This window comes from Triturus cristatus, chromosome 3_2 (assembly GCF_964204655.1).
Source record: "Triturus cristatus chromosome 3_2, aTriCri1.1, whole genome shotgun sequence".
Classification (NCBI taxonomy): Eukaryota; Metazoa; Chordata; class Amphibia; order Caudata; family Salamandridae; genus Triturus; species Triturus cristatus.
Window position 1 is genome coordinate 348,447,389 of NC_140584.1, and position 72,089 is coordinate 348,519,477.

Here is a 72,089-nt window from a genome sequence, read left to right on the forward strand (position 1 = left end):
GTCTGCTGCTCATGGGGTGGAACCTTGTATCTGCGTGCCATCACAAGGTCTCTGCAAAGATTCTTTGTCGTGTCTGCTCTTTGTGTTTGGAGACATTGTCCCAAGGAGTGTTCCTTCCTCTGTGGCACCTGACATCTTCCCTGCAGAGAGTTGCACAATTGTTGTGTTGACCTGTGTCTACATTTCCTTTGTTGGTGATGGATCCCTTCAACTCTGGCCATGCCTGCTCAGCAATGTCTCCGGCTGCATCGTCTGTGCCATCCTTGGTACTCACTGTACTTGTGTATAGAGTATTTTGCCATGCCTTCATGGAGAAATTGTCCCTTTTCCGCACAATGCATGTGTGTAATCCCAGCCTAGCACACATATGGTACTTGTTCTGCTGGGTATTTGAACACCTGACTCACAATTGTGGGCATTGTATCTGTGGGAACTCCACCCTATTCCTTCCATGACAGACAACATCTTGGTGGTTGGCCCAGCACCTGAACATTCCTATCAGTCCTGGGATGTGCGTGACAGTGTGTGTTCTCTTTGGCTCTCTTAGTTTAGTAGGCAGTGACATGACTATACAGTCTTGTGGCATGATCTCAGTGTGTGTATTGTGCTGCATCTGCCAGGGGTGGGTATGCATGTGTTATTTGTCCTCACACCCATATGTGGTGTGTCATGCAGTGGGGGAAAGACATCCATCCTCCTGGGAGTGGGAAACTGCTGCCAGTGATGTGTTGTTATGGCACTATCATCATTGCCCAAAGTTAGGGATGCGTACATACATCCATGGAGTTGTGGTCATCTGATGATGATGTACACCCCCCCATGTCTCTGTCCACTGCTGGGAGTCCTCTGCACCCACTCATATATGTCTGTCCACTGCTGGGAGTCATCTGCACCCACCCCCATGTCTCTGTCCACTGCTGGTGTTGATATGTACCCACCCCCATGTCTCTGTCCACTTCTGGGAGTCCTCTGCACCCACCCCCATGTCTCTGTCCACTGCTGAGAGTCCTCTGCACCCACCCCATGTCTCTGTCCACTGCTGGAGTTGATATGCACCCACCCCCATGTCTCTGTCCACTTCTGGGAGTCCTCTGCACCCACCCCCATGTCTCTGTCCACTGCTGGGAGTCCTCTGCACCCACACACATGTCTCTGGCCACTGCTAGTGTTGATATGCGCCCACCCCCATGTCTCTGTCCACTGCTGGTGTTGATATGCACCCACCCCCATGTCTCTGTCCACTGTTGGGAGTCCTCTGCACCCACCCCCATGTCTCTGTCCACTGCTGGGAGTCCTCTGCACCCACCCCCATGTCTCTGTCCACTGCTGGGAGTCCTCTGCACCCACCCCCATGTCTCTGTCCACTGCTGGTGTTGATATGCACCCACCCCCATGTCTCTGTCCACTGCTGGGAGTCCTCTGCACCCACCCCCATGTCTCTGTCCACTTCTGGGAGTCCTCTGCACCCACCCCCATGTCTCTGTCCACTGCTGGGAGTCCTCTGCACCCACCCCATGTCTCTGCCCACTGCTGGAGTTGGTATGCACCCCCCCCATGTCTCTGTCCACTGCTGGGAGTCCTCTGCACCCACCCCCATGTCTGTGTCCACTGCTGGGAGTGATGGGCACCCACCCCTCACATGTCCCTGTCCACTGCTGGTATTCTTCTGCACCCACCCCCATGTCTGTGTCCACTGCTGGTATTCCTCTGCACCCACCCCCATGTCTCTGTCCACTGCTGGGAGTGATGGGCACCCACCCCTCACATGTCACTGTCCACTGCTGATATTCCTCTGCACCCACCCCATGTCTGTGTCCACTGCTGGTATTCCTCTGCACCCACCCCCATGTCCCTGTCCACTGCTGGTACTCCTTTGCACCCACCCACCCACCCACTTGCGCCCTTGCTGTGGTACACTGCTGTCCTGGGCATACACCACCCCCAATTTACAGCTGATGTGCTGCACCAAGCCGTACACATACATCCGTGGCGTGTGTACGGCTTGTATCCATCATGTAATGGGGCTGTAGGGGTACGGGTGGTACGGCCCGTACCCATGCTCTGGGGGCGTGAGTACGGGCCGTACCACCATTGTGGCGGTGTCGTAGGGGTACGCGTGGTACGGCCCGTACCCATGCTCTGGGGGCGTGGGTACGGGCCATACCACCATAGTGGCGGTGACATGGGGCTACGCGTGGTACAGCCCGTACCCACGCTCTGGGGGGTGTGGGTACGGGCCATACCACCATTGTGGCGGTGACATAGGGGTACGTGTGGTACGGCCCTTACCCACGCCCCCCAGAGCATGGGTACGGGCCGTACCACCATTGTGGCGGTGACGTAGGGGTATGCGTGGTACGGCCCGTACCCATGCTCTGGGGGCGTGGGTACGGGCCGTACCACCATTGTAGTGGTGACGGGTACAAGTCGACGTCCACTTCCGTTGTGGAGGTAGGTAGGGATTGGTGGACACGCCCCCCCCAGTGACCAGAGCCTGGAGGTCATTTCTGTGCAGGACATATGTATATTTGTAATTGGGTGGGGATAATGTTTCCTGCCCCAGCCCCCCCCACCCCCCTTTGCCCCTGGGTGTTGTTCTGGCCTTCTGCGGCGTCTGCGTCGGATTCTGAACACGAGGTCGTAGGCTATGAGGCCCAGGATGACGCGTAGTTTGGGGTCCATCGCTGTCCGTCGCGTACCGGTGCTCCTTCTTCGCATCGTCCTCAATTTCCCAGGAGTTTTTGGCTGCCAAAAAAATAGCGGTACGGAGGGACGTAGGCACGGATCCTACTTGCTGGTCCATAAAACGCTGCCTGACTCCGTCCGGACGTCGCGTATGCGCCGTCCAGATTCAGATTTGTATGTATTTTTTTGCCGGTCGGTCTTTTGTACGACTCGTACGGAAATGGTATTTCTGTGCGAATCGTAATTGCGACTTTGTAAGGTGTTTTTCCGGGTACGAGTCAGACGGAGAAAACGCTCCTTACGACCATTTGTACCCGGGTTTTACAGGATCGGAATCGGCACCTTGGTGGCAAACAACTCAAAAGCATTCAACTGACTGTCAAGGGTCAGCTTAGATTGATAATGCAAATGATTTTTACACAAAGACAACCTGGTACAGATCTTGTTCCTGATCAATCTAGGGATTACATTATGTCCAATAACACCAGAGCTGTACGCAATAAAAACATGCCTTCTAATTTAAGGATTACTACATGCCTTAAGAGAAAACAAGATAAAGGCATATATGGTATTGTTATGCTTATTCTAGATATTTTAATTTTATATTTTTTTCATACAAATTATTTTGCTTTATTTTTTCAAAATGGGGACGGTGTTGTACCATAAAACATTGTAGTAATATATGGAGTGTACAGTATCTTTAAGAACTTGTTATGAGCAAGCGAGCTACTGCTATGCAGAGCGAGTTCACTTGTCAAAAGTAAATGCATTCTGGTTGCTATGTTTCCTTTTAAGTTTCTGCTTTATGATCCAAGCTGCTGCCCCGCATTGGTTGCTCAGTCTTCGTTTGGTGTCTGATGCATGAGGACAGGCAGCATGTAGGCCCCTTATTTATTACCTTGTACTTCATGAATAAACACTGTACTTATCTCCCCTTGGCTCTCTAAGTCTCTTTGTAACAGTACTGTTAGATTTTAATTCTTGTGAACAAGTTCATTTAAAATATAAAGTATGATGAGCACAGAGAGCTTCTTGTCCTGGCTCGTGTTGGGCTTTTATTTTCTGTTTTTCTCTTTTTTACGTTAGACATGTGCATGGGTCTCCAATATAGCAACTTTAGTGGAAACACACAAAAAGTGTGGTGTTGTTTTGGAAATCTAAATACAAGTAATATATACTGTGACCTTCTGTATATATTGTACATATGTACAACATAGCAACAGTGGTGTTTGTATTGTTTTAAACCTTAATGAAGTTGCAGGGATACTTTCCAGAGATGACAAAACACGTGTTTGCTAAAGAAGGCCTAATGAAAAAAATAGAAATACCAGAAAATAAAACCACAACACGAGTCAGGACAAGAAGCTCTCCATGCACATTATACTTTTGAATGAACTTGTTGACAAGAATTGCGTGTGCCTCAAGAGGTTCACCATTGTGTTTAATCCCAATATTGTATTAAGGGGAGTATGGTGTACCTTCCCCTCATTTGAGGGCACAGCCGTTTAAAATCCTATTCATATACAACTGTTTGGGATAGTTATATGAGCACCTGAGACCTCAATAACACCTCTATTTTTCTGACCTAATGTGGGATCTTTATATATGGTGTTTTCATGGTTTAGCTGTTTGACATTTTGCACAAATAATTTACACATAGCCTCTAAAATAAGCTAGACTGCTCTGTGCCAAGCTACCAGGGGGTTGAGCACAGATTAATTTAGGGTTTGCTTGTGCATTATCCTGACTAGGATTGTAGTGGCTGCCTGACCAGGGTTCACACCCCATCCAGCCAGTTACCCAATTTCTAATACTTATTGTTGGAAGGCGGACCCCGAGGAGTCGGCGAGACCACTCAGGGGGGCCCCCACACTGTAAGAAGTAGCCGAGCGCTGCAGAGAAGCCTCCTGGGAGATCCTTCTCCTATTATGTACTAGCACAGTAACATCACCACACCGGACTCAAGGAGGTTGTCTCAAGATGAGCAATTCTTTATCAGCACTTTAAAAGGTTACGGGTTCAACATTACACAAAAAGGGGATCAAGGGATCCGCAAAAGTCTCAGTGTCTCTTTTAGGAGGGAAGGGGTAGCGGGACAGTCTTAGGCAGGAGCTTGGTACGAGGGTACCTGGGGCCCAGTTCTTATCCTCAAGCTGGAGGACCTCCGGGTCTCGGAGGGGTCGAGCCGCGACGGTGTCAGCAGGGCTCTGGCGTTCAGTTCGTGGGGAGCCGCGACCAGGTCAGCGGGACTCTCAAGATGGTTTCTGCTCAGCTCGAGCCGCGACGTCGTCAGCAGGGCTCCGAGGGAGGTTTCAGCGAGGTTGGGCCGCGACAGCGTCAGCAGGGCCCCGATGTTCTGGGGGGCTTCAAGGTTTCAGCAAGAAGGAGCCGCGACGCAGTCTGCAGGGCTCGTGGTGGTTTCAAGCAAGAGTTCTTCTCCGTAGGGTCGGCCGCGATTCAATCAGCAGGGCTCGCGACTCCGGGATACAACTGCCGGTCTGTGGCGGGGTCGCCCCAGATATAGGTCTGGAGCCCTTTGATGTCCGGACCCTTGCGCCCGGGGGGCGGAGAGGCCGGGTTGGGAGCGGCCAGACGCCCAGCAGGAGAGGCGCCCGGCCCAGGAGAGATGGAGGCCGATCGCACCTCGGTGTGTGGGGACGGTTGGGGGTCCCATCGATACCGCCCTCCGCCAGGGCGATGAGGTGTTCATGTGACACCCCCTGGCCAGTTCTTGGTGCCTGAATGTCCGGGCCTTGCTGGGGCCGAGGCCGGGTTGAGCGGAGTCATGAGGACTGGTGTGCAGGGTCACGTGGCAGGCGAAAAAATGGCGGAGCCCCGAGGTGTAGGTGACCTCGTGCGGCCCGAACGGGTAGCTCGTGGAGGCTAGGGCGGGGAACGGGCCCAACCCCCGGGAAGTCAGGACCATGCCACGAGGCCGGGTCCAACACTTATTCACAGTCTATGTGAAGAAATTCAAGTCCATCAATCCTTGAGTGTGCATGTCAAATATCCACTCTGCTTTCTGAGCTCATAAGGATATAGAGGCACATAGTCCTTCATTGCAGTCTATTTTACATGGCTGCCAATGTAGCAATTTCCGATAAATACCCTTTTTTAATCTAGATTTTTATGATCCAATGGCCTCTAATAGAGTTGGAGAGTTTCATCCTGACCCAATGTGAAACAAAAGTATAATACCTTAGTTTCCATACAAGTGATAAAAATACTTATCACCAACAAACACCCTTTGGGATTTTATCCAGAGTTACATACTTACTCATGCAGATTATTTTATACTCTAATTCCTATTTTTTTTGCAGACACAATAGTTGAACAATGGGCAAAAATAGTTCTTATCTTTGTTATCTGGGGCATTAGCCTATATCATATGATTTTACGAACATTAAATGTATAATATTCATATTTATCGGGGCTTTCATTCAGCCCTCTTCATCCTTTGGTATGTTAATGTATCATTGTATAATATTCTATCATTCACATTTTTCTTCCACCCACTAAATCATAAAGCATGGGTCAGTGGCCAGGCCATTTCAACCACTGGCTAACTTCACTGTCAGTGATGGCAGTCTGCCCTTTAGCAACAAGCACATCCACACACAAAGTAGTTCCCTAAAGTGCTATGGATTGCTATGGCAAAGTGAGATTTTTTGGTGGAAAAATAATATTTTTACCAGCTTCACCAAAAATAAAGTTTTGTAAAAAAACAAGACAAAGCAAGCACTGACTAAGCCAAAAGGCTGGCAGCCAACACCAGGCAAATAAGAAAAAATGTGAATTCTGCTGCATACTAAGGTAAGTATTAATGACATCAAAGGCTCATGATTGCTGAATAAACATAGGTCGCCATGTTTCTATTAGGCTCATTACCGCAATGAATCATTGTCACTGTGTGGGAGGCGTATATATAGACATTCTTATTGTAATATGCTTATCACCTATTATTTATCGTGGTTCCATTTGATTTACACGCATCGTATGTTTGTTCACGGCTCTCTGTCATTTTGAATCTACCAACCACCACTGATCACATTTCCTTAAACAATCATAAGCAGGTAACCCTTACATTTTAAGCAGGAAACCCTTAAACTTTGTTAAATAACTTGCATGCCCTAGTAATGTAACCAATGAAAACAATAATGATTCACTGCAAGGCCCACGGGCCCAGCTAGGTGTGTGCTGCATAAATACCCACAAATACAAACAAGCATTTGAATTGCCATTGGTCTCGCCTTTGGTACCTTTTATATATTTAGCTATGCAGCACATTAACCTGGGTGCTGAAATCTCTACTGCTCTTTAACATCGAGGGAAAGTAAGCACCAAACTGAGTGACACCCCAGGTATCGATATAAAATTAGGGCCTTCGGTGGTCATATCACTGAAAATACAAGATTTGAAAAAAATATTATTGTCTACGGGTGCTCGTGGAAGACAATTTCTATGGACTGGAATCTAGAGAATGCTAAAGTGATTATGGTATTTTACTGACCTCTGCTGGCAGTTTTCTATCAAGAAAGTTAAATAGAGGCAGTTGCCAGAAAAATCAAAAAAAGAAAGTCCCTCAGCAGAAAGCAATTCTGGTATTTTACTGACCTCTGCTGGTCGTTTTCTATCAAGATAGTTAAATAGAAGCAATTGAATAGAAAAAAGTCCCTAAGCGGAAGCAGACAAGTCCTAGGGCTGATCTCCAGAGCCCACAAAGTCCATACACATACGCATATAAGTATATACTAAAGTATAGACAAGAGGTCTCGAATGCTCGACCTAAAAATGCTGAAGATGTGATAGAACGGTGCATGCTATTGTTTACGTCCTTTCTGTATTTTACTTCTAGCATTTCCTAACAAATTGACAAATAAAAGACAAAGAACCTCAGCGCACAATATATCTATATGTTGTCATTGTTGGTTGCCTGAGGTTCACAATGGGTGCTCATGCGAATGGCACCTGTGAACTCGCAGTAGATCCTTACTTGTGATAGTGAACTACCAAAAACAAATACTTCTCACTCAGCGACACACTGAATAACACGGTCTCTTTTTCCAAAACACAATACAAGCATGAGGCTGGAATGCTCACTCGATTCTGTATGTTAAAGTACGATAGTCACAGAAACCTATGGAAAATTGTTATATTGAAAAGCACTATCTTTCACTGACGGTTTTGTGTGTCTAGGAAAGAAATGAATATTTCAACAGAGAGAAAAAAGACCAAGGATTTTTTTATTTTTACCGTGGGTATTTGCATCTCACACTTTGTCAGCCTTCAACTCAGTGACAGGAAAGAATGCTCTGCCGTAACTGGATTCAGAAATGACCATTAAAGTCTCAAGTGACTTTCTATTCCACAACATTCCTACAGCTTTCAAGACAGAGAGCTTGGAATGCCACCCTGCAATCATCGTGTGCAACTTAAGTGCTCTATACAGGATATACTGGGTTTTTACAAATGTAAACCCTGTAGGAAACGTTTTTTAAAAACCTTTAGTACAAAAGTGTGAACACTCATGGGGCAGATTTACAAGCCCCTTGCGCCACTTTTGCGTCACTTTTAACATGGGAAAAGTGACGCAAAAGTGGCGCAAGGGGCTTGTAAATCTGCCCCATAGTCCACAAGTGGAGAAACAGAAGCTTTCACTGACATACACGCAGACTTTCAATAGTGATTAGTATGGCCTGGCTAAGATAAGATAACTTAAGACAACATGACATAATACAACAAAACTTACTAAAATACCAGGACATAACAAGATGTAGCATAAACCTTCCACAACACAACATTACATTTCTTACATCATTGCAAGTAAGACACGGGTCATAAATACTAAAACCTTTTCCCATAGACACAAAATGGGTAAAACTATGTGATCCAGCTGGCCTTTCCTCTCCACTTGGCTTCACAATACAGTATAGAGATGTTTCATCTAACATGCACAATATGAAATAGAGGTAAAATGAGAATATAACCAATGAGAATTACTTTAAAAAAAATAATATCCAGTTTTTCTCAAACATTGTATAATTCAAAATGGTTACACCCCGAACTTGTCTTTTATGAAGTTGGTCCATTTAACAATACAAAAAATGCAGCGGTGTAATCAGAGGAGGAGAGGTAGTAACATGAAAAGCCCTTAACTCCTGATGACATCAGAGGACGTGCCTTGACCCTGATACTCGGGTCCTGCATGTATATTTCTTTAAATTATGATGGGTTCTTTGAAGCTCAAGTGTGAATCTAGCTTACAGCTAAGCATGAGAAGCGTAAACAACTGGCTAATAAAATTGGTAAAATCACACATATGTCAAAATAGTAATTTGAGTTTCAAGGAGCAACAGAGAGATAGAAGTGCTACCAGTAGCTATCCCTGAGTGACGCCTCGAGCAATGCAGCTCGCGCCGTAACATATTGTCTCACTCCATAGTTTCAGGCTAAAATGAGTTTTTCTTGGAATGTGCACATAACCACCGATTACCTAGCTAAACAAAAGTAGGTATTATGAGAACATTATTTAGAGCTCTTTGTTTGTCAGCAATTTCAGTTTTGATCATTTTAAAATGCGACATTTTTTACTAAAAAGGACTGGAAGGCCCTAATTGGCTGAGGAGGATGCACCTAGTGAAACAGCTCTGTACATTAGGCTTTGCTAAAGACTGTGAACAAGAAGTGTGCAGAAGTGCATGCGAAGGTCAACATTTGTTTAAAAGGTGACTGGGAGGAGAAGCTGCAGCGCAGAGGATGTTCTCCACAACGCATCTTTAGAAGCAAGTCTTCACTTTTAGAGAACTAAGGGCCACATTTACAAAAATTTGAAGCATCACTCTGCTGTGCTGCTCTGCATCAATAGAAAAGGGCAGGAATGCGTTGTATCTCTGAGATACGGCTCATTACTGTCATCTTACACTGCGTTGTCTCAGAAATGGCTGCCTAGTGCTAACGCAGGCACCCTTGCACCACCGCGCAAGGGTGCCTGCGTTGAAATCAGGTTGTTTTTGTGCAGGAAGGGACAACTCCCTTAAACAAAAACAACTATTACGCGAACCCTGGGGAGGTGCTGGGTTTTGACGCAAACCCAGATTTACACTATGGGCCTCATTACGATGACCAGCAGAAAGCCTCCGTCTGACAGTCTGAATATCCTAGATCGTGTTGGAACCATTCCGATCGACTCTGTTGGTTTACAATCTGCCCAACAGATTACGATGTTCGTGGTCGGATTGTAAACGCCGCGGTCCTTCTGAATCAGTTCCAAATGGCTTTCGGACAAGTCTTGTCAGTCGGAACCACATTGTGCAGCTCTACGGACAGCATTTCCAACCGACCAATTGCAGTGTCTATTTCCAACAGCCTTTCCAAGTTGGCCTCTTGAACACGAAAAGGCTGTCAGTAAGTGACTTTGGGGGCCCCCAGGAGGGCCCCCTTTTTCCTGCAGCCTCCAGTTGGGGGAGAGGGGTACCTAAGGGATTCCCCTGTAAAACTCTGTCCTGTGTAGCTGGCACCGTGGGGTGCCTGCCACAGGGTAGAGAGTTTTACACACACACACCCCATTTCCCCATAGGAGCCTGTGTTGTCGGTCAGGACACGGGCTCCCATAGGGAACAATGAGACTCTGACCGAACAGTGTTCAGTTACATTGTAATTGGTCGGGGAAACCGCCGACCGCGAGTCGTCGGTTCCCTAATCTGAGATGGTGTTGGGTGGAAACTTTCAGTCCGACATTGTAATGAGGCTCTATATTGTGAATCTGGGAATGTGTCAAAAGCCATGGGCGTTGAGTGGGAACACCCACCGCAACACCCATGGCACGCTTACCCAAGGCAGGGGAGGCAACGCAGCGACTTACGTTGCTTTGCCTTACACCATATCTACGAGGCCATGAAAAGCCACACAGGGTGGCTTTACGAGGCCTCGTAGATGTGGGTCTGCACTGTGCGCTGCCAGAACGGAAAAAAAGTGACATTCCAGCAGCACACTGGGCTTGTAAATAAGCCCTTAAGTGCTCAAGTTTGAGTGACTAGAGAGGTACATGACATTTATTGCACCTGATAAAAATCAGTACCCTATGAAGTATATCTGGTAAAATAAATATTTCCCATTGAAAAGTAGGCCCTCTAAAATATAGCATATTATGATTTTGGTGTTTTCAGCACCGAAATCTGCATATCCTAGTATTCACTGGTCCTTTCCCCTGAAAAATGTTTGCTGGTTAGACATGCTGATATTTCTCATCAGAGAAACATTTGGAGGTGTGGTTTTTTTGCACCAGGAAATTACTGGGTGTGATGAACATGTCACAAGATGTAATTGCCATCAAAGCAATAAACTTGTCACCACTTATAACTGAAAATCGCGAGTAAACAGGTGTTTGTGCATGGATCGTAAAATCCAGAGGAACTGTAATCAAAGCTCAAGAAGGAGGAATGTGAAGACTGGCTGTGAAGCGGCCCTAAAGGAGTAGACCAGCCCTAGGCAATTCCACCATGCTCTCTGGGTTCTTATGTGGGACATCTTCCAGCTTGGTACTGTCTGGGCCTCTCTCAGGCGATGGAGTTAAGAGCTGTCTTAATGAGAGCCAAGCCGAATTTCCAAGTTGTCTGAAAACAATTTCATATGTGTTTCATCTTTTGTGTCCTTGTGATGTTCTTTCAGTCCTTTAGAATCCAGCTCCCTTCGAAAAAGTGCTTAATTTGTAATACGATTAGGGCAGGAGCTGAATGTATTTTTCTTTCTTTATTTAAAAGCAATTACAGACATGGTAGTCTGCTGGCCTCAGCTGGCCACTGTCCCTGTGATGGCTCTAATTCATAGTGGGCCGCTATTTGCGACCTACCTCAGTAACATTCATGAGCTACATCCAATAGCGACTCACTGTGATTCAGTATTTTGCAAACGGACCGATTAGTACATAGGTCTGTTTGGAAAATACCACACAGGTCACAAATATACTGGTCACAAATTGAGACCAGCATTTTGCGTCCAGTGCTTCGTGCATCTGGCCCATAGAGCCCTAACACTTTTTTAAGGCAGCTTGGCTGCGAGTCCTGTTGCCATATAATAATAATAAAAGATTGTATTCCTTTTGTACCTCTTTCCCACAGTTTCTCTTGCAGGGAAATTTTGTTCCATGGAACTGATAATGAACACTTTGCTATACTTGTGCATGGTGTTATGTCTTCTGAAGGCATTGAAAGACAATTCCTTAAGCCATGGTACCTAGAGGAATGTGTAAGTGCAGAAGGTCATCGCATAACCTTATCAGAGCATAGCTAACAATTCATAATTGCCACAACAAAGCATAAACAGGAAGGCAAGAAAAAGAAAAACAAATAGTTCTGTGCATTAGAGTGAGCACACTTCAATTTAAACATATTATTTTGGGAAAGGAGGCCATAGTTACTGACACGCATACTAGTGTTGCTAGAGTGTCATAAGCAATAATGCTAGGAAAAGAATAGCTGGTACAACCTTTGGACATCTTAAGTCTCTGGGTCCTGGTACACTGCACCTGTTGCACCTTTGACAGCTACGCCACTGGCACAGTTCTATTTTGTCATAGGTTATATTGCCCAGTTCCTCCTTGTGGTGGAAATCGTAGTATTTATAATTTCTGTATTTTGTGAGCGTTATTAATATGCTCAAGTGATACTTAGAAGGCTTGAGGAAATAATTTGTGGAGAAAGCAGGAGGGAGTAGAAGAGATAAAGAAAGAGACATGGAGAGAGAACGAGAGAGAGAGAAATAGATGAGAGAGATGATGATACCTTTTGTAAGATGGTCAAAAGAGTAGTAGAAATGGTGAAAAATATACCAAAAACGTGTGTTTCATGAAATCTGGACAAATGGATCTATCGATTCATGATTTTGCCCCCTGTATCTGGTTACAAAATTGAAAGTGCATGCATCTTATTTACTTAGTTTCGTTTTTTTTTTAGCTTGCACTAAAAGCCACTAAATGTTGTTTCAAAGAGGTAATAGGGACAGCACTTGAGAGCCTCAAAAAACTCTCTTAAAAAGTTCATCTATCCCAGCTCCTATGTGGAACGTTTTGGGGTCATCAGTCAAGCAGGGACTGAGAAAAAGGGGGGACTCAAAATGCATTTTCACCATGCAATTTTCCATTTGAAAATTGAACAGTGATACCACAAAAACTGCTAAACAGAATTACTCCACATTTAGCAGAAACCTATATCTTGATCAAGAAAGCATAATCTTTGTGATTTGGTTTAAATCTGTTCACTATTTTTTTTAGAAATTAGTTTTCAAAATGTATGTATATATCACCCAGATCCAGATTTGTGGATCCAACAGATCAATATATTTGATCTGATTGGCTGTCACCACATCAACAAAGATGTGGCGGCAGCCATTTTAGGACTTGGGGACTCATTCCCATGTCCTGTAAAAATGCAAAAAAAACATATAGGTGACAAAGTACGGATACCTAGCCCCCTTAGGCCTGATGGGAGTTCTCAGAGCAATACCCGGGCCCCAAAATATTTTTCTCAGCGCAATGCAACTTTGACAACTTTGGTAGATGGCATGAACAGCAAGCCATTTCTGATTGAAAGTATGTGATGAGTTGAGTGGAACAAAACAATTAACTTACAAAATGAAAATTAAATAAAGCCCTTAAACTCTCAAACCTTAATTACTGAAGATGAGAAAATTGTAATAGGAAAAATGTTCCAGTAATTGTTTGATCGCTTAGCTACTGAAGGCTTTCCCTGCCCCAGTGCTCAGCCTTTTGTTTGATGTTTGGAGCACTACTCTTCTAACCCTTCATAAGTTTTGTTTCCACAATCGGTATCCAGTCCAGATATGTGTCCTTTTTTCTTACAAGGCATGTACTCTAAAGTTACCCAAAGTTTGTGCTTTCTGCTGGAGGGAACTGAGAAAATAGCCCTAGTATAGCAAAAGTTTGTGTATTGGAAACATTGGAAAAAGTTCTGTGCAAGAAAACGATTTTTTCTAAAGAAAATGGCGTCAGCAAACGATTTGCTGTGCTAAGATCACTTTTTTTCTTAGCCCTCAAGGACAAGCAGTTTTGTGATAAAAAAACATTTTTTATTACCATGTTATGTTTTAGAATTTTTTGGCAGTGGCAGTTAATTTTTCATATTGTTTGGGATTTCATCCTACATGCTGGAAACAGGTATATAATCTGTTGATGAATCTGAAAAGCTAAACATTGCTGAAAACCAAACAAAATTCTAAATTCAGCAATAGACATTTGCGTAGACCGTTCATTGTTTCCTAAGGAAACTAATATTTGAAATGAAAAAGAATGTAAAAAATAGAAAAAAATAGAAATAGCTGATATTGTTTTCATCTATAATTCTTTGTCCTGAAAAGTTGATTTACAAAAGCAATATACTGTTACATCCACCAGACTCATCTGGTTATTGGAATATATTTTGCTTATTGGTTGTTCAGAAAACACGCAATACCCTGAGCCCACATTTGAGCTGCAGCTAATAATGATTTTTTATTGTATACCAACAGTACAGCAATTCATTTGGTAAAATGAAGAACAATGGGTCGGAAGCAACCCTATTCTTTTTTTAAATGAGGCCCAGATACAAAGTTTAAGAATAGTGGTTATTTGTGTATCTTGGAATTTAGGGTCACCCATACTTTCATGTGATTTAAAGGGTATTTTGCAAAATATGTTTCTTCTTACACTCTGGCTTAAATTTGGAAGCCAAAATGGAGAAATATGTAATTGCTGACAACAAATGTTCTGTTAATATGCAACGGTAATCCACTTATGTAGCATGGCAGGCCCTAGGGCCCAAACAGGAAAGATCCCAAAACACAATCTGGAGAAATAACATTTTCGCATTAAAAAAAAACATTTTAGCAATGTGGTTTATGTGGAATTTGGACCTGGGCTAGGCCATCATCCTGGGGAACCTACCGAAAACAGACATTTTAAAAATGTAGACATCTAGAGAAGTCCAAGGTAGTGTGCTATGCATGCATTCCACTAGCTTTTCTTACCTAGAATGCCCTGGAAACCTCATACTTTGGCTAACATTATGCATTTTCAACAGATTTCTGAGGGGGGAACCTCCAGAATATGTGGGGATCCACAAAATTCCAACCACCCAGTGTTCCAACGCTTCTACTGATAAGAACAATACCCCACTTTATGTCTGGGTTCATTATTAGACACAAGAAGGGACCAAACCAGTGAACATGGAAGGTCCATCAATAGTAGATTGTCTTCAAATAGTCACAGTTTTCATCCGTTCCTGTTGCAGGTAATTGGCCCAGTCATGCAAGTGAGGTACTATTTTTATTGAGAGAGGTGTGGGAAAGTTGGGTAGTAGGAATTTACTGGATCCCCACACTTTCTGGAATTTTCTGTCATAGAAAAGAGTGCAAAAGTATCTTGATTTTAGCCAGATTTTGAGGCTTATAGGGAATTTTGCGTACGGAAATGTAGTGGGAACCATGAAATTCACACCACTCTGGACTCCCTAGGATGTTTCGTTTTCACAAATATTAGGAGACATTATTGGTATTTTGGAGCTGGCTCGAAGATGGCCAAAATACAGTAGTCAGAGAGTGTTGGACCCGGCCTCGTGGCATGGTCCTTACCCCCGTGGATTGTGCCCGTTCCCCGCCCCGGCCTTCACGGGCCACCCTTCTGAACTGCACCGAGGCCCTTCATCCTGAGCTGCACGAGGTCGCATACCCCTCGTGGCTCCGCCATCTTGTTGGCACCCACGTGACTCTGTGCACCAGCCAGCGTGACCCCGCTCAACCCGGCCTCGACCCCAGCGAAGCCCCGACATCGAGGCACCACGAACTGGCCAGGGGGTGCCGCAGGAACCATTCATCGCCCCTGGCGGAGGACAGTATCGATGGGACCCCCAACTGTCCTCCCCTCTCGAGGTGTGATCGCCCTGCAACTCCCTTGGGCCTGGCGCCTCTCCTGCTGGGCGTCTGGCCACCTCCACCCGGCCTCTCCGCCCCCACCGGGCGCCTGGGTCCGGACATCAAAGGGCTCCAGACCTATATCTGGGGCGACCCCGCCACAGATCGGCAGTTGTATCCCGGAGTCGAGAGCCCTGCTGATTGAATCGCGGCTGACCCTACGGAGAAGAACTCTTGTCGGAACCATCACAAGCCCTGCTGACTGCGTCGCGGCTCCTTCTTGTGAACACTTTGAAGCCACCTGGAACATCGGAGCCCTGCTGACGCTGTCGCGGCCCAACCTCGCTGAAACCTCCCTCGGAGCCCTGCTGACGACGTCGCGGCTCGAGCTGAGCAGAAACCATCTTGAGAGCTGCTGATTGGATCGCGGCTCTCCACGAACTGTACGCCAGAGCCCTGCTGACGCCGTCGCGGCTCGACCCCTCCGAGATCCGGAGGTCCTCCAGCTTGAGGATAAGAACTGGGCCCCAGGTACCCTCGTACCGCACTCCTGTCGAAGACTGTCCCGCTACCCCTACCCTTCCAAAGAGACACTGAGACTTTTGGTGGATCCCTCGATCCCTTCGTGTAAATATTGACCTCGTAACCTTTTTATTGCTGATAAAGAATTGCTTGTCTTGAGACAACCTCCTTGAGTCCTGTGTGGTGGTGTTACTGTGCTAGTACGTGATAGGAGAAGGATCTCTCAGGAGACTTCTCGGCAGCGCTCGGCTACTTCGTACAGTGTGAGGGCCCCCCTTGGTGGTCTCGCCGACTCCTCGGGGTCCGCCTTCCAACATTTGGTGGCCAGCGACGGGATCCGAGCCGAACGCAGTACGTACCAGCCAGTACCCACTAGCTACCCATCCAAACGTACAGTAATCATGAGCAGCCAGGAAAACAACGCGACAATGGAGTTCCAGCCCGAACGGCTGGAAGAATATACGCACAAAGAATTAAAACAGTTCTGCAAAGACAAAGGCATTGCAACCACCGGCCTAGGTACCAAAGAGGACATGCAGAAAGCTCTGAGGACATGGCTGGAGGCCGGGGCAGGCCCCTCCCAGGAAGAAGGTCCCTTGCCCCTGACTGAGACCACATCAACCGCACTGACTCCGGCAACCGGAGGAAGAAAGACCCTAGAAACCGGCCTCTCCGAAGAAGAAATACGAGAGCGGGAGAAGGTCCGGAACCACGAGCTAGAGCTCGCACGACTGCGGCTGGACGGCGAACTCCAGCTGGCGGAAAAGAAACTGGCCCGAGAGCAGCTACGGCTTCAAGAGGAGATAGAGGAGAAGAGGCGACACCGGGAGTTGGAGGAAAAGAAACTGACCCTTGAGCACGAGCGCAGTCTCAAGGAGCTCGAAATCAAGGCCAAGAACGGAGGGACCAATGCCCCCAGTACTCGAGACACTCTACCGCCTGCCGAGACCAAGGTACATATCCCGAAAGAGGTCATCAAGGAGTACTACAAGAATGACAGCATCCAACAATGGTTCAAGGCCTACGAGGTGGCCATGACCTCTCATCGGGTGCCCCGAAAAGACTGGGGCGCGGGCCTGTGGGGGCGGTTCCTGAGTGAGGGTCGAGACACACTGCTCCAGCTGCCGGAGGAGGTGATGACCTCCTACGATCACATGAAGGAGGCTCTGCTCACCTGCTACGGGCTAACCGCAGAAATGTACCGCCAGCGGTTCAGAGACTGCAAGAAAATCCCGGGCACCACCTGGGTGGAATATGTGGACTTTTTCAGTCGGGCCCTAGAAGGGTGGATCAGAGGTAGCAAAGTAACCACCTACAGGCAGCTGGTCGACCTCATCGTGTGGGAACATCTCTCCAACAATTGCTTCGTGGAACTGAGACAGCACCTCCTCGACAGCAAAATGACCGACCCGCAAAAACTCGCCGTCGAGGCCGATCTATGGGTCAACTCCCGGGTCCCCCGGAACTCAATGGGGGAGTACCAGAGGAACCCCACGGACCCCCCCGCCAACGCGGTGGAGGGGGAGGGCCGAGCAGGAACCGAGACCCTCCCGCCGGGGCCCCCAGGAGCCCCCCTCGAGGGCCACCACAGCAACAACTCTCCCCGAGCCTAGCCCGAAGGGGGGCGCCCCCGGCCAGACCCGGACCACGACCACCAGTAACGTGCTACGGCTGCCAACAAACCGGACACTATGCCAGCGATCCGGTCTGCCCCCTGAACCGAAGAAACGGGGCCGGCGGGCCCCCGCCCCGACAGCTGGCGGCCGCCGCCCTGGGAGAAGGAGAAGAGGAAGAGGAGACCCTCGACCGAGGGACCACTGAATGGGAGCCGGCAGTCATGTCCCTGGTCTGCCTGGGTAGCCGAGAAATGGTACCCTGCACCCCCATCCCAAGCAACACCCAGAAGTACCGGCAGCAGGTCACGGTCAATGGACAACGGGCCGAAGCCCTTCGTGACACCGGCGCCAGTGTCACCGCTGTCCGCTGCCACCTGGTGACCCCCGAACAGATCCTACCGAATGTGCTGTGTCCCGTCCGGACGGCCGACAACAGCGAAAGCCTGTGCCAGATGGCCCTGGTCCCCTTCGAGTGGGGAGGGGTGACGGGCCTGCTGAAGGTGACGGTACGCGACGACGCCCCCGTCGACTGCCTCCTGGGGAACGACTTGGAGAGTTCCCCCTGGGCTCAAGTAGAGCGACGAGAGCACCTCCGAATGCTGGGACTATCTGACTGGGCCTGTGCCATCACCCGGTCCATGACCGCCCGGGCCCCCTGCTCATCCTCGGCCTCCGGGGCCGCCCAGCCCGAGGGGCTCGCACCACCTCCCGCCAGCAGCGAGGGGGAGGCGGACACCGACCCTGGACCTAGTGAATCCTACCCCGAAGAGATGGCTTCCCCGTGCGCCCTACCAGAGCTGACACAATGGCGACACGAAGGGGGCCCCACCCGGGAGCAGTTCCAACAAGAGCAGCAGTCCTGCCCCACTCTCGAAGGGGTCCGCCAACAAGCGTCCGCCCAAACCAACGGGGACCAGACCGGCACCCACTGGGTCTACTGGGCCGAGGGCCTGCTATACAGTGAGCAGAAAGTGGCAGAACTCGGGGCCAGCCGAGTGTTGGTGGTCCCCCTCCGCTTCCGGGAGTTCCTGCTCAACCTGGCACATGATGTGCCCCTCGCCGGACACTTGGGGCAAGACAAAACGTACAGCCATCTGGTGACCCACTTCTACTGGCCCCGGATGCGGAGAGACGTGGACAACCACTGCCGGTCCTGCCAGACCTGCCAAGCCAGCGAGAAGATGGGGGGTCGGGTCAAGGCCCCCCTCCAACCCTTTCCAGCCGTCAGCACCCCATTCGAACGGGTCGGAATCGATATCGTGGGGCCCCTGGACCCCCAGACCGCCCTGGGCCACCGCTTCATCCTGGTCCTCGTGGACCACGCCACCAGGTACCCGGAGGCGGTCCCGCTAAGAACTATAACGGCCCCCGTGGTAGGCCGGGCCTTAATGGGGATCTTCTCCCGAGTGGGATTTCCCCGCGAAGTGGTGAGCGACAGAGGCACGAACTTTATTTCCAGATACATGCGGTCCCTGTGGCAGCAGTGCGGGGTCACATACAAGTTCCCGACCCCCTATCACCCTCAGGGGAACGGACTGGTTGAGCGGTTCAACAGAACATTAAAGGGAATGATCCAGGGCCTAGAAGAGCCCCTCAGGCGGAGATGGGATGTCCTGCTGCCGTGCCTCCTGTTTGCCTATCGGGAGGTCCCGCAGAAGTCCCTGGGGTTCAGCCCGTTTGAACTATTGTACGGACACCCGGTCCGCGGACCGCTCAGCCTGGTCAAAGAGAGCTGGGAGACGAAGCCCCAAGGCGCCCCTCCTGACGTCTACCGATACCTCCTGACCCTCCGAAACCAGACCCGCAAGTTCCGAGCCATGGCCGAAGCCAACCTCGAGGCCTGCCAGGAGGACATGAAGCGGTGGTACGATCGGAACTCCTCCACCATAGAATTCGAGCCAGGTCAGAAGGTATGGGTCATGGCCCCGGTTGAACCCGGCGCCCTCCAGGACAAGTGGACCGGGCCCTTCAAGGTAGTGGAGAAGAAAAGTCCCGTCACCTACCTGGTCGACCTGGAGTCCCCCCGGAACCCCCTCCGGGTCCTACATGCTAACAGGCTAAAACCCCACTTTGCCCGGACCGAACTGAGCCTGCTACTGGCGACCGACGAGGGGGGCGAGGACGACTCCGAGCCCCTGCCCGACCTCTTGCAGTCCAACGTCCATGATGGAACAATCGAGGGTGTCCAACTCGCCTCTTCCCTGACTCCGGAACAGCGCAACGACTGCCAGCAACTGCTGCAGGACTACGCAGCCCTCTTCTTCCTCACCCAGGGGGTGACCCACTGGTGCGTCCACGACGTCGACACCGGGGAGAGCCCCCCGGTGCGACACAGAGCCTACCGGGTACCCGACCGAGTGCGGGCATGCATCCAGGCCGAAGTAAAAAGATGCTGGCCCTGGGGGTCATCGAACCCTCCGACAGCCCGTGGGTCAGCCCTGTCGTCCTGGTGCCAAAGGCCACAGCTCCCGGCCACCCCCCGGAGTTGCGATTCTGCGTGGACTACCGAGCCCTGAATGCAGTGACCAAGACGGACGCCCACCCTATACCCAGGGCCGACGAACTCATCGACCGCTTAGGGGCCGCTCGCTACTTGAGCACGCTGGACCTCACCGCCGGGTACTGGCAGATCCAGCTCACCCCCGGCGCCCAAGAAAGATCCGCCTTTTCGACCCCGGATGGGCATTACCACTTTCGGGTGATGCCCTTTGGAATGAACAACGCCCCGGCCACTTTTCAAAGACTGGTGAACAAGGTTTTGGCCGGGCCTGAGGCCTTCAGCGCAGCCTACCTAGATGACATTGCCGTGTACAGCAACCACTGGGCAGGGCACCTCCTTCACATTAAAGCCGTCCTGGCCGCCCTCCAGCGGGCCGGGCTCACAATCAAGGCCAGAAAATGCCAGATCGGCCACGGATCCGTGACCTACCTGGGCCATCAAGTGGGGAGCGGGCAGGTGGCCCCTCTCCAACCGAAAATAGATGCCATCCAGGCCTGGGAACCCCCCACTACCCAGACCGCTGTCCGGGCCTTCCTGGGTCTCACCGGATACTACCGGCGGTTTATCCGGGACTATGGGAGCATTGTTGGCCCCCTCACAGAGCTAACGTCCAAAAAGCAGCCCAAGAAGGTGCACTGGACACCCCGCTGCCAAGCAGCCTTCGACACCCTAAAGACCGCAATGTGTACTGCCCCGGTGCTACAGGCCCCTGACTACAATAAGGAGTTCGTGGTGCAGACGGACGCCTCCGAGTATGGGATCGGGGCCGTCCTGTCCCAGGCCGATGAAAAGGGGCTCGACCGACCAGTGGCCTTCATCAGCCGACGGCTACTGCCCCGGGAGCAACGATGGAGCACCATCGAGCGTGAGGCCTTCGCTGTGGTGTGGGCCCTCAAGAAACTCCGGCCCTACCTCTTCGGTACCCACTTCCGGGTCCAGACCGACCACCGGCCCCTGCGGTGGTTAATGCAAATGCGGGGCGAGAACCCCAAGCTGCTGCGGTGGTCCATCTCGCTACAAGGGATGGACTTTGACGTTGAACACCGGCCCGGCAATGACCATGCCAACGCCGACGGCCTGTCCCGCTTCTTCCGCCTTGACGAGGAGAATCCCCAAGGAGATGGGTGACTCTCCATGCCTTCGGCTGGGGGGGACGCCTGTTGGACCCGGCCTCGTGGCATGGTCCTTACCCCCGTGGATTGTGCCCGTTCCCCGCCCCGGCCTTCACGGGCCACCCTTCTGAACTGCACCGAGGCCCTTCATCCTGAGCTGCACGAGGTCGCATACCCCTCGTGGCTCCGCCATCTTGTTGGCACCCACGTGACTCTGTGCACCAGCCAGCGCGACCCCGCTCAACCCGGCCTCGACCCCAGCGAAGCCCCGACATCGAGGCACCACGAACTGGCCAGGGGGTGCCGCAGGAACCATTCATCGCCCCTGGCGGAGGACAGTATCGATGGGACCCCCAACTGTCCTCCCCTCTCGAGGTGTGATCGCCCTGCAACTCCCTTGGGCCTGGCGCCTCTCCTGCTGGGCGTCTGGCCACCTCCACCCGGCCTCTCCGCCCCCACCGGGCGCCTGGGTCCGGACATCAAAGGGCTCCAGACCTATATCTGGGGCGACCCCGCCACAGATCGGCAGTTGTATCCCGGAGTCGAGAGCCCTGCTGATTGAATCGCGGCTGACCCTACGGAGAAGAACTCTTGTCGGAACCATCACAAGCCCTGCTGACTGCGTCGCGGCTCCTTCTTGTGAACACTTTGAAGCCACCTGGAACATCGGAGCCCTGCTGACGCTGTCGCGGCCCAACCTCGCTGAAACCTCCCTCGGAGCCCTGCTGACGACGTCGCGGCTCGAGCTGAGCAGAAACCATCTTGAGAGCCCTGCTGATTGGATCGCGGCTCTCCACGAACTGTACGCCAGAGCCCTGCTGACGCCGTCGCGGCTCGACCCCTCCGAGATCCGGAGGTCCTCCAGCTTGAGGATAAGAACTGGGCCCCAGGTACCCTCGTACCGCACTCCTGTCGAAGACTGTCCCACTACCCCTACCCTTCCAAAGAGACACTGAGACTTTTGGTGGATCCCTCGATCCCTTCGTGTAAATATTGACCTCGTAACCTTTTTATTGCTGATAAAGAATTGCTTGTCTTGAGACAACCTCCTTGAGTCCTGTGTGGTGGTGTTACTGTGCTAGTACGTGATAGGAGAAGGATCTCTCAGGAGACTTCTCGGCAGCGCTCGGCTACTTCGTACAGTGTGAGGGCCCCCCTTGGTGGTCTCGCCGACTCCTCGGGGTCCGCCTTCCAACAGAGAGCCATTTGATAACAGAGTTTTTCAAGCTTACAAGGAAATGCGGAACTTCAAGTAGCCTGGAGTCATCTCCAGAACAGCTGTTTAGAAACTTCCTGCAGCATAATGTTCGTAGGTGAGACTGAAATCAATGTGGGAAGCTATTTGCTATTTGAGGATGGCTCCTAAAATACCTTGCTCACTGTTGATTTTCCTGTTCTAGAAGATTATATGCACACTGGCAGTGAGGCTTAGAAAATAAAACTGAGACATCAGGGGCATTTCATGTCCTATTTTCCACAATGGGATGGGCTGCTTTGTGTGCTGTATCCTGTACCTCAGGTTGTGTGAAACAGTTGAACAATATGTTAAGTAGCTTTAAAATCTCATGGTTATGACATTTGGAATTCACAAGTATAGGAGAAATCATGGAACAGATTAATTGGAAAGACATTTGAGTTTATATGAATCAATTGTAACTAATATTGCACACTTATCCGCTACTCAAGTACAGACTCATGCCGATTGTTTTTTAGCAAACCCAGTGGTGCAAAGTTCAAAGAGCAAATGTTATTAACAAATGATCTCACATAAATAAAAACCGAGGAACCACTGTTTATTAGATAATTAAGATAATTTATTAGTTAGAATACTGAACCCAAGACTTACTGCTTGTGAGCAGTGAAGCCTCATCAAGGCATCAACTACTTTACTGTTCGTTCACATGCCTTTCACACACCACAAACAAGGCCTTTCATACCTCCATCTATTGTCCCACCACAACACAACACTAACATCAACAAACCGTTACCATTCAAGGTTCCATCACATTTATATGCCCACAAGACAAAACACACCACCGTAAACTCCATCATCAGCCGACAGCATACACTCACCTCCAGCAACACACTGAACACATATCGCCAGACACATATATCACCATCTAATAGCCACACATACCATCAGCCAATGTGAGGTGTGATATGTGTAGGACTTCTACCTTGACCATGAGCCTTCTACGTACATGGGATCCATATACCACAAGCCTAGGATAAGCAATGACTACCTTTCCATGTCTCCGTCTCACTCAGAGTCCTGCGTAATACCATATGGGTGCCTTGTTACCCTTTACTAATGCCTCCTCATGGCAGCCTGCTGAGGCTCAGTAAGACTTGATGTTCACGCACCTTTGGCACACACACTGCGCTAAATCCAACTACTTCCACTGTGTGGTAGTAGGTTGGGGGGTGTTCAAGAATGCCCTTAGGCTTGGTCATTGGACAGTGTCAGCATATTTCAATTCTATGCAGATTGCTAATGAGCACTTCCACAAAGACTGAGAGTCTTGGGGTTTGGGGTACAGCACACTGAGTCAAAAATATGGAGCATCTCCTGTCCACCCATATGTTCAGAACTTTGGCTGTAATGTGCTTGTAATACTGCACTTAGATCATCCACCACGTTTTGAAGTAGAATGAAGGTGGTAAACAGGCCACCAGTATGACCTATTTGTGTAGTGGTGGGCTCAGTGATTTGTGGTACATTCCTACCACCCATCTAGAAGTTGTCCACCTAGAGGTTATAAACTTTGCAAAGCAGTGACTGTGCAAGCTCCTTTTAGAAATTGGGTTACTGGTTGACTGGGGTGTGAACACTGGTCAAGAAGCAACCACAATCCTAGTCAGGGTAAGGCACAAGCAAATCCCAAATTAATCTACGCTCAACTCCCTTGTAGCTTGGCACAGAGTAGTCAGGCCTAACTTAGAGGCACTGTGTAAAGTATTTGTGCAACACCTCAAACAGTAAAACTGTGAAACCTCCACACAAAAATATCCCACACCAGGTTTAGAAAAATAGAGAGATTTATATTATATAAAACAAGACCAAAATGACAAAAATCCAATAAGTAAAAACGGTGATATTAAATTTTAAGTTTTAGGTCAAAATAGCACCAAAAAGCACAAAGTGCCAACTTGAGATATCTGGTTGCGCCGAACCGGAACAAAATCACAAGTTCAGGCTGACCGTGATGGAGCACGGGCCGGTTCAAGGGATCCAGTTAGGCCCGCTGAACAAAGTACCTTAAATCCTTGTTATGGAGCATTGCATGGATCAGCGTCGAAGATGTGCTGCGCAGTCGAATTGATGTGCCAGTTCCAAGATGTGGCAAGGCTGCAGTTGGAGGTCCTGTTGTGTCATCATTGAGAATCCTATGAGAACTACTGGCATCGGGGATGTACAGCGCGATTGGTGATGCGTTGGTTCCGAGGAGCTGCGAGGCTGCGAGATGGAGTACAGTGTTATCAAGGCTGCCGTCGACAAGAGATGGGAGAACCCTGGCTGGTGATGCGCCAGTGGCGGTTCGATGGTGACACAAGTCTTTGCGATGGGTCCAATCCACACAGCACCGGCTCTTCATCATTTCTGCTTTAGGATACCCCGCTCAGCCGCGGAGATGCATTGGTTCTGCTCCAGGATGCAATGCTCATCAGGGGAGATAGGTTGGTTCCACTGGTAAGTACCTTAGCCCTGCTTCCAACGGTCCAGGGTTGGGGTGACACAATTGACAGGGTAGACTCACAGATGGCAGAGTCCAAGTGCAGGTGCAAGGTTGTTGGAAGCCTGTTATGTCTTGTAAGCTTCGAGTCAGGAGGCTAGTCAACTATCCCTTGGAGTCACTCTGAGCTCAAGGGATGCATTTCTAGTCCTTTTGGACCCGGCAAGAGGGCAGCAGGTCAGAACTGCAAAGCAGGATTCCAGGGAGTGCAGTACAGCAGAGTGGCAGTCCTTCAGCAGCACATCAGTCCTTCTTCCTGGCAGAATTTCCAATGGTCCAGAGTGTACGGAAGTGGTGCTGCCTGAGGTATTGCTTTCATTCACAGTTGTGCCTGTGAAGTGGAAAGAAGTTTCTACAGGCATGCCATTGAAGTGCACAGATGCCCTGCCTTCCCTGCCCTCACTCCGTACTAACTACAGGGGATGTGTAGCCCTTTGTTTGGGGGCAGGCCACAGCCTATTTTAGTGTAGGTGAGACTGGGTACAGCTCCTCCCTCCCATCCTGCCAGTGATGGCCCATTCAGTCACACCCAAGCTCCCATTGTTTGGGGCTGTCTAGGAGGAATTCACAAGGCCTAACTGCCAATTACACCCAGCCAAGTGACCAGAGACAGAATGCAGGCACCACATGGTTAAGGCAAGAAACTGCCAACTTTCTAAAAGTGGCATTTTCAGAATTGTGATTTAAACACTAACTTCACCATAAGTTAGCATTTCATAATAGTATTCCAGAGATACTGAACCTGAACCAGTTATATCTTCCCATTTTGAAACTACACTTATAAAATGTTATAAGGTAATCCCAATGTTAGCCCATGGGAGATTTAGGCCTTGCACCAGTGAAAACGAATTTAAGAGATTTTCACTAACAAGACATGTAAAACATAAAAGTAGATATCCAAATGTTAAATATATTGCACCTGTCAGGTTTGGGCCTGGCAAAAGGTTTATTTTACCAGGTCGAAATGGCAGGTTAAACTGCACATACAGGCTCTGCAATGGGTTACTTAAGTGGGTGGCACAATCAGTGATGCAAGTCCACTAGTAGGATTTAATTTACAGGCCCTGGGCACATGTAGTCCCACTTTACTAGGGGCTTATAAGTACATTAGATAGGTCAATTGGGCATAAGCCAATATTACCATGCTTTAGGAAAAGAGCACAAGTACTTAAGCACTGGTTAGCAGTGGTAAAATGTGAAGAATCCCAAGACCAGCAAAAACAATGTCATCCGAAAACAGAAGGAATGAAGGCAAAAAGTTAGGGGAAAACCAGGCCAAGGATGCCAGGTCTAACAGTTCCCATACAATTTAGTTTGACCAATTCCTAATGTGGAAGGGCAACCTTCGGGATTTATTCTGCAGTCCTTCTCAGTATACACTCTCAGGCTGTATACATAACTAGTGGAGCTTTTTCACAACATGCACAGCTTGATGCTGTAAAAAGCTCTTTTTCTTGCAATGTACTCCTGAAACAGTAGCCACCCCTTCGAAAAGGATCAATGACTCGTCAACTGTTATATTCATCCCAGGAGCATAACACTCTAGAAACTTGTAGATAAATTCTCATTGACTGACCAAATTCAAGCAATCAGTACTTTAGATGCATCATTGAAATGTATACCATGCAGAATAGAAACCTAACCCTGACCATGACCGATGCAATTCTGGGTATTTCCCAAAATGCATGATTTGACCAGTAAGACTATGCAGTTGGTTTGTGCCTTATTCTCTTGAGAAGTGTAAAAGTCTGCATTTTTTTCAACTTCCCAAGTGAAATGTGAGTCCACAGATGTGGCCTAGGTTGAGGCATCAGAGTTCCTCCATGCTCCCCCTGAAACTATATGGCATGCAAATTAATTTGATGCAAAATTTCCTCAAGGAATACTCCATCATCCATCTGCAAAGAAAGTGACACCACAGCCTTTCCCATCATCCATCTGCACAAGAAGTAATATAAGTGGAGTTCCTATCATCAATATGCACAAGAAGTGACATCACTGGTTTCCCACCATAACTGTGTTTTAAAGAGAAGCCAAATTAGAAGGTTTCAATTTCTATTATCCATGTTATGAGCACTTTGATTATTCCTGTGACTTGATTGGGTTAATGGGACAACATTGCTTGTGACTTCTCAATTGGTGTTTGTGTTACTACAGGGTATGGCTCATGGAGGGAACAGGAGGGCTGGGAGTTTGAGGAGTTCGAGTACTGATTTTTTGTTACAACTGTGTAGCCTTGATTCACTGTAAGGCAATGATGATGCACACCTGGCTGTAGTCAGCTGATGTGATAAACCTCAATAAAATCTGTTTAAAATTAAATCCATCTGTACAGCAAGTGACACCCTTGCAATACCCATCATCCGTCTGCACAAGAAGTGACATCATTGGATTTCTCATCATCCATCTGCACAGGCTTTGACATCACTGGTTTCAGGCTAAAATTGTCTTCAAAAGGAAAAGCCAAGCAAGAGGACTTTGTTTTCCATCATCCATCTGTACAAGAAGTGACACAATTGCATAGGAAGCGACATCACTGAATTTCTCATCACCCATCTGAACAGGAAGTGACATCACTGTTTCCCTACCAAACAGAGGAAGCCAAGCAGATAGACTTCATTTTCCATCATCCACTTGCACAGGAAGTGAGGCCACTGCTTTTGCCCTCATCTAGCTGCACAGGAAGGGACATCACTTCCTGCCTTCTGCCTATTTCAATCAACTCTTCAGGGTGTCCATCGCCCGGTTGTTCCTAGCACAGGGTTGAACACAGTTAAGGGATAGGGCCATAAGGGCCTCGGGCCAGAACCCCTGTTGCACTGAAACTTACAAAGTAAGATAAAATAATGTGCCTTACCCATCACCGCATACTGCCAATCTGCACAATCTCACCCAGATGTAGGCAACTGAGACACTCACATAGCATTTGCACAACCCATAGACCTCACACAAATTCTTCTACCACACACCCTCAGACCATAGAATAGACATCCCAACTCATGTTCACTAATGTTCACTAAGCAGTACTCCATGCACCAGCTATCACAGACTTCATCACCTATCACAAGCTTGATTCCCTCTTCATCACAGGGACATGAGTCATACCCACACCTTTGCACATCCTAGACATCACAGGCTACAGCATCCATCATGTTGACTATGCACATCAGAAAGGAGGTGGCCTTGCTGTCATCCTTAAGTCCTTTTCATCCTGCAACCTAGGTATGCAAGTAACACTCAACTTCATGGAGCTGCTGATATGCCATTTCTCAATCTCTGCAACTGAGACTGTAGTCTCATGGACAGGCATCCCTGGCAGAAAAAGGACTTCATTGGTGATCTCTTCACACTGACATCCATCCCACATATCCACACCTCAGTCTTGGGTGACTTCAATCTCCCAGAAAAGACAAGCTAAAATAGCAATAGAGACCCACTTCAATCTCATTAACACACTCAGTTTTGTACCGCATGCCACACAACAAACACACTTCTAGTAAAGTTCAACAATTTTTTGTAAAAGGTTGTTAATATCCATGCCCGATATACCACACGCAAGTGCAAGCCAAAGCCTTCAGTGCCCAGGTACTCTAAAGAACTTGCTGGCAAGAACCAATCTTTTTGTATACAGGAAAGAAAACAGAAACAGATAGAACTCCCAAGGACCTCTTCATACTGAAGTTCTTCCGAACAATATGCAGACAGCTCATCACATCATCCATAGCTCAGTATTATTCCAACACCATCAATGAAGCCAACAACTTAGCAGAACGCTATTCAGGGTTATCAAGCACTGCATCCATCCCCCACTGGACCAACCTATTCCTTACTTCACAAAAAAGTGCAATATAATTAAGCTCTTCTTCTGTGAAAAAATACAGAAGACTTCAACATCAACTTCACCAAACCTACATCATCTCTTACATCCTCCTTTTCTGTAGAACTCCACAATGGTGGGCCTTTAAAGCCTTGCCTCTCCCAGATCTTGGGGACCTACTCAACTTCCTCAAAACCATTTCTTATGAAGATGCTATCTTACCATCATCCTTTATCAAAGCAATTTTTCTGGACTCTCTCTTACCCCTACTTACCATTGTCAATGCTTCCCTCACTCAAGGCATCTTCCCAGAAGCTCTTCAGAAAGACCAGAACCTACCACTTCTAAAGAAATCTACCCTAGACCTTTATGACCTTGCCAACTACCGATCCATCACTCACCTACCATTTATCATTAAATTAATTGATAAAGCAGTCTATTTTCAAATCCAAGATCACATTAAATGCTATCCATCTCTTGCACAACTACCAGTCTGGCTTCAGAAAATGCTGCAGCACAGAGACTGCAACCATATACATTGTGGAAAATGCTACATTGACCACGTATTGAGAGGACCCCTGCATCCCGATATTATTGAACCTCTCAGGTGCCTTCATCTCAGGTAACCATCCCACCCTCCTACTCACCCAGGAGTCTCGAATGGACTTACCAGCAATGTCCTTCACTGGTTCTCCTACTACTTTTCCAACCAACACCAATTTGTTCAAATGGGCACCTCCAAGTCACAAAAGATCATTATCGCATGTTGAGTCCCCCAGGGCTCCACACTGTCTCCTATCATCTTTAACTTTTACAAGAAGCCCTAGGTGCTCTCTTCACAGATAACAGTATCAACATTCATCAATATGCTGATGGTACACAATTCAACTTGAAAGTTTTCTCTGCTTTGGACATCCAACACCTAAATCAATGGTTGCACATTGTCCAGACCCAGATGTCCAGTGCCTACCTGAAGCTCAACCCAACCAGGAAGAATTACTGCTGTTTGCCAAGAGCAAGAAACAACTGTGAGAAGCTGGCCTGGTATATGATGTCCACTTATGTAAGTGGGCACCCTGCACCAGTCCAGACAACCATTATGGGGATTTAAGATGTCTTAGACTCCCTTAGAAAGCTCTCCAAGTGGTAGCTGTGGAGAGCAGCCTTCAGGTTTAGTCCAGAAGGAGTGTAAAGCAGCTGGCTGTACCAGAATGCAATCTTATAGTATAGATTAAGTGAAAAGAACCACACCAAGTATTTATAAAAATATGTTTTTATCATATAATACCCTCTAGTACATTCCAATATCTCATACACAGAGAAAAACACAATGCAAACAATATTTTAGCAAAGAAACACAGTAAATAGCACAAAATACACAGTGGACCCCAGGGGGGGGGGGGACCAAACCTTATACTAAGAAAGGGGCATAAGAAACATGACTTGAGTCAGGATGATGTTGAGAGGACATAGAAATACTTAGAATCATCCAAGGTAAGTAGATAGGGACCCCACGGAGAGCGTGTGCAGTGTGGGAACACAACCGTGTGCTCCGTACAAGTCTATGTGCAAGTTGCGGTTGTATTTTTAAAGATTAAGGACCCTTCCCAGTGGACCCTGAAGAAACCCCATGGAAGATAGAAGGTTGGAGAGCCGCCCCACCCGTGGATACCCTAGTACCCACGTTACCTACACCAGGGAAGCCGGGTGCATAGGCATGAAGTGGTGTCGGAAACCGACGTCGAACCCAATGGAGCAGTTCAGGAAAGTGCCACTCTGGAATAAGGAAGAAGTGTCCAGTGGAATCCGAGGATGGATTTTTGATAAGAGGTAAAGGGCAAGCAGACGGGACAGAGTCTATGTCACTCAGGAGTGACCATGAGATTTTCAAGGCGAATGCCCTCCGATGTCAGGTGTTGCTGGATGGTTGGCGAGAGAAGTGGACTCAGATCCCCTGCCTACCACGTTGGAGGTTGTGAGGATAAAACCCATTAAACAGTGAGGAGTGACAAATAGATCAATCTTGTGAACCATATTTTTGGGATAGTACAATGATGCATCACTGACACCAGTGTCACATAGAGACCCATGCATTTCGCTTAGGAGAGAGATTCATTACAATGCTGTCTTAGTCCCAGTGACCTGCTGAACAGAGGGCCTAAAGCATGTTTTCCGTTGTATAGTTCTTATACCCCAACCACTCACCCATTATTTGCAAACCTTGATGGTCCTGAAGAAGGTGGTCATAATTTGGCTAATTCCACCCAAACGTGCGTCGACCTGTTCTTTTTGGGTGTTCCCAAACCCACAACACAGAGACCTAAAAGACCTTTGTCCCTTGTATGACAATTAGGTGTATGTGCTCTAGGGTGGTATGAATGTGAGAGGTCATTATGAGGTTGTGGTAATTCATTGGGGTTGGCAATTGATATTATCATTTGTGTGAAAATATGTCAAACACAATTGTAAAAAAAGAATAATGGACAAAATTTTGAATATAATGTATGTTTTTAAATATTTTGATACAAACAATGAAATAAATCATGTCTCATATTGAAGGTTAATAACCCATTGGAGCTTACTTGCCCTACAGAAAAGAAATATAGGTCAAGTGGGAGGTTCTGATGTTTTGTTTGGATGGTTGACGTGGACCTTGACTCTGCAGCTGTGAGGACCAGGTGATGCTGAGGAGGACCAGGACCCATGCACAAGCTGTCCCACAAAGGATGTCGAGTGCTGAGGGGTCGGCCTCCGGCGGGAGCACCAGCAAGCCCTGGCAAAGCAACCAATGCTGAAATCAAAGAAGGAGCAATGTCAGGACCAGCAAGGTCCAGGGGACTCATCAAAAGCAGGGGAGTCAGGGCAGACCCTGAGCAATCCGGGGAGCCCAAAAGAAACAAGTGTGACCCTCAAATGGACCCAAAGGCCAGAGGCACTAAATTCGTGAGAGGACCTCACGCAGCTCACCAAAAGCTGCAGACAAAGATGCACACCAGTGTGATGTGTCTGAAGATTCTGGTCACTGGATATGCTTGAGGTTGGGGCTACTTGGAGCCCAAAGATCTTCTTAGAATGAAGCCAACAAGCCTTTGCATCTGCAAGTTGGATGCGGTGCACAGGGGTTAGGATATTGCAAACCCTAATAGAGATACTGGCCTCAAACTCGGTTAGAGGGCAGGGCAGGCCTCAAGAGCTGTGAAAAACCTCTACCTGTGTTGCAGAGCCCTACAGAAGCTGGAGGAGCTCAGGATTAGCAGACCAGTGGACTTAGTTGTGGTGCCTCGCTTGCATGGGAGTGACTCCTTCACGCCAAGGTAGGTTCAATCAAGTGTCTTTGATGCTTGACAGGCCTTGGAAGGTTTCTGTATGATCCACAGGCACAGACAATGCAGCAGACTGGATGGGAGATGAAGTAGGGCCTAAACAAAGTCCAGTGAAGTCCAGAGTGCCCAGACGGTAGAAGTGGAAGTGGTGTCTGATCTAAATCTTATCCCACAATGAATCTAGGGACCTACACCCAGGTAAGACCTTAAGAACCCTTGGGAAAGGGTTGGGAAGATTCAGGGGAGGGTCTGGACAGGGTGGAACTTACTCCCATGTCCTTTGTCCAGTTTCATGCCAGAGTGGGAGCCAGCAGCTCCCAGAACTGGTTCGAACTGGACTAAGCACGGGGACACCAAGTGTGCCCCTCATGCAGACTTTCTGGCGCTGACAAGTACACCCACCTGGTCCCAATTCACTAAATCCTGTCTGGGAGGTGGTCACACCTGCCAGTGACAGGATGCCTATTATTCCATCTTCCTCTGCTCGAGCTTGGCTCAGCAACAGGAGGGCAGAAATATGTCTCTGGTTGTGAAAGTCTAGAACGTTGGCACCGGAACAATGAGATCCTAACCGAGGGCTCTTCCAGTCTTTGGAATCATACCTACACACTGTTTACAGTGTGGGGGTATGATTAGGGCCAGCAGCGGCAGGACAAGTTGACTTTTGGCGCAACTGTAGAAGTCAGCAGGCAGGCTGGCAGGGCTGGCACCAGGTCAGTTGCTGGGTCTTTATTTCCTGCTGTATGCGATGCTTCCCGTCCTTCTCCATCTTTCTTGTTGGCAGGATCTGTTTTCTGTAGGGTAGAAGGCAGTGGGCTACTTACCGTTGGGGTCACTATGCCCCCTATATGACTATTTCCTGTGGGAAGTGGGCATACCCCTGTTCCAGAGTTCCGAAGTGTGCGTACACAAAGATGTCCACTTCCGAAAAGTTGTTCCCACATCAGGTTAGCCCACCTTAGGGTTGGTACTAGCCGGGGTGGGCACACTTTCCTAACTAGCTAATTTCCTGCCTGTGCAGAAGCCAAAGGGCTCTGGGCAAAAGGGCGTCCCTGTGAGGGGAGCCAGATTTGCATTATAAAGGCGGGAGCTTCTTTAAAGCTCGCCGGACTAGCAGTGCTAATAAGTAGGTCATCCTGAGGGAGAGGGTGTGAACACGATCTTCCCATGGAAACTTGGTTTCTGACCTCCTGAGAGCAAAGGCCCTAACCCTGGGAGGTCAGAAATCTGTCTCAGGTGGAAGGCTGGCAGAGACCAGTCCTTTAAAACACCAGCGGCTGGAAGGTTTTTAGGGGGCACCTCTAAGGTGCCCTCTGGGTGCATGTATTAATAAATCCAACACTGGAATCAGTTTGTGTTTATTAATACGAGATGTTTGATACCAAACATCCCTATCTTCACTAAAGCCATCATGTAGCTGAGTAACTCGTTTTCACAAGTGTCCCTCATGTATTCTAAAATGGCTTTCCTATTCACTTGCACTGGCAGCAATGGAACTGACCAGCAGAGGTACATACCTGCTTAGATAGGTACACCCTGACATGTAGTATTAATCACCCTGCCTTAGGGCTGCAAGGCCTACTGTAGGGGTGATTTGCAAAAACGACATGCAGTGTTAGGGGACATGACACCCAGGGATGTGCGTCATGTCATGCTTTCACTTTTGTCTGCACCAAACCATGCAACCTGCAGTGGCAGTCTTGCATTTGTTTGGTAAGGGGTGCCGTAGCTTGGCACAATTTGTGCGGCAGCCATTGGGGAACTCTCTTTAGTACACCAGTCCATAGATACCAGGGTATCACTTACTAGGGCCTTACAGAGGATGCTAAAGTAATTCCAATTGTACAGTTTGGGGAATAGATCTGGCACTGGGGATCTGGTTAGCAGGAACCCAGTGCACTTCTAGTCGAAATCACATCATGTACCAGGCGAAAAGTGGAGGTGACCATGTCAAAAAGGGGTATATTCCTACTCCAAGTCACCTATATTCACCCTGGACACTATCACCCTAAAGGTGCACATTGTGAAAAAACACATAGATGACCTGGCACCAGCTCTTCTAAAGAAATTCAAATAGTTTCTTCCACAAAGCAACTTCAAACCTGCTGCTCAAGCCCTCGTACTCTCAAATCTGATGGTGGTTATGCCCTACTCCATGGCCTCCCTTACTCCACACTGGCACAACATAGGGGCATCCTGCATGCTGCAGCACATCTCATCCGAGTCCTACAGTAATATGATCACATCAACCCATCATGATGGAACTGCATTGACTTTCTTTGGCGGCCCGCACCATCTGCAAAACCAGCTCCACAATTTATAAAGTCATTATGACCCCCACTTATGATGGTTATCGGCAAACCGGAAGTCCAGACATCACTCAGTCTCTGGAACAACATCTCCATATCCTTCAGGACTGCCCCAATGCGACTCCAATTTAGGAAAGATTTAGAGTTTTACCTCTTTAAAGAACTGTGAGATGTCTGGCCCCATAGATCCCTCTTACCTCAAGTCAGCTATGCCGCCACCTCTACGAACAACGCCTTTGCCAGGAACCCTGTAAAAAAGGAAAGGAAACAGTTAAAACATCAGAGCCGGCCTTGGCATAGCAACTAACAAAGGACAGATATTTTTTTTAAGCAGGGAGGCGGAGTTGTGAGACCAAAGGACGAATCAGAGAGGGTTTAAGGGAACGAAAAGGAGGCTACAGAACAGGAGGAGGAGAGTATCGACCCTGCAGTGGAAAAGACGTAGAGAGAATAAACCGGAGTTTGTAGCCCCATACTCCACCAAGATGTCGTGGAAATAGAAAGGGGGCCTGCAGAGCAGATCAAAGGATGAGGATGCTGTCCTTGATGAGAAGTTTTGGGTTGTGAGGACTTCGGCAGAGGCAACCCAGAACTGGACAAGGAGAATCCCGAGCCCTGTTGGGAGGGCTGGTGGTCGGCCCTGGAGGACGCCGTATAGCCTCTGCTACTCTCCAGAGCAGGTGAGTCCCAGGAGCCAGAGTCCAGGGATTTGTTAAGGGTGGTGGGTGGAGTGTTGCACGGGGTCATGAGGGTTTGGTGACACCCACCTCAGGTGTGTGGTTTTTTCCACACTACAAGCTCCAGAAGCCACAGGGTAATTTATAATGACTGTATGAGTTGACTCTACTAGACAGTTGTCCTTACACTATGCAGTGCCTAAGGTTCCATCCCTGGATTAACATTCCAAACTACATATACCTATTTACTTTAATGACTTAAAAACCCATTACTCCTGGAAAAGCGGGATAATTGGTGTAAAACCCTGGAAACTGAGCAACCAGCTCATATCCCACCGGCAATACACCAGGAGGGTATTCATTTGGAGAAGGAGAAGTTGTTATTCATCCTTCCTCTCATTTCTTTTCTGTTATAAATCTTTCCTATTTATTTCCAATCTTGATCACAATTGGGTGTGGTGACAACCCATCATTATCCCTACCCTAACACATACATACCACTGTTTCTTTTTCTGAGATTCCGGGTCCCTCCCCTCACATGGAAGACCTGAAAAGGAGAAAGAAAAGAATGTTGATTCAAATCTGCCAACCAAGAAGAACCATCCATATCATCAGTTTTTCTGTATAACAAAATTTCAATAAAAGACACCATTGACAAGAAAATCCAGCATCCTCGTCTATACATTGCCCTAGCCTCTTACAGCAAAGCTACATCACAATCCAGCTTGTTCTCCTATTATCCATTGACCTTTTTGCTTGTCTTTAGCCATCTACAAATGTGCCGCTGTCTTTTCCCTGGGTTCACTCTTTATCGAGAAAAATAGTCAGCCGACAAAACATCTGCAGCATTGACTTTACATCTGGCATCGGCAGTAAATGGGGGAATTTATGGCTGAAATAATTAGGGTGTAGCCAAGTGAGCACTTTCCCTGTGCTCCACTGGTACCTGCCTACATTTTGGCCTAGGTTACATTGCAACTGTTTCTTACAATTACGAATAGTGCTTGAGAAGGAACAACCAGACTGTCATAGCCATGTTCTTAAGAATCAGTGAAATATGAGTCATTAGAAATAACTTTCTGAGGGGGTGTGCCTTGGACGCCGAGGGAGATGGCCGCTGAGCGCAGGAGCTCCGTGGCGTCATAGGACGCCGGAATCCCTCCAGGCTTTCTTTTTCGCTTTCTGGACCCCATGGTTGAAGCCCCATGGGTCGGAAGTGCCCCTGCATCGTTGTCGCTGTTCGCGGTTCAATGAGCAGCCGTGGACGCCATTTTTTCTTTTTTTCTCGCTCACCCTGTTTTTCCGCCTGCTACTCTGGAGCACCTTCCTCACAAAATAATGCACTGACAATCTCCAGTTGAGAGTTTTGTGGCCTTTTTTCACATACTTTTGCCCTAGCATTTGAATGTTACGTGCTCCTGGACTGCTTGATTACATTACATTGCTTGGCCTATGCACTTTCCTCATACATTATTTTACTACATTATTGGGCTCCATCATTCTTCTTTGTGCTTTTCGCATGTACAGCTTTTTCCGACATATTTTTGATGGCAATGCCCCGTTCCAACCGAAGTAGTATTTAACATACTGATTGTGTGTCATTAGAGGATCATAATCCTTTCAGCATTCTACAAGGATATATGGAGGAGGCAGTAAATGATTCTGCTGGATCAAGAGGCTCGACTCCTAACATGCCTCGCTCAAGTTCTAAGCCAGGCTCTAAGATACCCGCTGCATCCATTTCTTCAGGCAAACGAATAAAGACGAATCCACCTTCTACTACTAACTCTTCTTCCTCAATCTCCAAGGAACTTTTACTGGATGAAATCCGTTCCCTCAAGCCATACATGGAAGAAACAAACTCTCGTCTCCAGAGTCTTGAGGACAACTGGTTGTATACTGAACAAAAAGTGGAGGAACTTGAAAAACAAGTTGATAGTGTTCAAGCAGTTACCGATCAAGTTCCTTGCATGCACAGAGAGATACAGCAGCTTAAACAGCAAGTTGGAAATTTGGAAAATCGCAACAGGCTTAATAACCTATGCATTTATGGCCTTGCTGAAGGACTTGAAGGTTCAGATCCATTGTCCTTTTTTCAAACCTTTTTGCCAACACTACTTGGTTTTCCCGAACATCCTCCATTGAACAGTCAACGAGCTCATCGCTTGGGGCAGAGTCCTTGTTTTTCCTCATCTTCATCCTCTTCCACGAAACCTAGAGAAGTTATCTTGTACTTTTTAGAATATACAGATTTGCTCAAAGTTCTCCATGCTGCCAAACAAAGAGGGAAAATCTCCTGGAATGCTTCTAATCTTTTCGTTGCCCAGGACTATGCTAAGGCAACAGCAGATCGTCGGACAAAAGTTCCTAGATATGAGACCTGCCCTTTGTACCCTGAATGCTAGATATGACTTATTTCATCCTTGTTTGTTCAAGGTGACTTATAACAACAAAACAACAAACTACGAAGACCCGGGCTCTCCTCCAGCACTTTTTGAACACCTGCAGAGATGAGTCCATGGACATTCCTCGGCCATGAATATTTTTTCATTACTTCAAAACTGTTTGTTATTCGATGTTTTTTATTCTCGCTCCTGATGTATTTTGTTTTGTTATAATGTCCTCTGTTAACATTTTCCTTTTCTTTTTTATTACATGCAGATTTGCGGTCCTTCGCTTAATGTCTCCTTCATTGTTCCTGGAGGATATTCCCCATACCGTTTTTCCTCCCGGAGTCTTCCGTCTGGTGTGCTGCCCTCCCTATGTGGCTCCACCCTCCCAGTTCTCATTGTCTACATGTGGTATGTCTTTTTGTTACATCTGAATCGTTTTGTCTCTTCATTCTTTGCTTTGTTCTCCCTTTTTCCATGCTTTCCCTCTTCTTATCTTTTTTCTTTTTCCTACTCTATGACATCTCTCATATCATTCCCTTTTCTCCTGTTTCAATCCTGTTTATGAACTGAGGGCAATATTATCAAGGAACGGTGATAATGGGCTTGATAATATGCCCTTGTGAATTCCCATAGAAGCCCAGGTTCACACCAGAACCTGGGCTTCTGTGGTAATTCACATGGGCTTATTATCAAGCCCATTATTGCAGCTTTAGCAGCAGTTTCCTGCCGCTAAAGCGGCAATAATGTTATCGCCGTTCCTTGATAATATGGCCCTCATATTTTTACTCCTCTATCTTTTTTCTCTCTCTGAATAGTGTTTTTGAGAATGTCACTGTTTGCATAGCGATTGTTCATGTAAAATGTATTGGTTATTTTTAGAGTTACTACGTGGAATGTTAAAGGGGTAAACAATCCTATAAAAAGACAACAAGTGTTAACTCATTTAGCCAAATTAAAAACAGACATTGCATTAATTCAAGAAACCCATTTGTCTGGAACCAAAGCGTCTAAATTGAAAAGATGTTGGGTACGCAATGTTTTTTCCTCCCCAGCTCTAGACAAGAAAAATGGAGTATCTATTCTATGTCGCAAGAAATATCAGATCTCCGTTATTCATCAAGAATCAGATTCAGATGGTCGTTGGGTAATTGTTAAACTCCTCATTAATCAGATACCTTTAGTCCTTATTAATTTATATGCACCAGTTAATGTTGATAATGTATTCTGGTCTCATACTTCTGAAAAACTTCTTTTATTTGACGATGATTATATTGTTTTTGGTGGAGATTGTAACCAAGTCCTTGATCCTATATTAGACAGACATTCCTCAGTTAGGTTTGTTTACACTGAGGGGTCGATTTTGATCCGGGTCGGAAGTGCACCGAACGTGATCCGGCCGGAGAAACTACGAGCCGTACGCGTGTTTTCCGGCCGACTCGTACAGCTGTACGAGCGAGCAAGTACGATACGGGCTACGTGAAATTCACCGACCGAGCCGTTTCCGGGTCTGAACCGCTCCGTACTTCTCGGTCAGAAGCTAACCGTGGCGTGCAATGGATGCAATTTACTACCGAGCCAGTACGATGCACGCGTCGGACAGCCTGTGCGAGCTGGAGTGTCCGACTCGCAAAACGTCTGGGTGGTTGCCTTTGGGGGTCCGCGTTGGACCCCTTGACACCCGCTGCCCTATGACTCAGACACAGGGGGAGACCCATGGGTCTCCCCAACACAGGCATGTATGGTGCAGATGGCACCGACGCGTACCCACTGTAGGGGGCGCACTTGTCCGCGACGTACCCATTCAGTCAATGAGAGCCCATGTTCGCGTCGTACGACCGGCTCCCATTGACTTCTATAGGAGTCCGACCGAACAGAGTCCGGCAGCATACGGCCGCATCGTACTCGCTCGGTCGGACTGCAGGCCTCCGGCTTCGGTCGGAAAACACTCTGGATCCAGCTCGGTCGGAGTGCTTTCCGACCCGGATCGGAATCGGCCCCTAAGATGCACTCACTTACGCCATTCGTTGCAAATCACTAGTTGACATATGGAGACTTTGCAACCGAGATCTTTGAGAATATAATTTCTATTCCCCTCCACACCAATCACAATCCCGAATTGACTACCTCTTTCTTAGTAAATTCCAATCCCAACAAGTCCTCCACTCCGAAATTGGATCTATTTTAATATCAGATCATGCCCCAGTTTATGTTGACTTTGACGTGATAACTTTTACACCTCATGCTAGTAGATGGAGCTTTAATAATACTTTATTATCTGATCCTAATTTCTCACGCCAATTCAACGCTTTTGTATCCGAGTTCTTTTGTTTTAACTCCACACCTAATGCCTCTTCTGTAATGGTTGGGACTCTTTTAAAGCTGCAGCAAGAGGTTTTATAATGAATTTTCTTTCTCAGAAAAAGAAATCTATCGAAGCCGAAACTGCCCAAATGCTTACTAAGATCAAGCAACTTGAACTCACTTATTATCATTCGAATAGTGAATCATCCTTAAAAAATCTTAGAGATGCAAAACTCACTTTCAATAAATTATCCACAGAAGCTGCATTATCATATCTCTTAAGAAGTAGTTCCCGTTACTATGGAGGCCAAAATAAAATGGAAAATGATTTGCGAATTACTTGAAAATAGGACGAGAACGGACGAAGGTAGAATCCATACGGAATGCTGCCGGCATCTCATTATTTAAGGACAGTGATATTTTAAATGCGTTTGTCTCCTTCTATAAAAATTGATATACCCCTGAAAAACAACCAGTCTCGCAGGATCTTTCTTCTTATTTTAAATCTATTCAATCCCTCCCTCCCATCATATTAATTTTACTTCTCTAGAAAAGGATATCACTCTATCAGTGATAGTGCAGTCTCCATGTTAAAAAGAGGAAAATCTCCTGGTCCAGATCAATCAATCAATCAGTGACACTTGTAAAGCGCGCTACATACCCGTAGGGTCTCAAGGCGCTGGGGGGGGGGGAGGGGGGGTGCCGCTACTGCTCGAACAGCCAGGTCTTCAGCTTCTTCCTGAAGGAGAGGTGGTCTTGGGTCAGGCGCAGGTCGGTAGGGAGGGAGTTCCAGGTCCAGTTCCAGATGGATTCACCATTGAATTTTATGCACATTTTGCCAACTTGGTCCTTCCAAGTCTCTTAAATCTTTTAAATTATTTTATTGCAGCTGGTTCTTCTTGTGGAACTTTTCAAGAAGCCATAGTATGTGTAATCCCTAAGGACAATAAAGATCCTTCTCTTTGCAAAGATTATCGTCCAATTTCTTTAGTTAATCTGGATAATAAAATATTTACAAAAATCTTCGCTCTCCGTATCGATCCTATTTTACCCAATCTTATCGGTCCTGAACAGTCAGGTTTCGTAAAAGGTTGATTATCATCTGATAACTCTAGAGTCTTGTTTAATATCCTTAGTAAAGTCTCATCTCTTGATTACCCCATTGCAGCTATAGCTTTAAATGCAGAAAAAGCTTTTGACAGGATTGGATGGGATTTCATGTTTCAAGCTTTAAAGTGAATTGGATTTCAGCCAAAACTAATATCCCTTATTTCCTTATTATATTCAGGTCCTAGAGCATCTATTTTCATTAATGACAAGACTTTGGACTATTTTCTGCTTTTCAGAAGAGTTCGGCAAGGCTGTCCGTTATCACCTCTCTTATTTATAATTGCATTAGAACCCTTTTTAACCAAGCTCAGACAAGATCCTCAGATCACTGGCTTTCAACTTGATACTATCCATGTCAAAATGTCTGTGTATGCAGATGATATTCTTTTGTATTGTTCCAACCCTGCCACATCTATTCCCTCCTTTCTCAACCAGGTTGATACTTTTTCTCAACTATCTGGATATCATCTTAATTCAGACAAATGCGAGGTCCTACCTCTTACCCTGACCTGCCTTAAAAATGACTTTATACTTACTGTTTTTTCTTGGCAACCTTCCAAAATAAAATACCTAGGCCTATGGTTCTCTTCCAACATTTCTGAAGCTTTGAAACTAAATTTTGACTGCATCATCAAAACTTTATCTAACTCTATTGAACGATGGCACCCGCTTTTTCTCTCTTGGTGGGCAAGATTGGACTCTATTAAAATGAGGCTTTCTCCTTTTATTTTGAAGATTCTTTCAATTATTCCTGTACATTGTTCCTGGTTTTTATTTTAAGAAAATTGGCTCTCTGGAAGGGTAAATCTCCACGCATTGCATTATCTTCTCTGAAAGCTGACGAATCTTCTGGGGGTCTTAAATTTCCTGATTTCAAATCTTACCATTACGCATACTCTTTAAAACAGTCATCCTGTTGGCTTTCCCCCGAACAGTGTATTCACCCCCCTATTTGGATTTCTATAGAATTTTTTTTATATTCCCCTTTGATTTTTAGAGTCTCTTGCATTTACCAATAATATTGCTTCCTTCCGTTCTCCAGTTATTTCCCATACATGTAAATGTCTCATCCCTCTTTTATCCTCCTCCTACCCCTCGCCTTCCTTATTGGATCAACAACCCATTTGGCATAATACCTTATTACGTATAAAAAACAGTAAATCTTGGAGACTCAAGTGATTGTTTTGGATTTCTCAATTATTACTTGATGATGTTCCCTTATCCTTTTCTGATCTTCAATCGAAATTTTCACTACCGTCATCTTTTAAAACACAGTATAACCTTTAACTACCTCCTCTTACTCAATATCTTAGGGGCATATTATCAAGCACGGCGTTAAAATAATCGCCGCTTTAGCGGCAGAAAACTGCCGCTAAAGCGGAGATAATGGGCTTCATAATATGCCGCAGAGAATTCCAATAGAAGCCCATATTGACACCAGAACATGGGCTTCTATGGGAATGCTCAAGGGCATATTATCAAGCCCATTATCACAAGCTTTAGCAGCAGTTTTCTGCCGCTAAAGCGGCGATAATTTTAACGCCGTTTCTTGATAATATGCCCCTTAGTTCTTTAACATCTGCTCCAAATCTACCCTCTTTTTCCCTTATTAACCTGATCTCCTTCAGCTTCTTCTCTATATAAAACTTGATATCTTTCTTCAGGCAGAGGCAAAACGAAGGCTGAATTGGCTTGGGAAAAGGACCTAACAGAGTGCTGGTCGACCCTCATATGGGATAAACTATGGTTCAAAATTCATAAAACTTCTCGAGCTGCTAACACCTCCCAAACCCTTTATTTTGTTTACCAATGCCTTTTAATCACCCCTGCTAAACTGGCCTCTTTTTCCTCAGATTCTCCACCTACATGTTGGTCTTGTCCTTGCACCCTTGCTGATTTAAAACACCTGCTTTTTGGGTGTCCCTCTATTTCTCGTTTTTGGCAATTAGTCTGGTCTAAAATCAACAACATTTTTAAAACTGATGTCTCTTTCTCTAATCCTGCTATTTTCCTAGGCTCCCTATCTCCCCAATGGCCCCAATCTCCATCAAATTTTAAATTACTAGATTTATTACTAGCTGTGGCCCTTCATTTAATAACTTCCAACTGGAAACAGGCAGACAAATTCACCTTTAGAGCTTGGTGAAATGCCGTCTGTTTCCATCATAGACTTGATACTAATTATAGTACACCTATATCTTTATCTATTAAAAGAGATCTTTTGTGGCTCCCTTTGACTACATACCTAACTTGGGCTGCCTCTTCTACTGCTATACCGGTCAACACTTCGGATAAAGTCCGGAAACCTCCATGAGGAAATGTGTTGTCTTTCTATTTCCTCATTATCTTATCATATTACTCCTTACGTTGTATTTCATATCACAGTATGGTTCTTTATACCTCAAATGTTTTTGGGGGTTTTTACGCGTTCAGTGAATATATGCATTTGTTATTTCTCTTTGTTACTAGAGATATAAGTTTAGCTACATTCTCCTTCCCTTGTTTTTCTCATTCCCTCTTATCCCCCCCTTCCTTCTTTTACTCCCTTTGCTTCATACAGTGTGTTCTTGGATAATAATTATATTTTGGTTCTATTTTTCTCTTAATAATTTTATTTATAACCTAATTGAGATGTTTTGTACTTTTATACATGATGTTTCTTCTTCTAATACTTTTTATTGCCTAATAAACTTTAAACTTAAAAAAAAAGAAATAACTTTCATATTCTAACCCTTGATTCTCTCCTTCAAATACAGTCTCAGTATCAAAACCTCCCTAAGAGCCCTCCTAGAATTACTTGAGTTATAGCCAGGGCAACAGCAATCCACTTAGACACCTTTTCTATTAGTTAACTAAATTAATCTGCATAAACTATGTGCTAGGTATAATGTAGAAATATTTATAGAATTGTTAATGAACTCGGAATGCTTTGTTTGTTATGATCACAAATGAGAATGCAATGCAATGCTGTGCAGGTGACAGTGTACTAAAGAGAATGAGAACAATTGGCTCAATTAAAAAAAAAATGTTTCTCCTTCACCATGCGATGCAAAACAATTTCCAAAGAAGCTAAAAAAGAAAAAAATATTACTTCAATTTGAAACACATGCAGTAAGGCACATTAAAATGTATTGTTTTCTGAAAAAGGATATATTGCCACAGTAGTCCCTGCCACTGAAATGAATCTTCTATCTCAGGATTTTCTCATTGTGAAAGGGCTGAATGCCCTCATTACAGCAAATGTAGACAATGCATGAAGTGGCTGACCTATGAGCCCCATAATGAATGCTGTGGTGGACAGAAGCAAAATGAAGTGGACACAATATGTGACTAAGCCTGAAGTGAACTGACCCATAACCACATGCTAAAGGCTTTGATACGTGGAAGCAAAATGTGAATGGAACAGTAGTTCACCAAAGATGGAAGTGGCCTGACCCCCAGAGGGTCAGTTGTTTTGCAAAAAGGGGCAGATCCCCCTCCCAAAAACATCACTGGAGACCTACTGGGATTCCTGCCTCGGTAATGTGGTCCCAGATGTGATCCACAAGAGGGTACACATCGCAGAGGGGTACCCCTTATCAAGGGTTCTCCTTATGTCATACTTCCTGCACAGGGCTGTCGGCAGCTTCAGGGCAGGAGCAACCAAAAAACAAAATGGCTGCTGTATTTTTCATTCTCTGCGGGGGCTAATCAACCCTTCCTCAGAGCTGAATCAGTCCATCCACAAAGATAGAAATTACCAAAAGTCAATATATGCCCCCTGTGGGGATCGATTCATGCCTAGTGACTCAAGGGATTGATGATTGTGGACAGCAGTCCGTCCATGACCCCAAAGCCGGAATTGTTTTGAGAGAGGCATCACTGGAAAGAGGAGACTGTTCTCTTTCCAGTGATTGCTGTCTAAAAACAAAAGAAGGTTTATAATACCCTCTGGGAGTGCTTGCTGATCCGTGGACACTCGGAGGCAGCGGCTAAGATTATGTCACAAGTTCTTTGAGTAGAAGTCCCACTTGAGGCGAAGGGATTGCTGCTATTGATACAGGGGGAGGAAGACTAATCCAGACACACCAGAATGTGGGTAGCACTTGCCACAGGGGTAGTAAAGGAGAATATAGCTCGAAACAGGGGGTCAAGTCATTTGCCAGAAGTAGCTGACAGGGAGAAAGATTTAGACTGGAGCCAAAGGGCGGAAGAAACAATATATCGTAGCATGGGGTGTATTAAAAAATGGGAGAAGATCTGGGGCCCATGGCAAGAATGCCATGCACTAGACCCAGGTTAAGGACGACTGTGCGGAAGGGGCAAGTTCCATCAGGACCCTCCATAATGTGAACGCCAAAGACCATATCCGTGGTTTATTGCAAGTGATAGCTGTACAGGATCTAACCTTATGTGATGTAAAATTTGCATTGAAGATATGCCAACAGTACAATATGAATATATCTGTAACCGTTGCGATGTGTTTAACGTATTGATGAGTGACGAGCAAATTAATAAAAAGAATGAAAAAAAAAGAAAAGAGAGCCTCTAGGGAACAAATCCTACCAGATGTTGACGGAGCTCAGCTTACCTGCTCTTCATTGCACCATCCAGTGGGACAGTACACTGACATCAAAGACTGCCTGGAGGATTGATGAGGGCTGATGTGCAGATGATTCCTCTTCTGCCACCATGATCATTTCCATTGGGATTTCCTCTAGTGCAAGGACCGGAGGTTCCCCTGCACCTGTTGACATCCACCACATTCAAGGGGTTAAAAAGCATAAAAGGTTTAAAAACAAATGTGAAAAACAAAAAAATAACAAACTTATTTAGAGTTCGATTTTGAGTTTGCATATAACATGGTACTTGTGGAATACCCCATTTCATTAATCGTTTTTGATGTAAAAAGGAGTTGTAAGCCTTACTGAATTCTCCACCCCTATCCTCATCTTCAAACAGGAATTACAAATTGCAAAGTGATTTTTTTTTCCCCTTTGTGGGTTTTGTCTCCTACCTATAACCCTCTAAAGTAGGCACATGACACATTTCACAAATATTATTAGGTGCACATTGGTATCGTTGCTACAGGCAGGAAGCACCCCTTCCTCAGGTAATCAAGAATATTACTCAGGAGACCTTCGCAGCCTCTAGTCTTTGACAGTATTTCAGAAAAAATAGGCAGAGATCATTTACATAAATGAGAATTACTTGGCTACTTCCCACTCCTACTGCTTCATCCACTAAGAATAAAACTCTTCCATTTCCAAGTTAGTAGTGTTTGGCCACTGATCCAAGTAGAGCATCAGGTATTATTATAGAGATGTGTTTAACCTCCAGAGCTTTGTCGATGAACCTCAAGTCTATGGGTATTTCTGGGATGCAAGGTTGAGTGACATTGGTAAAGGAGCTTTTTGAGATGACAACCAGTTGGTTCACATTTCAGGGCATTGAAGGTCAGCCATGTTTTGTTGTTATGCCAATATTCTAGAGCTTGTGATTTATCCTGTTTGATAGTGGTGCATGGCATTTAGTGATAGAGAAATCCCTGGCCGCTGATATGGAGGAGCTAGAAGTTGGACTCTTCAGGATAGGGTGTCACAATATGTGTGACCAGGTTGAGGTGTAAATATGCACACTGTCTACATCAATTCCCGTGAAAATATGCAACAGACCCCAGAGAAATAATAGTGCTGTTTGAAATGGCAAAGGAGGATATTTACCAATCATGGCTCATGAATCAAAGTTGCTGAATTCTTTGTGTACCCTGTTGGAATTCCTTGAACTTTTACTTCTCCTGCCTTAGACCAACTAGCAGAACAAACTTCTTCTATCTGTATGGTACCAGAATGTCATGGACTAGCCATTGTCATCCAAAATATTTTGTCCTAAATGTTGTATTCCCATTTGGGATGAGTTGTAGGACATGACGTTTATGTCACACGATATTTTTGTCAATATATTTATGACATTAAACCCTTCTATAAGTTCATATGCCTGGCATTTGACAGGAAAATCTAGATGCTATTGATTTAGAGGTCTACTTTACTCTTTATGCCAATGGCAGGCACCTTCCACTTTTAAGGCATGTCCACAATAAACCAAGCATTGCAGCTCCATGCAGTGTAAGTTTAATGTAAATTTGTGTGTTTTCTGATAAGTATATTTGCTCAGGCCTTCCACTTTTAAGGCATGTCCACAATAAACCAAGCATTGCAGCTCCATGCAGTGCAAGTTTAATGTAAATGTGTGTGCTTTCGGATAAGTATATTTGGTAAGGACCATTTTAGAAATGGTGGTTGGTGTATACGTAAACCTTAACAAATATATATTTTAAACCCCTTTGAATTGCCCTGATATTTGAGAAACGTACACTGTGGCACTCTGTCTCTTTGTTCTCTCATTCCCATTTTTCCTTCCCTTCAGAGTTTGTTTCTACTATCTGTCCTTACTCACGTATAGACAGTGCTACATCTTGGGGGAGTTTGACTGACTAACATTATACTCTGCCATTCAAGTACTGCAAATCCTAACAATTATCTTAAGACGGCCAATGATACATGCTCAACATCTCAGTATCAAGTCGCAGTTCATGGTCTCATTCATAATTGAGAAGATGCATAATCTCTGTTGTTATTTTTCGGAGATTAGAAGTCCTCTTGTTTTGTGTCAGGAAGAATGGCATTTTTGGCATTTGATGAATAGAAATGATTCCACCAGGTCCCACCCACATATGTGTTTGAAATGTGAACTGTCTTGATGCCTTGGAATGTTTTCTTACATTCTATGTATGTTGACTCAGTATAGAAATGTACATTCCTGAAAATGGTGTAGCTGCAGTATAGAACTTGTATGTCTGTCATTTAATGAACAATCATATAAAGACTTCACAAGGAAGAATGGAGTCATTTTCTAGACAAAGAAACTTAGTCTTATGTAAAAAGTAATAACCTACTGCAACATTGCTTAGTTTTGACCCCTGCTAAGTCTCCCATTAAGGGATAAATTAATATTTGTATTTCTATTTAGGAGTTGAGTGTCATGAAGAGATTTTGTACATCATTTTTCAATGACAGAGTACAATGCAACCTGTGAAGTATGAGAGTATGGAATTTAAAGATTTCATATTTATTGAAATGTCTTACTAATAAAGACTTGGCTACTGCACAAACTTATTTTTAAGAATATCTTTTTTAGTGATTTTCTGCTTCTCAATAAAATTGTGTCCTTATAAATCCTTTTCAGCAGCGCATAACATTCACTATATGATCTACTTCTTGTTTTCAGTTTTAATTAAATAAAGTAATTTTTGACAGTTCCAGCATGTGCAATGGCTGTTACTTCCTACTTTCTACACCTCCAGTGGCTTAATGAAACTTGAGGGGGCCCCTCTACAAAGTACACGGAGGGCCCTTCCCTCTGGACCTACTCAGGAGCACTCATGCCAGGGTACTTTGAGTTTGGGCCCCCTGCACTGAGAGGATTGCGGAGGCCTTTTTCATGCCACTGTACGCCTTCCCAGCTCTCTCCAACATCTTCATGGGTTCTATGTTTTATTGAACTTTCTTGGGCTATTTCTACCTTAGTAAGTTCTTGCTCAGCGCCTGTTAGACTTGAAGTCTTTTGACGTGTTTCCCCTGTCTTTTTCTTTTTGACATCCCGGTTTTGACTCTGTTTTTGATTGTTTATTGTCTCTGCGCACTTTCTCACTGATGTTCAGTGTTAAAGTGCAAGTGCTCCTGTTGTAAATTGTTGTGATGGATTGGTGATTCCATGACTGGTTATTTGATTTGCTAGTCAATCCCTAGTGCACTCTGGATGCCCATGGCCTGTAAATCAAATGCTGCTAGTGGCCTTGCAGCACTGGTTGTGCCACCCACACAAGCAACCCTTTAAAGGTAAGTCAGACCTGCCACTGCAGAGCCTGCACGCAGTTTGTAACTGCCATGTCGACCTGGCAAGTGCACCCACTTGCATACCCTAATCTTTCCTTTTCTTACATATTATTCACCCCTAAGGTAGGCCCAAGGTACCCCTGTGGGCAGAGTGCTGTGTATGTTAAAGGTAGGACAAGTACTGGTGTGTGTTACATGTCCTGGTAGTGCATTTTGTTTATCACTATGACAAGGCTATCTGTTCCATAGGGCAGAATAAGAGTTTTACTTATAACATGTTATAAACATAACTTCCAATTGGGACCGGATAGGAAGATAACGTTTAGTATGCCGGAACTCAGAAAGTAGGTATTTTCTTGCTTAGCCATCCAGTGTGCCTCTTCTAGGATGCGTATTGACTGTCTGGCTTTGTAGTGACAGGGGCTGGGGATGTGCAGTGGCTCCATATAGTCTGGATGAGTCAGGGATGGGCTGAATTGACCGGGTTGCATTCAGAGTAGTGGGGGGAATTTTAACTAGCACCTGAATAGGCCCAGTCTGCATTTAGAGTAGTTAGAGGAGATTTTCCATGCACCTGAATGAGCCTGGTCTGCTGTAGACAATGCTGTCTCTGCCTCCTGCTGGGAAGCTGGCCAGAGAGGACCAAATTGGTTTGGACTAAGCACAGACACTCTCTGCCTGGGAGGACAAAGGAATTTGGAGTATACATTTTGGGACCGAGACCTCAAAACTTTTGAACCCTTTTGGAACCAAGAAGACTGCCAGGTAGAAGAGCTGGAGAAGCTGTGAGGAGGAAGTACCACTTTGCTGTGTGCTTTGCAGTGTTGGCCTGCAGTGGTTGCTTCTGTCTTAGACAGTGAACGGACTTGACTGAACTTTCTGCAACTTCCTTTTGTGAGTTTCACCAAGGACCTGAGGTAGAGCTTGCACCCTCTTCAAGAAGTCTCAGGAACTGCAAGTACTTCAAGTTCTTCTGCCATCAGCACTGGGGACTGTGTGTTTTGTGCTGCAACAGAAGAAAAGGCAACCTGACGCCATCTACGATGCCGCTGTTGACTCCGTGTCCTGCAGGCACTGCAGAGGGCACCGCTGCATGCCGCACGGCAAACCTGGTCTCACCGACGCTGCTACCCAATGCTGCCACCCAATGCCGCCACCGAGCCGCTGCTTGCACTGCGACCTGCGGGCACCGCACTTCATACCGCCTCGCTTCACGTCACCGCCTTGGTATCCCCGAATACGCCGCTCCACGCTGACATTGATGCCGCTGCTTGCACCGTGGTTCGAGGGCTCCTCTCATAAGTTACACGACACACCATCCGCATCCCGCACCGGAGCCTTGGCCCGACTCCCGTTTGTCAGCCGACAACAACGCTTCAGCAACAAAGATGCTGCTGCTTGCACAGTGACCTACCAGCACCGCGACGAACACCACAACACATCCCACCGCAGCCCTGGACTCACAGCTGCTGGACGACCGTCACGAAGCTGCAACCTGCACATGACCTTAGGGTACCATACACCGCATCGCTGCACTTTGCACCGCAGCCCTGACGCCTGCCGATGCCGGTGCTCTCAACTTCAACCACGAGGAGTTCGATCTGCAATGCGTGTGACTTCAAGGGACCAACGACTCCTGCATCGACCTCCGGAACAGATGCCTGCAGACGCTGGCTCTTCGGAGCTCATCGAGAGATCACCGATGCCCTGCATTTCTAAAGGAACTGTTTTGCAGGTCTTCCCAACACCGTAGCTGGCCTGCTATGCGCAGTCAGCCATAACTGTTTGTATTTGTTGTTCACGACACAGTGATAGCCCCAGAAGATGCTATCAAATTCAAGGAACTGTATTACAAGTCTAATTTAGTTATTCAGATTTGTGAGAACTGTATGGTGGATTTTTTATCACTTTTGATCTTGTTTTGGCTATATACAAATATTGGAAATTGTTTTAAACTGGTGTGGTGTCCTTTTGTAGTGCTTTCACTGTATTACTGTTGGTTATTTGCAAATGCTTTACACACTGCCTCTGAGATAAGCCTGACTGCTCATGCCAAGCTACCAAGGGGGTGAGCGGGGGTTATTTTAGGTATGTAACTCCCTTATCCTGACTAGAAGGAAGGGTCCCTACTTGGACAAAGGTGCAAACTGTTGCCAACTAGAGAAACCCATACAAAATATCCATGCCTTTTCACCATTACTTTTTTGTCGGCGCTGTTTGGGCTCCCCAATCTCTAATAGTATCCCTCTTATCCACCATAAACCCAGTAAGTGAAACGTCATTTTATACTTAGCTATTTGGTTGTCTCCCAAGAATGCCAGTATAGGTTTTTGGGTTGTCAACTGTGTCTCCTCCCCAACTATCCCTGATAGCTCATCCTCTATAGCTTTCGAGAGGAGTGTTATTTGCCTCCACTCCCATAATACTTGTAGAAGGCGTCCCTCCTCTGTATTACATTTCAAACACACATATGTGGGGAACAGAACCATCTTATGGAGTATTAATCTATGGTTATGTGCCCTGTGTAGCATCTTTAAATGTATTTGTCTAAAGTTGGGTCTGATTGTGACTACTCTTGGGTGGCTCAGTGCTTCTTGTCATCTTCTAGTTATCCTAGTTTGATGGTTTTGTGAATTTGGGAGATGGCACCCTTCCTAATTTCCTCCCACCCAAATATCCTTTCTAGTGGGGTTTCATCCTTGGTGTTTGCCCAATCACCATCCACTGTCTGGAAGACATGCCTTAGCTGCCTGTATCTGTAGTGTTGTGTGGGGTAAAGATCGTATTCCTCCTGGAACCATGAGAACACTTTAGCCCCTCTATTCCAAGTATGTGTCCTAATTGCATCATTTCTATATTGTTCCATTTCTAGAAGCCTTTTAGGTGTGCCGTCTCCCCCATCATCTAATTTTTCTATATTGGGGTCTTTCTTGCTCTTTGTTCCATCCTAGGACAACGATGGCAATTTTCCACACCTTTATAATTGCTCTTGTATGTAGCAGTAGGTTCCCCAACCCAGGTCTTTTGTACAGATAATGTAAGTATGTTCTTAGTTCCTATTGAATGTCTGTCTAGATTAAGTGATGCTTCTTTCAGGCCTTTAAAAGTCAAGTCATTTGTCACCACCAGTTGGGATACTCAATAGTAATACTGGATGCTATGAAGTGCCATACCCCATCTGCAAACTGTGTTAGAAAGGGTCTCAAGAGATATTCTGAGGTTTCCCTCATCTCACATAAGTATTCTCATCTCTTTCCTTAAAAAAGACATCTGCAAGGTAAAATGAGGTGGTTTGCACTACATACAGTAGCCCGCTGTAATATCATTTTGAAGAGTGCCACTCTTCCTAGCATTGATAATGGCAGAGCCCAGCAGTGCCCTGCAATTGTTATGTCTAGTTTTGGGTGACTTACTTAACTCTATTCCTTAACATTTTAATAGCTGTAAGTATAATATTTAATGAAGTTCAACAAATGGGAATCTGTAACAGAGACTCATAATATTTCCTGTTTTTTCTTGGATATATAATGATGTAGCAGTGCGCCTCTCCCGAAATGTCTTATTACAACGCAAAACCATCTGTTTGTCTCAACAAAAAATCATTATAGAAACCATGATTAGAAATAACTACATTCCTTTATCTCCCTTTCCTACTATTCCTGAAACTTGCACTATAGTCTATTCCCACCTACCTATCATCCTGCTAAGCACCCCCCCTCCCCGGTTGCAAATTTTATTTACTATGTTTACTCACAAAATAATTAACTGATGCACCATTGGTGTTTTCTTCTCTCAACTGTTCATTGTAACAATTTCACCTAACACTATGTCCCACGATGATTGCGAGCCTTGAAAAAGCCCCCGGCCTGCTGGCCCCTCGGGCGAAACACGTGTCGGCTGTCCTTTGTCTACCGCCATTTTGAAAAATAGAAATAAACACAGCACATAATACTGTGAAAAGTAGATCTGATTTGAAATGTATTACCCTAGATATTGTTAATGATTATAAGGCACAGACCTCTCTCCAAACTAAAATCTATGTCTTTAAACCAGTGGCTCTTGGGTGTAGCCATTTGAGAGGCACCTGCCAACCATGATATTGGGTCCTGACCCCATTTTGTCGTGAACCCTGGCATCATCCACGCATTGTTCCTCAAACAAATCAAACCCCTTCAGGGTGTATCTATCTCCACACATAAGAAGCTGCACATAAGTTGCCCCGGAAACTCAAGGTCACAGAACCGTCATCAACTTATGGATAGACAACCCAATGCAGACAAGAAATGGGAATGCTATCACTTTGGCCAGTCATATCCAAATGTGATCACATGCCCTGCAATGAGACAAGAATGCACAAATGTAGAAAAGGCAATTATTTTGAAAAGATATGCAAAGGATCACACCAAGGGAAACATTTGAACTCCAAAGAACATGGGAGATGGCAGACAGCTTAATGTATGGAATTCTATGGATTACGAGGAGAAATTTTGGAACGATTAGATGACGGCCTAGCAGGCCATTTTAGCTGTGCGTTTAGGACGGGGGAGATGGTGCCCCCAAGTTATGAATGTTATTGACCCAGATGCTGCTGGGGCATGGCATCAACTAAGCTGCACGCATTCAGCTTTAAAGTGGACAAACAATTAGAAAAACGGAAGGACTCGGTGTGCATCCCTATCTTTGAAAAGATGGCAGACAGCACCAGCAGCTCATTCAGGTCTTACGCGAAATCACGGACCACAGCGAATATAAAGAGGTCACATCCAGGTCCTCAACTGAAACATCAACATTCTAACATTCCTAATAAGACGAAGACTATCTGCCCATGATCACTCATGATGATGCCAGAAAAAAGAGATACTCAATTCCACAACAAGAGATGGGAAAACATTTTATATGCTTCGTACTGAACAGCGGAGTATTGTTAAACTACATCTGTGAAGAAGAAAATAACAAAATGAAGCCCAAACTGCACCCATCTAAGGTACAAGTGTACACCTGGATGGCTAATAAAGCCTGCCCATGCACTAGCAAATTTGCAACATCTCTCAACCATAAGGATCAGACCGTGAGCAGAAATACACATCATGGATGGGCCCAATCCGGCTGACTGTCTTCTCATGCTACCCATGGAAGAACCAATGAAGCTGATTGGTGTCTCATACATGGTAGGAGACATTGGATCAGCAGTGAGCAGACACCCAAATCTATTAACAGCACTAAGATAAACAAAGATCTTTGCTGTACGAATACACTGATCAAACCAGTAGCTCAAGACCACAGAAGGATTCATTTTCACCTACAGAAGGCTGCGGAAGAAGAAATTGAAGAGCTCCTAAAGACTGACATTATTGAAAGGAACCAAGGACCAACACCCTGGGTATCCCAGCTGGTGGAAGTGCTCAAAAGTTACACAGAAGGTGAGGTGCTCCCATGCCTTGACATGAAGCTACTAAACCTGGCCATATAACAGAAGGACATGCAGGGCTGCATTAGTCAGACATGATTGCACTCTTCAATGGAATGTGAATATTCTCCAACTGGACATAAACAAAGGATATCACGAGCTAGAACTACAAGAAGACTTGAGGTACATAACTTATATCACCATGCATTGCTGCTTATTTCACTACAAAAGACTCATCTTTGGGGTGTTGTCAAGAGCAGAATTATTTAAAGTAGCCATTCAACAGGTCATCAGTCCAAATGTGCAATCACTACAGTGATAAACATTTTGGTATTTGTAACTACAACAGAAGAACATGATGATTCGCATGGAAAGGTATGAACAGCACTCTAAAGGGCATAGCCAAGATGGTGGATGTGTTCAAAAGAAGCTCTCCAAAGTTGCCCAAATTATCCCGCATTATCCTGCTCCTAGCTGGCCATCAGAGGCTCGGGCTGACTCTGGCCTATGCCTAATGCAGCCCTGAACCACTGGTACTGCTTGCCTCACTGTGGAGATGTCTGCAAACTCCCCCTGGCTGCCACCACCATGCTGATGCTGCCCCTTTACTCGGCATGCAATCCCTGCTGGAACGGTGTGCCCCTGCAGCCGAGGGACTGATATAGAGTGACCAGCTGCAGCCGAGAGGTTGGGAGGACCATACTGCAGACTCGGTGATGCCTGAGGCGAGATTTGTAGAACGTTGGGTGCCTAATTGGAGCCCTGCTGCCCCCAATGTGTGACAGGCCCTGCTACAATTGGTGGACCTACTTTCTTCCTGGGAGGCGTGATGGCTTAGGACCGAGAGGTGAGCAGGGTGCTTTGCGCTTCTGAAGCTGCAGCCTGGACTTTGGCCAGTCCCCGCTTTGGCAGAGTGCTGAGGTAGATCGGGGCTGGAGATGCTGTGAGTGGGCTTACTATTGACTGTGCAGTTGACGGCAACCCTCCCCCACTCGTATGCCTTCTACCTATGGAGCGTTCTGGATCGGCCTTCAGCAGCATATGGGGGATCACCTATTGGTGCGACGTGTTGCTCCTCCAAGACACTGTTGGTAGCCCATGTGACCCTTTTGTGCTGCCTCCCGAGGTCTGGTCCTGTTGGAGTAATGGGACTCCCTTGTTTGGGAGGGATGCATGGAAGTGAGCCACTGTAGCACAGAGGTGATGCTGGGGGCACACCACTGTGAGCTGGCCTGTGAGGCAAGGTGAGCTGCCACTGTGCTGCCCCTGGGAGAGGACTACTGAGTGCTACTGTGAGATGTGGAGTTGGTGGGAGCACTGCTACCCCAAGTGAAATGTTTACATTGCTGCCCCTGCCCCCCGGGAGCCGTGAGGACCTGAGATCATGGAGGTGAGTGGGAGGACCTTGTTAACGGGACATGGATTACTCCCTTGCCAGCTCCCATGACCCATGGGGTTGCTGAGGATACAATGAGAGTCACCTGAGGAAGAGACTTGTTGCCCCTGCATGACTCTGCTGATGGCCCATGAGGCACCCTTTTGGCTGCAACCAAGAACCTCCGGCTGCCCGTAAACTAACCTGGACTTCCATGGGTGAATACATGCACAAATTGAGGAATCAGTAGCAACGCAGGAAGGAGTAGTTCCCTTACTCTGTGCTGGTTGGGAGTGTTGCACATAGTGCCCTACGTTATTGCTCTACCGAGGCCTGCTCCTTCCCTGCCATCGTTGTCTGCCCTTGGGGCTCTCCTGGAATGGGCAGCTGCCTGAACGTAGCTGGAAAGACTAGGCTGCTTGTGCTGCAGCACCTGAGTCATCCCTCAGGCGCTTGCAATTGGGCCCACTACATTGAGTGAATTGGACCTATCCTTGCATTAGGCCCAGCTACACAGGACGTCACAATGGACTGTCTACGATCATGCACCTAGAATGTAACAACAATACCACCTGCTATGGCTGCAGCAGTAACTGGTAATCTTGCAACCATGGGTCCCCCTTGCCTTCCCTAATCCCTAGAGGATAAATTAGATGTCATCTTGGATGCTGTGGAGAAAACTCAGACATCCCCGGGGAACACCCAAGTCTCCTTGATTAACAAAATAGACAGTATTGCAATGGACCTTAATCTAATACATGGAGACCACTGTAAGCTGGTGGACAAGCTATCCACCGCAGAACACACCATAGCCGAACTCTAGCTGAAACCCAAAGAAATGGAGTCCTCCATGCATGCTCTGGTGGATCGCGTCCACACCCTTGAGGGCATTGCGGAGGATGTGGAAGGCTGCCGCTCATGCAGAAACAATGTGCGAGTAATGAATCTTCTGTAAGAAGTTGAGGGACACAATGCTGTGGAGTACATAGACCCCTGACTGTGTGACCTGCTCCCAACCATGGCTTTATTGTAGTTCTTTTCAATTGAGTAAGTCCACCAAGTTCCAACTCGAAGACCCTCACCTGACTTCAACCGTAGACAACTATTAATTCACCTGCTTCAATACCGTGAGACCATTTTACTTCGAGAAATTGTGGTTGTTCTTCCCTGACAATACAGTGGCAGTGCAGCTTCAACGGAACTCCTTCCTGGCCGTTAGGCGTCGCCTCTGCCAATGGACCTGAGGTACTCACTCCTGTTCCCTGCGAGGCTGCCGTTATAGCTGAATTAAAGGCGCGCTTCTTGACTCCCCCAAGGATACCTGGGAAATGCTAGAAGCATCAGGAATTGTTTCATCTCGCCAGACCCCGCAAGGGGAGTCTGTGCCTGGCGATAGTGCTGGTAGATGCCGTTATGGACATCGTCAGGTGGGTTGGTGCTACCCCAGGCCTGCGGCCGACCCTGACCTGGGGTGCCTTGAGTCGGGTCTCCTATGTCTGTGTTGGATTGTTCAGGTCGTTCTCAAAACTCAGAGGTTTGAACTTGTTTGTTTCTTGGGTCAGGAACCTAAATATATATTCAATTGTTTACCACTAAAGTAGGAAATCTGCACTCATAGATGTTCTCCTTGAATGAATGATCATTACTAATTTTGGGGTATGCAAACATTGGCAGTTGTAGGCTTGGAAAGCTGTGCCATTTTCAGGTTTCCATGCCTACTACTGGCAATCAAACACCCGAACATTGATCGGATAAGTGTTTACAAATAGTTTACCCACTGGAAGTCTCTCATGGTAACATTTCAAGTCATTGTTTTTCGCCCACTATGCCCACGGTTGAACTCCAGACAGGAGCCCATGTAATATAGATTAGTAGTCAGCCTGTTCCTTATGGGAACAATCCACCTCAAACCATGGCCATCTCATCCATTCGCCCCTTAGCCCACATCTTTTTTAGTATTCCATGGAGAAATGTATGTTGTGCCTGCATAATTTGCATGATTTCAGGAATGTTGCATTACCCTTGTTATGTTAAACAGCATTACGCCACATTAGATAATTACACACCATTTGTAGAAATAATGTACTTCAAATTACCCATTTGCAATAAACATTTACAGTGAACGCATCAGTCACAGTAAAAAAAATGTATTGTGAATCAACAAGAGCAAAAGAACAAGAGAAGTTGTTCTTCACAGTGCCTTTGTTTTTTCCTGTGTCAAAAATTAGCGTGACAACACATTTTGCGTTAAAATATAGGGCTTCATTAGGGATTTGCATGTCATGTAATTGCACATCATTTTTTCTGCAAATTATGTCAATTTCGCACACTACTAATTTTCAGTTGGCAAATTTGAGATTCACATCCCCCCCATATCACTGACTAAGCTACACGTCTGTAACCATGTTTAGTTGCTGTGCCCTTACTCCCCATCAGGCAAGTGTGTCATTGTGTCTTTGATCTTGCAGTGTGATTTATTAGCTTCTGCTTCTGCCTTGTGACCTACAAGTCACAATTCAAAGTAAAGAAGAGCCAGTGAAGAAACAATGTAATCTGTCCAGTGACCCCCCCGCCACCCATCCCACCGAGTAAACTGGTATAACCGGTGCTTCAATGCACAGGTGTCATTTATCGCAAATAAAATGTTAAAAACACAACTTTTGCAGGGGACGGTGGTGTGAATGTGGTTTTTGTTTAGGCTGGTTCGTGCACACATAATTCCGCACTTTTTCCCACTTGTTGTTGTTTGCTTTAGACAACATTGCAAAACTGCCCTACGCCGGTGTTTGTTGTCAACCTAACAAACAAGAAATATATTGCAGTGTTTGCAACTGATATTTTTTATTCGTCAGAACTGTACTACTTTGTAAAAAATATTTCTATGTCTATTATTTCGAATATTTCCAAAGTGTGGCTTTTTGCTTTCCTCTCATCTTATTGTAATCACTTTGCTTCAATTAGAATAAATACAAGCTGCTCAAAACTAAAAGATTAGTATATGGTGTCATTTCATGCCTTTCAGTTTTTCATGGTATTGATTACAGTAACATTATTTTACCAAATTATTTCCTACCTTTTCAATTTTACGAATTGTTATGACAAAAATAATGTCAGTGTCTTTGAAGTCCGGTGTCAAAGGAACATAACTGGTGTTAGTCTGAGTATGGGTGGAATGTGAGTGTGTCTGGCTTAATTTGTATCGTTTGCTTTCTAGAATTATTTTCACACCGAATTATTCAACCAATCGTCCTCTAGCATTAGCTACTTATTAAGTATTGTTTTCATTTCTGCCTTCAAGGATTATTAAATTAAAAATAACACAATTCTCAGGCCACATTTCTAAAACCACATAGTCATCAGTAAAACCTTTTCAAAACATGCTCTTTCCCACAGTTGTGTTGCATTCCTATCTCGCAATTTGCATTTTTAGTTTCTCTTGTTGTGTATCGACATAGTTCTCGGTTCTTCCGGGTCCTTTCACTTTGAAATCAACCCGACTGTGAACTCAAATGTCTCAAAAGAAAAGTGTAACTATCACACATCCATCTCTGCTGCCTGACGGGTGAAACTTTGAGAGGTGGGCGTCTGTCATTCATGAAAGGTTTGCGCACTTGAGGATTGGAGGAGCTGGTATGGTGGTGTGGATAAGCAGCGATGCTTTATCTGCTACTATACTTTGTGTGTAACCTGCGGGTCACAGATTGTGATCCTGGCAAGACTGATTGGGGCTATCGTTTCTCACTCATTATTAATAACAAGCATTGGCATAGGCAATAGGTCTCGCCTTTGGGACCTTATAAGTGTTTAGCCATGTAACAGTTGCATAACTAAATACTTATAAGGTCCCAAAAGCGAGACCTACTGACTATGCCAAGCGGCCCTGCGGCCGCGAAAGTGATCGCAATCGCGATCAAACATCAAAGCGGCCGTGCGGCCGCGAAAGTGAAAGTAATCGCGGTAAAGCGCGGCACGCACGCCCTTGCACATGCACTGTAGCTCTAGGCTGGCCTGGTAGCACTTTTTGGAGCCCTCTCAATAAGTCTCGCCAGACCAGCGCATGCGCTGGGTCAGGCGAGACCTAAAAATGAATGCTTCCAAATTGCATAACAGAAAGATTTATTTTTTAGAACGTTGTAAACAACAAAATAAATGGCTGCCTTTTTTATTATCAACATCTGTAATGTGGTCAGTACTGTTGAAAAAGAAGTAAGTGTGCGCACTCTTGTGTAACAGAGTGCGGGTAAAGAAATGGGGAGTTCTCTTAGCATGGGAAGGATTTTTAGCTCTGGGGTTTTGTTAGCCTGGCTTGTAATTAGACCGAATGCTAATAATATAGATAGAGAGTGCTCTATGTCCGCCTCTCTTTTAACTATTGGTTTTCTTCCACCAGTCTCTTTTAACCATTGGCCTGTGACTTTATGAGTTGTGACTTCGTCCATAGCGGGTAACTATTCGCCTCTCGCCTATTACTATCAACTGTTTGTGTCTATCCTTTTGCTTGCATTGAGACGCATGAGGGGCTACAATTCGAGTATAGCCCTTCTCTGGTCACTCCGGTTTGCTCTCTCCCAAGTGTCTCACACTAATGTTTTGATGCTGCTTACTTTAGCGTTTTAACCCCAGATCTACTGGCCCTGCCAATGCTTGTTTCTATAGTGTAAAGAGGCAGTGCCGTTACCCCGAGTGTGATATTTGTTTGGTGAGGACTGAGGTAGCGTGCTTATGGTATGCTCAATATTGACATTGTAAACAGTGTACAACAAGTTACGCAATATGCAAGTGGCATCATGTAGCGTGGCAAATCAGTGCATGGCATCACAGCTCATGTCATTGCAAGTGGCATCACAGGAAGTGGAATAACAACCAATTACCTCACAAGAAGCTACATCACAAGAAGTGACATCAGATCTTAAGACATCACACATATGTTTAGCAGGTCTATCATGCGTATATTTGAGCGCATTACAATATTTAACAATTTAGATTTTGTGCCGGGGTTGTGCAAAAATAGTGACGCAATCCCGATACAAAATCTGGGCCACAAAGATATTGGCATCAAAGAGAAACATGGCAGTAAATCTGTTTTGCTTAATTGGTTGCAAAGTCTGCGCTTTCAAATATCTTATGGGGTTTAGGCACCTGCTGCAGAGATCTTTGTAGGCCAAGTACATCTCAGGGAAATAACAATAATGGTAAGCTAACTGCGGAAGTTTGCGCAGTTGCTGGAGAGATCTGAGCTTTGTCTAGACCCAGTTTTAAATCAATGTAGCATAGAAGGTTAATATGTCTGCTGCAAAGCAGATTATGTAACACGAGGATGACAGATTTTTATTTTATGTAAATAGGTAAGTGGGTTACTGCTTTTAACACAGAGACCCTTTTTGCTACTTGCAGTTCATAAATTGTATTTCATCTAATAGAGAACAGTGAGTTATGAAGGACATGTGGCTCCTAAACTCACTGTCTTATGTAGCACATCCTGTACATTGATTACACACATATGCTTTATTGTCAATGTATAATGTGTACATGTGATGTAGAGCGATCTGACACCTTGCAATGGGACGAGTAGCACAATAGTGCTATGAAAGAAATAAAACAAAATAGTGATTTAATCGGGATTTGTGTAGCTATTGGGACAGACCACACATCTGACATGCTTACAGTGCATGCATATCTCTTATATACAAGGACTGAACAAAGTCAAAAGCATGCCTCTCTTCAGTGCATGTGAAGTGATATGCTGTGTGTCTTTGTTCCCCTCCGCGGCATTTAGATGCGAGGCTCCTGAAAACTTCCGGCATCCACCCTGACAAAAGAGTGGGTCGACGCCGTCTATCCGTGTGCACCCCTGACTTGTGCCCTAATTATAAACCCACGTACTTCAATCCAATTTCCAATTTCGCCGTCAGCTGGCTAATGTCCACCTCTGTCAACAGGTCCAGGTCACCAAATACTTCATAAGCACCCGAGTGTGAGAGGCAGAATACATGTCCTGTGGCCCATTACCACTTTTCAAGTATTCGGTGACCTGGGAACGGAGAGGTTATTTCGCAGGAGGGGGTGGGAAAGATTGGAAACCGTGGGAGGGAAGGCGCATCTATCATGTGTAGGACAAGTGCTCAGATTCTCTGATGATGACACCAGTTATTACAAGGCTTTACCGAAGGTAAGGGTAAATGGCACACAGTGGCGTAACTAATCTGAGGGTACTCTCCTGCAAAGTACATGGAGGGGGCCCCCATGCTCTAGACCCAGTCAGGAGCACTCAGGCCAGGGGCCTGCCACCGGTGCACAATGTTGGAAGGGACCCCCGGAAGTTCAGGCGGTCAGGCTACAGAGGCTATGTTATGCCACTGGGCACACATCATGAGGGCCCTACTGAAGCTGTGCAATAGAGATCACTTTGCCCTTTGAGGAGACCATGCACACAAGAACCAACTAGAAAATCTCACAAACTGAAGGTCCTATGAGAAATGGTGTGATAGTGTTTGGCATCAGGTGAGCACGTTTTCTACATCCTTTTCTCCACTGGATTCAGTTCTGGATTTCCAGATAGGTAAAGTAGACACCGGCCTAAGGCCCCACTCCTTTTAGGGGCCCTTCGACCATGGATCAAAATGCTATTGATTTGATCTTGTAAAAAAAATTACAATCGAGCTTTCCTAAATATTGTTTCCAAAAGATAAATAAAATGAATCAACTCGAATTTACATTAAAGACTCTATAGAGAAAATACTGCATTGATGTAATGTACCCGTTAAAAACGTAAAGCTCAATCTTCTGACAGGTGTCAGCTTCTAAAAAAAACTGGTGCATTGGGTATTAGGAGATCATTTGTAAGGGGCACCGGAAATTAAATAGGGGCTACACAGAGTTTAATCTGGCACTGACTGGATTCACTCTGGCTCCGACTAAAACATTGTAGCAGACATAAAAACAACATATTAGCATTTGTCGAACGGTAAAATGGGGTGGGGGCTGTGCAAACACAAACGCATGGAGTTCACATATCAGTCCATGGAGTAGTACTGCTGCTAGTCGGATGGCTGACTGTCCCAGCAGTAGGTTACGTTTTTTGACTGTCGTCTAGATATATACACTCATTCTAGAGTGTCGGGGTTATGGTACACCGTCCGTAAAGCTGAGTAATTCTATCCGGGATCTTAATCTACAAAGAATGGCGCTCATTCCTCGCAGGTGCATTCCTCCTCGCGCTGAGGCCATTTAACCAATCAGACAGTGTGATGAATAGCCCTGCTGCTGGCGTTCGCCTCGCAGACAAAGCTGTAATTACAGTTATTAGGTGACATACCCCACCTCGAGCAGCTCTTTTCAGAAAATATGCGGCTTGTTTCAGAAGCGGACTTAAAAAAAAACACTTTTACTGAACGTTTCTATTCAGGGGCGAGAAGTTTAAAAGAATATCTTTTCTTTACGTCATTGTTTTATCAGAAGTTCTTGTTAATCGAATTTTAAAGCATGCACGTAGCAAAGTGAGAAAAAAATATAATTATCCAATTCATTCTTTCTGCAATGGGTAATAGGTTACATTGATTTCAGGAAATAACATACGAGAATAGGCTGGTTACAGTCATATATTTACAAAAAATAAAGAATTTTTTATCTTGAGTTAGAATAACCTGTTGCCACTACTTGGGAACAGCACTGACAAATACTGTCACTTCTGAGAGAGAGTCTGAATTCATCTAAAGAAGGAGAGGAATGTACGAGAGGAACGTACGGAAGGAAGCAAGAAAGAAGAGAAGAAAGGAAGCAAGAAAGAAAAAAAGGAGTGGGAGAGAGAAGAGAATTGATTGAAAATTGGCGCAGGAATGTGAATAAAGACGTGGGGGCAGATCTACGAGGAAGTGCCGCAGCGTGGCACCGCAAGCCCTTTCGCTGCGCCACGCTGCGGCACTTCCGAAGCACAGGGATGCAACATATTTACAAGAATATGTCGCATCTCTGTGCTTCCTCTGCGCTGGCGCACAAACTGCAGCCATGCGCTGGCGCAGGCACCTTGGCACCATGTGCAAGGATGCCTGCATCGCGGGGAGATTGTTTTTGTGCAGGAAGGGGCACCTTCTTGCGCAAAAACAATCACTACAGGCATTTTCCTCTTTCAATGAGTGCTGTAGAATGCAGCACACATTGGAAGAGGAAAAAACGAGGAGAAATGAAAAAAGAAATCCTCATTGCACCTCGTTGCACCACCCCTAGGGTGGCGTAGCATTCACACGCATCTCCAGATTTATGATTTCTCGTAAATCTGGAGATGTGTCTTGTTCCATGGGTGTTGCGTGGAAACACCCACAGCAACACCCATGGAACGCCCCTTCAATGCACAGTGCTGTGTGTGAAGGGGCCATATTTATGAGGAGAGGAAAAGTCACACAGGGTGGCTTCTCCTCTCCTTGTAAATATGGAGGAGCCCCCTGCGCCACCAGTACGTCACGAAAAGTGACGTACTGGTGGCGCAGGGGGCTTGTAAATCTGCTCCAAGGGAGAGAAAAAGAATTAGAAGGGGAGATAAAGAAGGTGTCAGGCAACAAGACTATGGGGCATATCAACAACAACCGGCGATAATTATCTCTAAGCGCACTTAGCGCTAGGATAATTATCGCCGTCTAGCGTGAATTTTTATCGCTGAGATAGCGTGCTATTAGCAACGCTTATCTCAATAGCGATAAGAATCCTCACGCTAACAGGCTAACGTGAGATTATCGCTGGAAACCCAGCGATAATCTCACGTTACCTTGTTGATAGGGACAGGCAAACTTAGCCATGATATCCTCCTTCCATAAGATATCATGGCTAAGTCTGAAAAATACCAGACGTAAAAAAGCAGCGTTAACTGCGGTTAGCGCTGCTTTTTTTGTCTCTAACAGGGTTAGCGACATTCTTGATAATAGGAGAAATGTCGCTTAGCGACATTTCTCCTATTATTTTACTCTGGAACGCCCCCTTTGCATCTCATTAGAGATGCAAGGGGAAGCGTAGAGTAAAAGGGTGCTAACATGCAAATGTGCATGTTAGCACCCTGTTGTTGATAGGGCGCTAGTTTTATCTCTCCTTTTTTGGCTTTTAAAGCCAAAAAAGCAAAGATAAAGCCCTTGTTGATATGCCCCCGAGTGTGTGTTTGAGAGAGATAGAAAGAGAGGGCAGAGTGGGAGAGAAAATGAGTGAGGAAGAGTGTGAAGGAGGTGAGAAAGAGAAATCAAGAAAGAAGGTACGAATAAGCGAGAAAGAGACAGAGAGGAGAGGCACAAGGAAGGAGAGGGACATAGGAGAGAGAAACCTAGGAATGATGAAGAGAGAAAGAGAGTAAGAGATCAACGCATTAGGGTAAAAGAGAGAAGGGGAAGAAGAGGAGTCGGAAGAGGAAAAGAGAGCGGTGAGGTAAGATGAATCCCAGAGAGAAAGAGGGTGCACGAACGAGGTGAGAGAAAGAGAGAGAAAGTGTAGCCCTGATGTCTATGAAGCATTGGCTCCTTCTGTTCTGCGAGATCCCCCAGGGTTGTGGCTTTCAGGCAAAGTGGCCTGAGAGGAGCGAGATGGCCAGTGTTTGGGCCTACACAGGTTGTGGTCTGTGCCTTCAGGGGATTCTTTCAATGGGAAATCATCACTTAGAGAATATGGAATAGTGGGGTAGAAATAAAAGACAATAGTTAGGAATTGAGGCCCTGGTAGGCGTGCCCTAACAGAGGATGAGTGCATGGTCAGAGTGGTGGGTGCGCCCAGCCATAAAAGTTAAATGGTGGGTAGATGCAGACAGAGACACCCAAAGCCCCAGGCGAATTAAATTGAAGGCATTATCCTTGCTTAATCGAGAGAACGTATATGTAAAACTGGAAACCAAGGTGTTTGCACCACGCTAATTAGAGGCAATTCACATCTCTTGGAAAATAGTCAACATGTCCGGAAATGTTTTTACATTTATACCTAAAAAAGATCGAATCTGTTGCAGGGAGGACCTGAGAAATGTGACAAAATTGTGGTGAAAATATATATCGTTTCTCAATTTAATGGGAAAAAATCAAACAAGGACTTTCAAATCTAACTCAGTATATTTTCTTCATAGCTTAATATTATGGGACAAGGTCAAATCTAATATGACCTGTCTTGGCAGCCACCGGTGTCATGAAGTGTCGTGATGCTAGGTTCTCCATTGCGAGGTTAAGCCTCTGTGAACATGCATGTGACTGTCACAATCACTTGCAATGGATATCTGGGAGACCCTCTTTTTTATTTTAAACTTTATAGATTTTCAAGAGATAATAGAAGAACAAGAGCCCATATACACAGGCAAATCAAACATCTGACCATTAGTGAAGGCCTGGAGTGAACAAGACATTGATAATACCAGCCAGCTGCGGCCCGTGCAGGTAAGAGCGGTAGGGCCGGGTGGGGAGTGTTTCTACGGACGACGACAGAAAATGAATTATTTATTTAATTTTCCCTCGTGGTCGTCTGTCGAATTTACCCCGCACCCCGGCCCCACCGCCCCACCGCTCTCACCTGCATGGGCCTCTCCTGATACCAGCTGATGCAATAAATAAAGCAAACCATTCGAGGGTGGAGTGCACACAGTCAGCAAAATAATAACGTCAAGAGGGGCAGTCATGGTTACATAGCATTGTATTAATGGAGTTCAATTGTACTTAGGTGAGACTAGCAGTGTGAATCTGTGCCAGTGGTTAACAGATTATCCCAGAGGGGCTGCCAGATATCCTTCGGCCATGAGGTAGGGGGTTGCAGCGTGGCATGTACTTCACTGGTGGAGTCGCAATAAACCATAGCGGTAAGCCACACCTTAGTAGTGGGACGAATCCCACATCGCCAGTGCAACACCACTTTCTTTTTTGGCTAGTAGTAATGCAATGGCCACATATCTACAAGTTGATGTAGGGATGTCTGCTACGTAGCCCAGGAGCGCCAGATGGGGGTCTGGGTGAAGCAGTGAGACCCTCTTAACTGACTGCATCAGTTTAGGTGGGTGATCCCCCTGGAAAATCTAAAGAGGCGCTCACTAATCTGACTAGCCAGAAGCTCAAGTGAGCTACCATTAGAATAAACCAGTAACTCCCCCCCCCCCCCCATCTTAGCCATGAGTGCTGCACGCCTGTGTTTAAAGTGGCCACTGGAACCTCCGGTCTTGGCTCCTGTCTTTCCTTCTTCCTTTATATGTTCTGCATACCGAAATTGAGTCAGAGGTATAAATCGTTGAGTTATGCCCAAATGGTCGAAAACCTTCATATAATTTCCTTAATGTCCAAAATCTGCGGGAAACGATCACCTTTACATTTAATACGTTTGACACAGATTTGAACTTAAAAATGACCATAGAATTTTGCTTTTACACCACTATCACAATGTAGAGGGCCTTTTTTGATAAGGATAAATAACCCTGGACTCTCCTGAGTGAAACAGAACAGTATTTATTAAACTCCACGCTACATAAAAGAAACATGTAAGCATATGTACAAACAAAAAAACATATGTGCCTTAAAACCCAAGTGAATACGATTCGCTGGCTGCAAATAACGCAAAAGAGGGCAGCCTCTAACCAAATGACTAACCAAACAATAATGCGAGAAAAAGAATTTGAGCAAAATTTATGGGCAGATATTACGGCTATGCTGCAAAACCGGCCCTGTAAGAAAAACGGCCTCCCAGGGGCCCAAAACTGGCCCCCACCCTGGCGGCCCACTGGGGAAATGCCCAGTGCCCTGCTACGGCCAGTACGGCCTTAAGCAGACATGTGTCATGTCTTTGAAAAAATGACTTAGTTCTGCTTTCTCCATGGGCTGGCGAGTGTTGGGTCAAAGAATCTGCGTTGTGGTCTGGATAGGTTTTGTGCAAAAAGTGGTACGTTCCTGCTCAAAAACCATGTTTTGATGCTATTTCCCCTTTCTATTGTGCCGCAGAATCTAGCACACATGTAGAGAGGAAATAGGGAAAAGAAATAAAGATATTTCCCCTCGATACCTCAGGCAGACACACGATTTTGGCACTAACTCATGTCTACATCACTTTGTAAATATGGGTTTCCGTCACAATCCAAGGATGGATGCACAGGAATGCCATGCACCACCATAGAACGCCAACCTGATGCAAAGTAACGCAAGGCAGCACAATGCACTGTGTTGCTTACTTTTTCTTACAAAGTCATGCAAATTGACATTTGTGTTGCTCTGTAAGTACTAAAAATAATTTTGCGTCAGGGTTGCGTCAAAAAGTGATGCAATTCCACCACAACATCTTTGTAAATCCGGGCCTTCATTTCTCTCAAGTGAATAGAGCAAATTTGAGTAAATTATTGGTGTTAAAAAAAAGACTAGCCTTACATTTTGAAGTTGAAAATATAGAAAGCTGCATGATTAGCAAAAATGTGCCAATGTGAGAATATTAATCAAGATTCTAAATATTTAGAATGTTATGCTCGGGACTGTTTTCCTTTTTCGTAGTGTTTAATGTACAAATTGAGCTTGAGCTAACACAAACTGAGTTTGTGCTTTCTTCCATTTTGAAATTATGTTGTATTATTCCACATGATCATTATCGCTGTTGATTTCTTTCCTCTGATAAAGAAATGTGAGCTTCGCATTGCATGACTGAAGCGTTCTCAGCTATATTGAACATGGTGCACCAAATCAAGGGCAACCTGGCTGTCCCAGACCGCACTGTATGCACGGTTTCAACTCATGTAACCTGAATAGAATCTGAGAACGTCAAATTGAATGTATTAGAATTATAAGAGAATTTTCTAATGTATTTTGTAGTAAATTGTTTCCTTGTGTTTTTTTCCCATTTGTGCACTGAGAGGCATGTGCCTGTGAACTGAATGTATGAAGTCCTTTGTCTAAAGTCCTACAAAAGGACATGCTTTTCCTCTGTATGCCCCATATTTCCCTCTCTTAGAAGGTGAATCTGTGCTGGATTTTCTATTGAACTTGATTAAACATGGTTGTTTTGATTGTACGCCTCGATGTTAACTTTCCTGATGGTCTTTCTTATGTGATCGTCCCTATTATACTTTCTATCAACTTTGACATTTTGGCCTGTGTCTATCATTCTTATTTAGAATGTCACAGCCTTATTTTTATGAGTGAGCTTAAATGTATTAGAGACGGGACACAATCGGGGAGCACCAAAGTCCATTTAGGGACTACACCGCTCCTGGTCTGAGCCTTTGTCGCACCCTTGCTAGGGTAAAGAGAGATAGCTTTGAGTGCTGAGAGAAACAGGAAATTCAGAACATGAAGAAATCAATCACACTTCCAAAGTGCTATTTTTCTGTAACTGAATGTAGATTGGTGATACATTTCGTACATCTTATGAAACACTGATTCAAAACCTTATAGGTCAGTATTTGATATTTTCTTGGATGATATAAAAGTAGCTTAATTACTGTCTAATGACTTGAGACTTTTGCCATAGGAAAAAGAATTCCAGAAATCACATGCTCAGATGGGTTTGCCAATGACTTCTATAGATTTTTTAGTTGATCTTGTTTCAGGATTCGAAAAACTGTTTAAAATGTGAGTAAGAAGAAGAAAAACACTGGTGTTTGAAAAAAGCACATCTATTCCTATGTCTCTATGTCTATCTTTGTGTCTTTGTCACCTGCTCTGGGGAGAAACATCTTTTACCACATTGTCTTTTCCACACATGCCTTTACCATGCATACCTTTACCATCTAGATGCCATTACTACGTAGGTGCCTTTACCATGCATGCCTTCCTCACACATGGTAAGTATAAGTAAGGTTAGAATATATAAATATATTCACTGAAAAATCATAGTTTACAGGGACGTTATAGTTAGGAATTAGCATTTTAAAAAACCTTAGAAATTCACTGAAAAAAACACAGATTTCAGGGACATTATAGTTAGTTGGTCATTTCACTTGTACAAAACCAGAGAAATTCGGCTGTTATAGTTAGTTGAGATAACTATAACTCGCGCCCCTGCAATGCACTGCTGATGATGTCACATATTACATCACTCATGGCATGGTCTGTGACATCACTGATGACATCACTGATGACATCTCAAATGATATCACTGATGACATCACTTATGACAGGACCCAGTGACTGAGTGTTTCTGTAAAGTTTCAATTTGTTATATATATATATATATATATATATATATATATATATATATATATATATATATATATATATATATATATATATATATATATATATATAAATATATATATGTCAAGGTGTATTGAAGAATGAGTGGGTGTATGAGTGTCTGAATGGATAATTTAGTTTGTGCGTGACTGTATAAGTGAGTGATTAAACGTGTCTTACTGAATGCATGGGTTAGTGACTAAACTGTGTGAATATCTGTATCAGTCTGTCAGTTGGTGTATAAGCGGCTGCATGGGTTGGCGAGAAGCTGCATTAGTGTCTATATGGGTTATTGATTGGTTGTCTGAGTATCTGTATGGGTGCCTGATTGTCTGTGTGAGTGGGTGGGGTGTGTGACTCTGTGCATAGATGTGTGAGTGTGTGATTCACTGGGTGTATGGGTTCAAGAGTGCATCTGTGAAGGGCATTATGGGTGGGTGAGTGTGTGTATGAGTGTGTTGGTGAGTGAATGGATGTCTCAGTGGTACATGTGTGAGTAACTACATATGTGAAAGGCAGTATATGTGAGTGTTGGACTATATAAATGACTATATAAATGACTATATGTGAAGTGAGTAATTGTGAGAGTGGCTGTATGGAGAGTGTGTTTGACTCAGTGATTGTATAAGAGAGTAAGTATGTGTTAATATTTGTATGAATACATGAGGTGGTGTTTGTATAACTGTATAGGTGAGAAAATGGGAATGTGATTGATTCTTTGCATGACTGACTATGTGTGTGAGTAACTCTATGGGTGCGTGACGGTGTGTGATTGTCTCTATAGGTGTGTGAGTGCATATGATAGTGCTGTATTGATAAGTGACTGCATGTATGAGTGACTGTATGGGTGAATGAGTGGATGTATGTGTAGACCTAGGAATCAGTGAGTGGGTATGTACTAACTGGTATTGGTGTATCTACGGTTTCGAAAATGGTAGTCTGTATTTTAGAGTGGATGTATCAAAGGTTATATTAGGGTTTGAGGAGGTGCATCAGATGTTACGTGGATGATGTCATCAGTGATGTCATCAGTGATGTCATTTGAGATGTCATCAGTGATGTCACTGACCATGTCATGAATGATATAATATGTGACGTCATCAGCAGTGCATTGCGGGGGCGTGAGTTATAGGTATCTCAATTAACTATAACAGCTGAATTTCTCTGGTTTTATACAAGTGAAATGTCCAACTAACTATAACGTCCCTGAAACTTGTGTTTTTTTCAGTGACTTTTTGAGGTTTTTTAAATGCTGATTTCTAACTATAACACCCCTGAAACCTATGTTTTTGTCAGTGAATTTCAAAGGTTTTTTAAATGCTAATTACTAACTATAATGTCACTGAAACGTATGGTTTGTTCAGTGAATTTCAAAGGTTTTTTTAATGCTAATTTCAAAATATGCATACATAGGTAGGACATGTGCAGAAAGATGAAGAAAGGCGCAGAAAGAGGCAACAGAAATGCAGAAAGAGTCCTACTTTGACTGAACCTTACAACAGATTCATACAAAGTAGCCTCATACAAGTAGCCTAATCACTAATCCTTCTCGCAAGATGTCTTAAACCTCACTTTTCTCTTGAAGGTTCACTATTAATCGACTGCTCAGAATGCTAGGCCTACCTACCAAATGTAAAACAGCAGTCCTAAGCATATCACTGTTGTAAGTCTGACCAAGTTTGTGAAGGTATGCATGTGTGTCTCAGCTTTGAACCAAGTGAAACGTTACATAAAACATACAACATAGAAATAGTTGACCTGTGTTTCAAACAGCAACCTCTGTAAATATGTGCACAAAAAGCTGTATATTTTTCTTTCTGCTCATAATACAGGGCACTTGGGTATTCAGTAGTATACCACCTATATACATAAGACATATCTGCCTGTGCAACTGAATGACAGAGCAGATTTGCGAACATTTAACCACCTATAGAAGAAGATGCCAACTTTTTAAGCTTCCATTTTCAGATGCATAACACATGTTAGAATACAAATACAAGTAGACATATACCTGAGTCACAAGAGCATGCAGACCTTTAAACTTGACAGCATGCACTTCCAATTTGAGTACAGAAAGAGGCGAGAGAATTACAGAAAGAAGTAACGGATGTTCAGAAAGAAACAAAAGAAGTGCAGAAAGAAGGAACAGAAGTGCAGAAAGACGCAAGATAGGTGCAGAAAGAGGGAAGAGCGGTTCAGAAACAGGTAAAAGGGGTGCAGAAAGAAGCAAGAGAGGTGCAGAAAGAAACAAGAAGTACAGAAAGAAGCAACAGAGATGCTGAAAGAG